Source organism: Lithobates pipiens, unplaced genomic scaffold, assembly GCF_037356315.1.
Source record: "Lithobates pipiens isolate NorthernLeopardFrog02 unplaced genomic scaffold, aLitPip1_a1.2 Scaffold_30, whole genome shotgun sequence".
Classification (NCBI taxonomy): Eukaryota; Metazoa; Chordata; class Amphibia; order Anura; family Ranidae; genus Lithobates; species Lithobates pipiens.
Window position 1 is genome coordinate 176,303,349 of NW_027507791.1, and position 72,089 is coordinate 176,375,437.

A 72,089-nucleotide genomic window follows, 5' to 3' on the forward strand; every position below is an offset into this window, starting at 1 on the left:
TCCTGCACCAAGTAAATCAGATGCTGGCGATGGTTGCTGGAAATGATCATACCTTGGTGGCTGCGGACAAAAAAATTGTCTGAAAGCATCGGTCAGACGGCCACCATCTCCACCGCTCCTTCTGTGACTGACCGAAGACTCAGCAACACGTTGTCCAGGAGCAGGAATTTGTAACCTCCCAGTCTCTGGGAACGCATTGCACAGACCTTTCTACAAGGCCTCCCGGAGATGTCTCATCCTCTGCTCCCTCTGCGACAGCAAGATAAGGTCTGCAACGTTACCCTTGTACCGTAGATCAAGGAGAGCTGCTAGCCAGTAATGGTCCCTCTCTTTGATCCGAAGAATACGAGGATCCTTCTGCAGGCTTTGCAGGATCAGGGAGGCCATGCAGTGTAGGTTAACTGAGGCATTTGGTCCGGAGTCCACTGGGTCACTAAGGATGACATGATCCGCAACAACCTCCTCCCAGCCACGTACAAGTCCACGGGTTTCTTGGGACTGTAAATCATTCCTAAAAGACTGCTGCTGATGCTGAGTGCCAGGTTCCACCTCCATGCTGACACAACTTGCCTCCTCCTCCTCCTCTTACTGTGTGATCGGTGAGCCAGCAGGAACACTGTCTGGATAAAGGGGGCCTTGAGAGGCAAGGAAGTCCTCCTCTTCCTGCCTCTGTTCTGCCTCAAGTGCCCTGTCTATTATTCAACGTAGTGTGTGCTCCAACAGGTGGACAAGAGGTATAGTGTCACTGATGCATGCACTGTCACTGCTCACCATCCTCGTGGCCTCCTCAAATGGTGACAGGACAGTGCATGCATCCCTGATCATGCCCTACTGACGTGGGGAAAAAAGCAATCTCCCCTGACCCTGTCCTGGTGCCGTAGTCACACAGGTACTCATTGATGGCCCTCTGCTGCGTGTGCAGCCGATGCAGCATGGCCAACGTTGAGTTCCACCTGGTGGGCATGTCACAGATTAGGCGGTTCTGGGGCAGGTTCAATTCCTTTTGGGGGTCAGCCAGCCGAGCACTAGCATTATATGACCGGTGGAAATGCACACAGACTTTCCTGGCCAGCCTCAGGACATCCTGTAAGCCCGGGTACCTGCCCAAGAACTGCTGCACCACCAAGTTAAGGACGTGAGCCAGACAGGTCACATGGGTCAGTTGTTCCTGTCGGAGGGCAGAGAGGAGGTTGGTGTCTTTTTTTTGCAAACCAACATTTCTGGCTTAAGCTGGCGTGGCGTCAACCACCTCTCAGCCTGCCCCTGCAGAGCTGAAAGAATATCTGCCCCAGTGTGGCTCCGGTCCCCCAAGCACACCAGCGCAAGCACGGCATGGCATCTTTTTGCCTGCGTACTTGCGTAGCGCCTTGAACGCCTATGGAGCACCGCTGGTTCTGAGGACAAAGCACAGGAAGAGGCCATGGAGGAAGAAGAAGAGGAGGGGTGGAGGAGAGAGGTGTTTCAAAACCAGTAGTAGCATTTTGGAGGTGTGCTGGCGGAACAACCTCCAACACTACTTCACCTTGTCCTGCATCCTTCCCAGCTGCCAGAAGAGTCACTCAATGCGCCGTGAAAGATAGGTAACGCCCCTGTCCATGCCTGCTGGACCATGAGTCAGCGGTAATATGCACCTTACCGCTGACAGCCCTGTCCAGCAAGGCATGGACATTGCCTTCCACATGCTGGCAGAGAGCCAGAATCGCCTTCCATGAGAAAAAGTGTAATTTGGGAACCTACCACTGAGGAACCGCACATTGCACAAACTCACGGAAGGGGGCCGAGGCTACAAACTGAAAAGGCAGCAGTTGAAGTGCTAGCAATTTAGCAAGGCTAGCATTCAACCGCTGGGCATGTGGATGGCTGGGAGTGAACTCCTTTCGATGGTCCAGCAGCTGGGGCAGGGAAATTTGCCTGACACAATCAGACATCAATGTACTGCTAGTAGAGTGCCCGCAAATACTTGGCTGTGACACACCTAATTCTACACCTTCATTCCTCTCAGTGCAGGTTTCAGAGAGGACTGAAGGTATAGTGGGGTTTGAGATCCCAGCGGATGAGGAGCAAGGAGAGATCTGCTTTGTTCTTTGGTGTGGGTCTTTAAGATACACTTGCCAACAAACTGCATGGCAGGTCAACATACTGTATGTCTAGTCATGCCTGTGGTGCCCAAGCGGGGAAACAGTCCGGGGGACTCCTCAGGAGGACATGGTGGGTCTAGGGAGGGTGTGACTGATGCCATTGAGAAAAGGGAAGAGTCTGCGTTGGCAGCTGCTTTGCAAGTACCCTGAGCCTAGGTGAGAGAGGATGAGGAGGATGAGGAGGGCTTGGTCATCCACTCTACCAAGTCTTCAGCATGTTGCGGCTCAACATATCCAGCTGCCGAAAATAAGGACAAGCGTGTCTCATGGCCACGTGCTTATGGGGATGCACCGCGTCCAAGACCAGCACTGTTGCCTCTAGACACAGAGTCTGCTTGCCCTCTTTTAATGGCTTGCGACTGCCTGGCTCTCCTTGTTGGTCTTCCAGACATACTAAAGGCCTGCAGGGAGATGAGAACACGAGCAATTGGGGTAGCTTTAGGTGCACACTGTGCAGATGAAACAGTACACCGACTGTAATTACTGTAATTACTGCAGCTGCCTGCCTGTGGTTTAGACTCTGAAGAACACCAGCAATTGGGGTAGCTTCAGGTGTATACTGTTCAGGGGGCACAATACACCGACTGTAACTGCTACAGCTGTCTGTGATATAGGACCAGAACAGCACCAGCATTTGGGGTAGCTTCAGGTGTACATTGTGCAGGTGGAACAATAAACTGACTGTAACTGCTGCAGCTGCCTGTGGTATAAGACCAGAACAACACCAGCAATTGGGATAGCTTCAGGTGTACACTGTGAAGGTGGCAAAATACTCTGAATGTAACTGCTGCAGTTGCCTGTGGTATATGACCAGAACAACACCAGCAATTGGGGTAACTTCAGGTGTACACTGTGCAGGGGGCACAATACACCGACTGTAACTGCTGCAGCTGCCTGTGGTATAGGACCAGAACAACACCAGCAATTGGGGTAGCTTTAGGTGTACACTGCGTAAGGGGCACAATACACTGACTGTAACTGTTGCAGCTGCCTGTGGTATAGGACTAGAAAAACAACAGCAATTGAGGTAGCTTCATGTGTACACTGTGCTGGGGGCACAATACACCAACTGTAACTGCTGCAGCTGCCTGTGGTATGGAACAAGAACAACAAGAGCAAATGAGGTAGCTTCAGGTGTACACTGTGCAGGGGGCACAATACACTGATTGTAACTGCTGCAGCTGCCTATGGTATAGGACCAGAACAACACAAGCAATTGGAGTAGCTTCAGGTGTACACTTTTCAGGGGGCACAATACACCAACTGTAACTGCTGCAGCTGCCTGCGGTATAGGGCCAGAACAACACAAGCAACTGGGGTAGCTTCAGGTGTACACTGTGCAGGGGGCACTATACACTGACTGTAATTGTTGCAGCTGCCTGTGGTATAGGACCAGAAAAACACAACCAATTGGGGTAGCTTCAGGTTTACACTATGCAGGGGGCACAATATGCTGACTGTAACTGCTGCAGCTGGCTGTGGTATAGGACCAGAACAACAACAGCAATTAGGGTAGCTTCAGGTGTACACTGTGCAGGTGGCACAATACACTGACTGTAACTGCTGCAGCTGCCTGTGGTATAGGACAAGAACAACAAGAGCAATTGAGGTAGCTTCAGGTGTACACTTTGCAGGCGGCACAATACACCAACTGTAACTGCTGCAGCTGCCTATGGTATAGGACCAGACCAACACCAGCAATTGCGGTAGCTTCAGGTGTACACTGTGCAAGTGGCACAATACACCGACTGTAACTCCTGCAGCTGCCTGTGGTATAGGACCAGAACAACACCAGCAATTGGGGCAGCTTCAGGTGTACACTGTGCAGGTGGCACAATACACTGACTGTAACTGCTGCAGCTGCAGCTGCCTGTGGTATAGGACCAGAACAACACCAGCAATTGGGGTAGCTTCAGGTGTTCACTGTGCAGGGGGCACAATACACTGACTTTAATTGTTGCAGCTACCTGTGGTATAGGACCAGAACAACACCAGCAATTGGGGCAGCTTGAGGTGTACACTGTGCAGGTGGCACAATACACTGACTTTAACTGCTGCAGCTGCCTGCGGTATAGGGCCAGAACAACACAAGCAACTGGGGTAGCTTCAGGTGTACACTGTGCAGGGGGCACAATACACTGACTGTAATTGCTGCAGCTGCCTGTGGTATAGGACCAGAACAACACAACCAATTGGGGTAGCTTCAGGTTTACACTATGCAGGGGGCACAATATGCTGACTGTATCTGCTGCAGCTGCAGCTGCCTGTGGTATAGGACCAGAACAACACCAGCAATTGGGGCAGCTTCAGGTATACACTGTGCAGGTGGCACAATACACTGACTGTAACTGCTGCAGCTGCCTGTGGTATAGGACCAGAACAACACCAGCAATTGGGGTAGCTTCAGGTGTTCACTGTGCAGGGGGCACAATACACCGACTTTAACTGCTGCAGCTACCTGTGGTATAGGACCAGAACAACACCAGCAATTGGGGTAGCTTTAGGTGTACACTGTGTAAGGGGCACAATACACTGACTGTAACTGTTGCAGCTGCCTGTGGTATAGGACTAGAAAAACAACAGCAATTGGGGTAGCTTCATGTGAACACTGTGCTGGGGGCACAATACACCAACTGTAACTGCTGCAGCTGCCTGTGGTATGGGACAAGAACAACAAGAGCAATTGAGGTAGCTTCAGGTGTACACTGTGCAGGGGGCACAATACACTGATTGTAACTGCTGCAGCTGCCTATGGTATAGGACCAGAACAACACAAGCAATTGGGGTAGCTTCAGGTGTACATTTTTCAGGGGGCACAATACACCAACTGTAACTGCTGCAGCTGCTTGCGGTATAGGGCCAGAACGACACAAGCAACTGGGGTAGCTTCAGGTGTACACTGTGCAGGGGGCACAATACACTGACTGTAATTGCTGCAGCTGCCTGTGGTATAGGACCAGAACAACACAACCAATTGGGGTAGCTTCAGGTTTACACTGTGCAGGTGGCACAATACACTGACTGTAACTGCTGGAGCTGCCTGTGGTATAGGACCAGAACAACACCAGCAATTGCGGTAGCTTCAGGTGTACACTGTGCCGGTGGCACAATACACAGACTGTAACTCCTGCAGCTGCCTGTGGTATTGGACCAGAACAACACCAGCAATTGGGGCAGCTTCAGGTGTACACTAGACATGTGCATTCGTTTTCGTCCGAATGCATTTTCGTCCGAATTTCAGCTATTTTCGTTTTCGTTTTGACAAACGATAACGAAAGCACAAAATCCGAAAAACGAAAGATCCGACATAAATAAATGCTTTATTTTCGTTTTCATTGTTACAACAGTTCGATATAGAATAGGAGATTCGACATGACTCTGACAACAATCTGTGTCTATAGAACCTGTGTTCGAATGTGCCTAACCTTACCTCTATTAGTCCAAGATTATATAGAGAAAATATTCGACAGAGAAAAAAGATTTGACAGAGAGAAAAGATTCTGCAAGATACTGTCCTAAAAAGTGTTTGGGGACCCGGGTCCTGCCCCAGGGGACATGGATCAATGCAAAAAAAAGTTTTAAAAACGGCCGTTTTTTCGGGAGCAGTGATTTTAATAATGATTAAAGTGAAACAATAAAAGTGTAATATTCCTTTAAATTTCGTAGGGGGGGGGGGGTTGTCTATAGTATGCCTGTGAAGGGGCGCATGTTTCCCGTGCTTAGAATTGTCCCTGCACAAAGTGTCATTTATGCAGGAAAAAAAGTCCTTTAAAATCACTCGCAGCTATTATGAATTGTCGGCTCCGTAATACAGAGAACACTCATTGAAAGTCATTGATAAAAAAATAAATAAATAAAAAAAAGCGTGGGGGTCCCCCAAATTCAATTACCAGGCCCTTCAGGTCTGGTATGGATATTAAGGGGAACCCTGCCTCAAATTTAAGAAACAATTTGACGTGGGGTTCCCCCTAAATATCCATAACCAGACCCTTCAGGTCTGGTATGGATATTAAGGGGAACCCCGCGTCAAATTAAAAAAAAAATTGACGTGGGGTTCCCCCTAAAAATCCATACCAGACCCTTTATCCGAGCACGCAACCTGGCAGGCCGCAGGAAAAGAGGGGGGGACGAGAGAGCGGCCCCCCCTCCCTCCTGAACCGTACCAGGCCACATGCCCTCAACATTGGGAGGATGCTTTGGGGGTCTGTGACCCCTCAAAGCACCTTGTCCCCATGTTGATGAAGACAAGGGCCTCATCCCCACAACCCTGGCCGGTGGTTGTGGAGGTCTGCGGGCGGGGGGCTTATCAGAATCTGGAAGCCCCCTTTAACAAGGGGACCCCCAGATCCCGGCCCCCCCCCCTGTTTGAAATGGTAAGGGGGTACAAAAGTACCCCTACCATTTCACAAAGAAAGTGTAAAAAATGGTTAAATAAAACAAACACACTTTTGAAAAATTCCTTTATTAAAAATAAAAAAAAGATTCCAGCGGCGGTAATCCACTCTTGCTATCCAGTGACGGACGGTCATCTCTCCAGCGATGTCTCATCTCATCCAGCGCAGCGAATCCTCCGTCCTTCTTCTGTCTCCGTGGAGGAGACACTGCAAGGATTCCGGTGGCTGACGTTTCTTATATACGGAGGGCGGGGCCACCCGTCACCTGACCCCGCCCCCCTCTGACGCAAGGGGAAACCCGGGGTTCCCCGTGACGTATAGGTGACCCCGCCCCCCTCTGATGTAACGGAAACCTGCCTGTGTTACATCAGAGTGGTGCGGGTCACCCCTACGTCACAGGGAACCCCGGGTTTCCCCTTGCGTCAGAGGGGGCGGGGTCAGGTGACAGGTGACCCCGCCCTCCGTATATAAGAAACGTCAGCCGCCGGAATGCCTGTAGTGTCTCCGTGGAGGAGACAGAAGGATGGATTGCTGCGCTGGATGAGATGAGACATCGCTGGAGAGATGACCGTCCGTCGCTGGATAGCAAGAGTGGATTACCGCCGCTGGAATCTTTTTTTTATTTTTTATTTTTAATAAAGGAATTTTTCAAAAGTGTGTTTGTTTTATTTAACCATTTTTTACACTTTCTTTGTGAAATGGTAGGGGTACTTTTGTACCCCCTTACCATTTCAAACAGGGGGGGGGGGGCGGGATCTGGGGGTCCCCTTGTTAAAGGGGGCTTCCAGATTCTGATAAGCCCCCCGCCCGCAGACCTCCACAACCACCGGCCAGGGTTGTGGGGATGAGGCCCTTGTCTTCATCAACATGGGGACAAGGTGCTTTGAGGGGTCACAGACCCCCAAAGCATCCTCCCAATGTTGAGGGCATGTGGCCTGGTACGGTTCAGGAGGGAGGGGGGGCCGCTCTCTCGTCCCCCCCTCTTTTCCTGCGGCCTGCCAGGTTGCGTGCTCGGATAAAGGGTCTGGTATGGATTTTTAGGGGAAACCCAACGTCAATTTTTTTTTTAATTTGACGCGGGGTTCCCCTTAATATCCATACCAGACCTGAAGGGTCTGGTTATGGATATTTAGGGGGAACCCCACGTCAAATTTTTTCTTAAATTTGAGGCAGGGTTCCCCTTAATATCCATACCAGACCTGAAGGGCCTGGTAATTGAATTTGGGGGACCCCCACGCTTTTTTTTTAAATTTATTTATTTATTTTTTTATCAATGACTTTCAATGAGTGTTCTCTGTATTACGGGAGCCGACAATTCATAATAGCTGCGAGTGATTTTAAAGGACTTTTTTTCCTGCATAAATGACACTTTGTGCAGGGACAATTCTAAGCACGGGAAACATGCGCCCCTTCACAGGCATACTATAGACAACCCCCCCCCCCCCCCCCTACAAAATTTAAAGGAATATTACACTTTTATTGTTTCACTTTAATCATTATTAAAATCACTGCTCCCGAAAAAGCGGCCGTTTTTAAAACTTTTTTTTGCATTGATCCATGTCCCCTGGCGCAGGACCCAGGTCCCCAAACACTTTTTAGGACAGTAACTTGCAAATTAGCCTTTAAAATGAGCACTTTAGATTTTGAACGTTGGAGTCCCATAGACTTTAATAGGGTTCTAAAGTATGCTATATACTAGCTCCGTCGAATCTTCTTTATACATTCGACAGACACCATAAGCCTTCAAAGACAGATTCGACCGTGATTCATGTGGATTTTCGGACGAATGCAATTTTTGAACGAAAAACTAAATAAATAAAAACGAATTTCGGGAGTAACTAAATAAATTACGTTTTCAGACGAAAACGAAATTCCGAAACGAAATATTTTACTCTGCACATGTCTAGTGTACACTGTGCAGGTGGCACAATACACTGACTGTAACTGCTGCAGCTGCAGCTGCCTGTGGTATAGGACCAGAACAACACCAGCAATTGGGGTAGCTTCAGGTGTTCACTGTGCAGGGGGCACAATACACTGACTTTAACTGCTCCAGCTACCTGTGGTATAGGACCAGAACAACACCAGCAATTGGGGCAGCTTGAGGTGTACACTGTGCAGGTGGCACAATACACTGACTGTAACTGCTGCAGCTGCCTGTGGTATAGGACCAGAACAACACCAGCAATTGGGGTAGCTTCAGGTGTTCACTGTGCAGGGGGCACAATACACTGACTTTAACTGCTGCAGCTACCTGTGGTATAGGGCCAGCACCACACAACCAATTGGGGCAGCTTCAGGTGTACACTGTGCAGGTGGCTCAATACACTGACTGTAACTGCTGCAGCTGCCTGTGGTATAGGACCAGAACAACACCAGCAATTGGGGTAGCTTCAGGTGTTCACTGTGCAGGGGGCACAATACACTGACTTTAACTGCTGCAGCTACCTGTGGTATAGGACCAGAACAACATCAGCAATTGGGGCAGCTTCAGGTATACACTGTGCAGGTGGCACAATACACTGACTGTAACTGCTGCAGCTGCCTGTGGTATAGGACCAGAACAACACCAGCAATTGGGGTAGCTTCAGGTGTTCACTGTGCAGGGGGCACAATACACTGACTTTAACTTCTGCAGCTACCTGTGGTATAGGGCCAGCACCACACAACCAATTGGGGCAGCTTCGGGTGTACACTGTGCAGGTGGCACAATACACTGACTGTAACTGCTGCAGCTGCCTGTGGTATAGGACCAGAACAACACCAGCAATTGGGGTAGCTTCAGGTGTTCACTGTGCAGGGGGCACAATACACTGACTTTAACTGCTGCAGCTACCTGTGGTATAGGACCAGAATAACACCAGCAATTGGGGCAGCTTCAGGTATACACTATGCAGGTGGCACAATACACTGACTGTAACTGCTGCAGCTGCCTGTGGTATAGGACCAGAACAACACCAGCAATCGGGGTAGCTTCAGGTGTTCACTGTGCAGGGGGCACAATACACCGACTTTAACTGCTGCAGCTACCTGTGGTATAGGACCAGAACAACACCAGCAATTGGGGTAGCTTTAGGTGTACACTGTGTAAGGGGCACAATACACTGACTGTAACTGCTGCAGCTACCTGTGGTATAGGGCCAGCACCACACAACCAATTGGGATAGCTTCAGGTTTACACTATGCAGGGGGCACAATATGCTGACTGTAACTGCTGCAGCTGGCTGTGGTATAGGACCAGAACAACAACAGCAATTGGGGTAGCTTCAGGTGTACACTGTGCAGGGGGCACAATACACAGACTGTAACTCCTGCAGCTGCCTGTGGTATAGGACCAGAACAACACCAGCAATTGGGGCAGCTTCAGGTGTACACTAGACATGTCCATTCGTTTTCGTCCGAATGCATTTTCGTCCGAATTTCAGCTATTTTCGTTTTCGTTTTGACAAACGTTAACGAAAGCACAAAATCCGAAAAACGAAAGATCCGACATAAATAAATGCTTTATTTTCGTTTTCATTGTTACAACAGTTCGATATAGAATAGGAGATTCGACATGACTCTGACAACAATCTGTGTCTATAGAACCTGTGTTCGAATGTGCCTAACCTTACCTCTAATAGTCCAAGATTATATAGAGAAAATATTCGACAGAGAAAAAAGATTTGACAGAGAGAAAAGATTCTGCAAGATACTGTCCTAAAAAGTGTTTGGGGACCCGGGTCCTGCCCCAGGGGACATGGATCAATGCAAAAAAAAGTTTTAAAAACGGCCGTTTTTTCGGGAGCAGTGATTTTAATAATGATTAAAGTGAAACAATAAAAGTGTAATATTCCTTTAAATTTCGTAGGGGGGGGGTTGTCTATAGTATGCCTGTGAAGGGGCGCATGTTTCCCGTGCTTAGAATTGTCCCTGCACAAAGTGTCATTTATGCAGGAAAAAAAGTCCTTTAAAATCACTCGCAGCTATTATGAATTGTCGGCTCCGTAATACAGAGAACACTCATTGAAAGTCATTGATAAAAAAATAAATAAATAAATAAAAAAAAAAAGCGTGGGGGTCCCCCAAATTCAATTACCAGGCCCTTCAGGTCTGGTATGGATATTAAGGGGAACCCTGCCTCAAATTTAAGAAAAAATTTTACGTGGGGTTCCCCCTAAATATCCATAACCAGACCCTTCAGGTCTGGTATGGATATTAAGGGGAACCTCGCGTCAAATTAAAAAAAAAATTGATGTGGGGTTCCCCCTAAAAATCCATACCAGACCCTTTATCCGAGCACGCAACCTGGCAGGCCGCAGGAAAAGAGGGGGGGACGAGAGAGCGGCCCCCCTCCCTCCTGAACCGTACCAGGCCACATGCCCTCAACATTGGGAGGATGCTTTGGGGGTCTGTGACCCCTCAAAGCACCTTGTCCCCATGTTGATGAAGACAAGGGCCTCATCCCCACAACCCTGGCCGGTGGTTGTGGAGGTCTGCGGGCGGGGGGCTTATCAGAATCTGGAAGCCCCCTTTAACAAGGGGACCCCCAGATCCCGCCCCCCCCCTGTTTGAAATGGTAAGGGGGTACAAAAGTACCCCTACCATTTCACAAAGAAAGTGTAAAAAATGGTTAAATAAAACAAACACACTTTTGAAAAATTCCTTTATTAAAAATAAAAAAAAGATTCCAGCGGCGGTAATCCACTCTTGCTATCCAGTGACGGACGGTCATCTCTCCAGCGATGTCTCATCTCATCCAGCGCAGCGAATCCTCCGTCCTTCTTCTGTCTCCGTGGAGGAGACACTGCAAGGATTCCGGCGGCTGACGTTTCTTATATACGGAGGGCGGGGCCACCCGTCACCTGACCCCGCCCCCCTCTGACGCAAGGGGAAACCCGGGGTTCCCCGTGACATATAGGTGACCCCGCCCCCCTCAGATGTAACGGAAACCTGCCTGTGTTACATCAGAGGGGTGCGGGTCACCCCTACGTCACAGGGAACCCCGGGTTTCCCCTTGCGTCAGAGGGGGCGGGGTCAGGTGACGGGTGACCCCGCCCTCCGTATATAAGAAACGTCAGCCGCCGGAATGCCTGTAGTGTCTCCGTGGAGGAGACAGAAGGATGGATCGCTGCGCTGGATGAGATGAGACATCGCTGGAGAGATGACCGTCCGTCGCTGGATAGCAAGAGTGGATTACCGCCGCTGGAATCTTTTTTTTTTTTTTTTTTTTTAATAAAGGAATTTTTCAAAAGTGTGTTTGTTTTATTTAACCATTTTTTACACTTTCTTTGTGAAATGGTAGGGGTACTTTTGTACCCCCTTACCATTTCAAACAGGGGGGGGGGGCGGGATCTGGGGGTCCCCTTGTTAAAGGGGGCTTCCAGATTCTGATAAGCCCCCCGCCCGCAGACCTCCACAACCACCGGCCAGGGTTGTGGGGATGAGGCCCTTGTCTTCATCAACATGGGGACAAGGTGCTTTGAGGGGTCACAGACCCCCAAAGCATCCTCCCAATGTTGAGGGCATGTGGCCTGGTACGGTTCAGGAGGGAGGGGGGGCCGCTCTCTCGTCCCCCCCTCTTTTCCTGCGGCCTGCCAGGTTGCGTGCTCGGATAAAGGGTCTGGTATGGATTTTTAGGGGGAACCCCACGTCAATTTTTTTTTTAATTTGACGCGGGGTTCCCCTTAATATCCATACCAGACCTGAAGGGTCTGGTTATGGATATTTAGGGGGAACCCCACGTCAAATTTTTTCTTAAATTTGAGGCAGGGTTCCCCTTAATATCCATACCAGACCTGAAGGGCCTGGTAATTGAATTTGGGGGACCCCCACACTTTTTTTTTTTATTTTTATTTTTTATTTTTATCAATGACTTTCAATGAGTGTTCTCTGTATTACGGAGCCGACAATTCATAATAGCTGCGAGTGATTTTAAAGGACTTTTTTTCCTGCATAAATGACACTTTGTGCAGGGACAATTCTAAGCACGGGAAACATGCGCCCCTTCACAGGCATACTATAGACAACCCCCCCCCCTACGAAATTTAAAGGAATATTACACTTTTATTGTTTCACTTTAATCATTATTAAAATCACTGCTCCCGAAAAAGCGGCCGTTTTTAAAACTTTTTTTTGCATTGATCCATGTCCCCTGGGGCAGGACCCAGGTCCCCAAACACTTTTTAGGACAGTAACTTGCAAATTAGCCTTTAAAATGAGCACTTTAGATTTTGAACGTTGGAGTCCCAAAGTCTTTAATAGGGTTCTAAAGTATGCTATATACTAGCTCCGTCGAATCTTCTTTATACATTCGACAGACACCATAAGCCTTCAAAGACAGATTCGACCGTGATTCATGTGGATTTTCGGACGAATGCAATTTTTGAACGAAAAACGAAATAAATAAAAACGAATTTCGGGAGTAACTAAATAAATTAAGTTTTCAGACGAAAACGAAATTCCGAAACGAAATATTTTACTCTGCACATGTCTAGTGTACACTGTGCAGGTGGCACAATACACTGACTGTAACTGCTGCAGCTGCAGCTGCCTGTGGTATAGGACCAGAACAACACCAGCAATTGGGGTAGCTTCAGGTGTTCACTGTGCAGGGGGCACAATACACTGACTTTAACTGCTGCAGCTACCTGTGGTATAGGATCAGAACAACACCAGCAATTGGGGCAGCTTGAGGTGTACACTGTGCAGGTGGCACAATACACTGACTGTAACTGCTGCAGCTGCCTGTGGTATAGGACCAGAACAACACCAGCAATTGGGGTAGCTTCAGGTGTTCACTGTGCAGGGGGCACAATACACTGACTTTAACTGCTGCAGCTACCTGTGGTATAGGGCCAGCACCACACAACCAATTGGGGCAGCTTCAGGTGTACACTGTGCAGGTGGCACAATACACTGACTGTAACTGCTGCAGCTGCCTGTGGTATAGGACCAGAACAACACCAGCAATTGGGGTAGCTTTAGGTGTTCACTGTGCAGGGGGCAGAATACACTGACTTTAACTGCTGCAGCTACCTGTGGTATAGGACCAGAACAACATCAGCAATTGGGGCAGCTTCAGGTATACACTGTGCAGGTGGCACAATACACTGACTGTAACTGCTGCAGCTGCCTGTGGTATAGGACCAGAACAACACCAGCAATTGGGGTAGCTTCAGGTGTTCACTGTGCAGGGGGCACAATACACTGACTTTAACTGCTGCAGCTACCTGTGGTATAGGGCCAGCACCACACAACCAATTGGGGCAGCTTCAGGTGTACACTGTGCAGGTGGCACAATACACTGACTGTAACTGCTGCAGCTGCCTGTGGTATAGGACCAGAACAACACCAGCAATTGGGGTAGCTTTAGGTGTTCACTGTGCAGGGGGCAGAATACACTGACTTTAACTGCTGCAGCTACCTGTGGTATAGGACCAGAACAACATCAGCAATTGGGGCAGCTTCAGGTATACACTGTGCAGGTGGCACAATACACTGACTGTAACTGCTGCAGCTGCCTGTGGTATAGGACCAGAACAACACCAGCAATTGGGGTAGCTTCAGGTGTTCACTGTGCAGGGGGCACAATACACTGACTTTAACTGCTGCAGCTACCTGTGGTATAGGGCCAGCACCACACAACCAATTGGGGCAGCTTCGGGTGTACACTGTGCAGGTGGCACAATACACTGACTGTAACTGCTGCAGCTGCCTGTGGTATAGGACCAGAACAACACCAGCAATTGGGGTAGCTTCAGGTGTTCACTGTGCAGGGGGCACAATACACTGACTTTAACTGCTGCAGCTACCTGTGGTATAGGACCAGAATAACACCAGCAATTGGGGCAGCTTCAGGTATACACTATGCAGGTGGCACAATACACTGACTGTAACTGCTGCAGCTGCCTGTGGTATAGGACCAGAACAACACCAGCAATTGGGGTAGCTTCAGGTGTTCACTGTGCAGGGGGCACAATACACCGACTTTAACTGCTGCAGCTACCTGTGGTATAGGACCAGAACAACACCAGCAATTGGGGTAGCTTTAGGTGTACACTGTGTAAGGGGCACAATACACTGACTGTAACTGCTGCAGCTACCTGTGGTATAGGGCCAGCACCACACAACCAATTGGGATAGCTTCAGGTTTACACTATGCAGGGGGCACAATACGCTGACTGTAACTGCTGCAGCTGGCTGTGGTATAGGACCAGAACAACAACAGCAATTGGGGTAGCTTCAGGTGTACACTGTGCAGGGGGCACAATACACTGACTGTAATTGCAATAGCTTCAGAGGAAATAAACACACTGTCTCTCCGTCTATCTCTATGAGCCACAACACACTATGCAAGGCTGCAGCGCAAGCGGCCTTATATAGTGTGGGGCATGTACTAAACCCCCTGAGCCCTAATTGGCCACAGGCATCCTACCATGGCCAATTACGGGTTGCTAGACAGACGGTGCTGTGATTGGCCAAACATGCGGGGCATAATGCATGCTTGGCCAATCATCAGCCAGCAATGCACTGCGATCACGGAATTCATTATGGGCCGTGAGCGCCACTCGAATTTGGCGCAAACGGCCCATAATGTTCTGGTTTTGCCGAACACCCAGCTCATCCCTACTTACTATTGTCTTCTGGTTTCTCCTCCTCATCAATCAGGACAGGAGTCGGACCTCAAGACCAGATTAGCCGGGAGAAGAAGCCAGGGAAGCCGGTGTGAGTGTGGATCTGGCGGAGGGGTTTGCTTGCCGCCCCGCCCCAAAAAAATTGAGCCCCAGCCGCACTGATCTGCAGAGTGCAACCAAATCTATATGCTAGCAGTTGTCCATGTTTGAATTTTAGGGTTCATTCATACAATTGAATGTGTTATTGTGTAGGCTTTAAGGTGCAGGGTATTTGTCAATTCAGGATAAAAAGTTTGATTTCTAATTTCAGTTTCTGACAAAACACACTTCATTATTTGTTGATCTCTAATAACACTGTTAGGTACTGATGAGTAAGGTAGAAAATCCATCTTCCATAATCTTTAAAAATAGAAAAACCTTATCTAACACCATCTATTCATACAAAATAAATAGTAACATATTTTTCTGATTCATTAATTTGTATGACAGGGTTTGACCAGAAAGTCACATTTTGAGTTCATATTTGTGGAGGTAGAATGTCTATAGTGGAGTGGATTTGTAATACATCGTTTATAATATTATTAATTTCTATGGTGTGGAGGGTGTTTAGAAACATGGAAAAAAAAAGGCAGAGAAAAACAAATCCATTGACCATTGACTGCCCTTTTTTTTTTTTTATATTTTTGTGTAAAGAAAGATCTCTGATTATCCCTAGCATGTTTAAGTTTACTTACCAATGGCTGACTCACTACCTATGCTGGAATTCTGCCCCCAAATTTTCTGTAAAATAATATTTTCGAATGTTGAACTTGATATTTTGCGGTTATACCACAAGAGGACTTGTGGGCTTTACTCAAGTAAAGTGGTGTTGTAGGAGCATGTTATCTTTCTGGCTCAATCTTTACTCCAGTTTGAGAGCTATTGAGTGTTTAAGGTTTTACTTCCAGAGTCCCTCACGGAAAAAAAGGGAGTTTGGTCTGGTCAATCTATTTCAAAGGAATGGTAAGCTTACAGTATGTATTATGCATTCTTTAGAGATGTGAACAAAGCAAAAGTATTAAAGAAATGTCTTATTCTCTCAGATTAGTTATGGAGCACTTGACTCTGTGTTTAATAATTGGGACAGGTTTAAATTACTTTACCATACAGTTCCCAATGAAATTTCTCAGTTTTTTGCCATCATTCAGCTGCTAACCCATTTTGGATGGACTTGGGTAGGAATCATAACATCAGATGACAACAGCAATCAACAAGCAAGCTTAGAATTGAAAAAGGAGATGGAGAAACATGGAATATGTGTAGATTTCATACAATACCTTTTACTAGATCCGCAATCTTTCAAAGAAAATGCTTCAAAAGTTCAAAAAATACTAGCAAACTCTTCTGTCAAAGTTATTATATCATACTGTTCACTTATTTTACTTCTTGCATTTTTGGAAAAATTTTCTTATAATATAACAGAGAAAGTGTGGATATCTGTAGAAGGAATGAATAGTCTTCCAGATTACTTTTATCCTAATCTCCTTGACAAATTGAATGGCTCCCTAGAAGTAACAGTCCATAGTAAAGAACTTCCTGGGTTTAAGAATTTCCTGTACAGAGCTTCTTGGATTAACATGCCAGACAATACCTTTCTAAAACATTTTTGGGTATTTGGCCTTGGCTGTTATGATCCACGGAAAGAATTTAACTCTTCAAATATGATTTGTGCAAATAATACACGGTGGGAAAAAATTGTTTCTCAAGACACTATTAGCAAGTACAGATTCCCCTATACAATTTACAATGCTGTTCATTTAATTTCCAAAGCATTACATCAGCTGCTCTATATACTACCATTTTCAGCAATGACAGATGAAGTGAAATTTAAAGTTAGTTAGTTTGCATTTTCCAATATAAATTTAATAAAAGTTAACATACCAGTTAGCCCTTGTACACACGGTCGGAGATTCCGACAACCAAATTCCGTCGGATTTTGTCAAAATCAGACGGATCTTGTCCGAAACTGTTGCATACACACGGTTGGACAAAGTTGTCGGAAAATCCGATCGTTCAGAACGCGATGGCGTAATTTCGTTACGATGGGACTACGTTCAGGCTAGTAGCCAATAGCTTTGATGTAGGAATTTGATCTGAGCATGCGTGGCACTTTGTCCGATCGGAATTCTCTACACATGATCGGAGTATGTCCGATCGGACCAGTTTGTCGGAAAATATTTCCAGCAAGTTGGAAAATTTGGTACGACGGATATTCTGACAGAAACAGTCCGATGCAGACCACACACCGTCGGATTATCTGACAAAACGGTCCGATAGGACACATTCCGATGGATTCTCCGACCGTGTGTACAAGGGCTTAGACAAGCTAACAAGCAAGGTATATTGCATATACCTGTGAACTGTTAAGTTGAACGTACATAATATTTTTTTCTTTCACCCTACAGGCTAAATACAAAAATAAAAAAACAATAACTTCTTCATATAGTGCTGATGGCCAAATCCACAGCTATGCCCATTGCCAGCCGTTGAAATATCCAAACATCAGCTTCATCTCATTGTCCACCTCCTTTGTTTATAAATTAAGGAATGACATTTAGAATGCGGCCTACAGGGCCACCCTCTAAGTGAAATTCATACAGTGTATGGCTAACTTTACTGAGGAGCCAGCAAGATCTAATATCCATGTTGAAACCAATGACTCTGACTCATGGCACATGTGCACATACATTCGTGTTCTTCTAGGTCTTGTTAAACTCCTATGTGCATGCCCCATGTGCATAAAAATGAGCACTTGCTACACAATGTCCCTGACACCATCTCATTCTCCTCTGTGATGGATGGTTCTTAAATGTTATATTAGACATTTCCCTATCCCCCAATGACAGGCCATCTAAAAGAATGTAATAACACATCTCCCAAATAAAATGTACTGTAAGCTTTTGTCTGCTCACTGTGTTGTAGATTAGACCCTCTATTCCATTCTACTATGCTGTACATTATATACTTCATATTACTCCACTCTGTAGATCATGCTTTACATCACAAACTCCATGCTACCTCTTCCTTTGCACTGTGCTGCACTTCACAAATTCCATATTGTTCCCTGCTGTATGCTGTGGCTTACATTGGGTACTCCATAAAGCTCCACTCCATGCAAGGGCACATTTTGGTTAGCTGGTATCTCATGGAGGAACCCTCATTTTAAAAACAAACTACCTTATCATTATTCACATTAATCATCAATAATATATATATATATATATATATATATATATAAATAACTATATAGTGTCTCACAAAAGTGAGTATACCTTCACATTTTTGTAAATATTTTATTATATATTTTCATGTGACAGCACTGAAGTATTGACACTTTTCTATGATGTAAAGTAGTAGTAGTACTCCATAAAGCTCCACTCCATGCAAGGGCACATTTTGGTTAGCTGGTATCTCATGGAGGAACCCTCATTTTAAAAACAAACTACCTTATCATTATTCACATTAATCATCAATAATATATATATATATATATATATATATATATATATATATATATATATATATATATATATATATATATATATATATATATATAAATAACTATATAGTGTCTCACAAAAGTGAGTATACCTTCACATTTTTGTAAATATTTTATTATATATTTTCATGTGACAGCACTGAAGTATTGACACTTTTCTATGATGTAAAGTAGTGAGTGTGCAGCTTGTATAACAGTGTTATTTTGCTGTCCCCCCAAAATAACTCAACAAGCAACCAATAATGTCTAAACCACTGGCAATAAAAGTGAGTACAGCCTAAGTGAAAATTTCCAAATTGGAAAGTGTCAATATTTTGTGTGGCCACCATTAATTTCCAGCACTGCCTTAACCCTCTTGGGCATGGAGTTCACCAGAGCTTCACAGGTTGCCACTGGAGTCCTCTTCCACTCCTCCATAATGACATTGCAGAGCTGGTGGATGTTAGAGACCTTGTGCTCCTCCACCTTCCGTTTGAGGATGTCCCACAGATGCTCAATATGGTTTAGATCTGGAGACATGCTTGGCAGTTCCATCACCTTTACACTCAGCCTCTCCAGCAAGGCAGTGGTCATCTTGGCAGTGTGTTTAGGATCATTATGTTGGAATATTTCCCTGCAGCCTAGTCTTCAAAGCGAGGGAATCAGGGGGCGTGGCCTGCTGCGGACCGGGATGGCTGCCTGAGATCCGAGCTCCGCTCCACGGCCTGGATATTAGCAACACGCAGCGACGTTCCTCTCCCCAGCTCACACCACCGGAGCGGGGAAGGAGCAGGGACGAACGGGGCATGTCGAAACCGCGGTATAATCAGCCCAAACCCCGCCGCTTAACGGATTTCTATCCGACAGCCGCCGCTATGCAGAGGGCCCAAGATGGCGCCGAACCTCTCAACCCACCGCGCGCTGCCTCCGCAGCCTCGCTGGGCCACCACACCGCACTGCACTCAGCACAGGAGGACGCTCCGGATGCTTCCAGAGACATCATGGACACTCTCCCTCCTCCGGTGGAGTCCCCAGGAGACCTCATGGCTGACAGAGGTAAGAGACTGGCTACCTCCCCAGCACATTCCCCAAATAAAGCTCCACATGCCAAAAAGCAGCTTTGGTCTGCAGTTGTGGCCGGGACTCATGGTTCTCACACTACCCCCTCTCTGGCTGCCATGCCTGCCTCAGATAGCACAGTGTCTGAAACCACATTGAAAAACATGCTACTTACTTTGCAACAAGACCTACACAGGGAGCTACAGATCTCCATTTCCCAGATGCATGATCGCATTGATTGCATTGAGGAACGCACTGGCGCTCTTGAAGAAAATCTTCAAGATTACTCTAAAGCACACAACGAAATGCTAGATGTGCAAGATCTTCATACGGAAGATCTCCGACACATAAAAATGAAACTGGCCGATTTGGAAGACCGTTCCAGACGAAATAATATCAAATTTAGAGGCATTCCCGAATCGGTCATGCCAAGCGACCTGACCCCATACTTGCAACAACTCATATCGTCCTTGCTTCCTCGTCTGACCGCACGAGACATGCTCATAGATCGTGCCCATAGACTTGCAAAACCATCACGCCTCCCAGATGACATCCCCAGAGATGTACTGGCCTGTATAAATTTCTTCCAAGTCAAGGAACAAATACTTTCCTCCACACGAAACCTGAAGTCCCTACCGGCCCCCTACGCTTCCATTAAGCTCTTCACTGACCTGTCGCCGGCCACAATGGAGATGCGCAGGGCCTTCTCCCCGGTAACCTCTATCCTCCAACAGAAAAACATAACATACAAATGGGGCTTCCCTACCAAACTACTGGTCACCCACCAGCAGAAAATCGTTCCAATCCTTACCCCAAAAGATGGATATAAAAAATTAACCAACTGGGGCTTCCTCCCTCTTCCCCCGAGAGACACGGGTCACTCTAACTCCTCTGGCTCAACAGCTGAACCTACCAGACGTACTGCGTCCAAACTGGCGGAAAAAACCTGACTATGCTAATGCACCAGTTCCCCCAGAGCTACCATATCCAGCCTGGGCGGTATACTTTCTGTTTCTTCTCTCCAACCCCCAGGTTATTAGTGTGCTGCGCACACAATTTTTGTGACATTTCTCACTGTTATATATTGTTATATCTTGTTATATACCAGTTCATTACCATTTTTTTCCTTTTTTTTTGTGTTGTTTTTGCTTTTTCAACCTCTCTGTACTCTTAGCTCGTTATTCATTGGTTGGTGTGATCTCTATCTGCCTGCTTGCATCTCCCTCGCAAAACACTTATCATGTCTCTCACGATCACCTCACTAAATGTTATGTTTTCAAAAAAGGTTTTATTAAAGCTATTAACAGAAATACAAAGTCAGCAAAAGGAATCATATTTCAACATTAGCATAAGTAGTTGGATGACAAGGTTACAGAAAGGTGAAAAACAAATAGCAGAACACTGCAGGACAAACCACCGATTACTGATTAACTGTATGGGTCTTACATCCAACAACAGGTCATAAAAAATAAGGAGACTGACATGTTCAATGAGCTGACCATCATACCCAAAATACAAAAGAAAGATCATGACAGAGAGAGAGGGGAAAGAGAACAGAGAGAAACAAAGGGAAAAGAGGAAAAAATGCAAACAGAAAAGAAAAGCAATATGAAAAACCTAAGGTGCGATCACTTCAGTAAGCGAAATAGGAACCATGGGTTCCACTTAAGGTCATAAATGCGTTCCGTGTCATGCAAAGTGTGAAAGATCTTTTCAGACAGCATCACCTGGTCAATACGTGAGAGAACCTGTGCTAATGGTATCGACGGGGATTTCCAGTGAAGTGCAACAGTCCACTCACTAAATGTTAAAGGCCTTAATTCTCCCTTTAAGCGCAACCTATTATGGAAAGAAGCACTGGGTCATCATGCCGATGTCCTTTGCGTCCAAGAGACACATTTCTCTAAATTTAAGCCACCCCAGTGTAGCAACAAGAAATACCCCCACTGCTTCTTCGCTAACGCCCCAAAAAAGAAGAGAGGAGTTATGGTCGCTGTGAACGCTAGCGTTAACTTCACGCTACACCACTGTGAATGCGATGAGGATGGCAGGTTCATCATCCTCTCAGCCACCTTTGACGGCCGCCCTCTCACTCTGGTCAATATCTATGCCCCTAATGGCGCCCAGAAGAAGTTTTATTCCACCCTCCTCGCCAAAATAGCACCCTACAGATCTTCCCCTCTGATAATTTGCAGAGACTTTAATGAGATTATTGACCACACGCTGGATACCACCAGCCACTCTAGATGCAGACCCTCAGCATTGGCTTCTCTCCTCCAGAGTGAGGACTTATATGATGCTTGGAGATGCATGCATGATTTGGAAAGAGATTACACCTTCTTTTCTCCTCCCCACCAGTCTTACTCTCGTATTGACTTATTTATTGCAGACAAACACTTACTCCAGTCTATTGAATCCTCCCACATTGGCACGATATCGTGGTCTGATTAAATTGGCTTCCCCATCTCAAACGCCCAGGCATACGATCTGGAGGCTTAACACCTCCCTCCTTAATGATCCCAATTTTGAAACTGCAATACGATCCGAGATTGAGACTTATTTCCAACAAAATTTAAACTCTGTGTCTGATCAATCCATTGTATGGAACGCACATAAGGCTTGCCTACGAGGTCTTTTTATTAAACTTGGATCCCAGGCAAAGAAAAAACACTCACGCATGACGGAAACCCTATTGACTAAAATCAGATCCCTAGAATCCACCAATAAGAAATCCCCCTCGAAGGTCGTATCCTCAGAACTCAAAAACCTCCGGCTCCAGCTCAGTGACCACCTTCGTAAAAACTTTGACTACTACATTAAAAGACTACGACTGCTGACCTACTCAACAGCCAATAAACCAGGGGCCTACATGGCTAGACAATTTAAGAAGCAACTAGCTAACAAAAAAATCACACACCTCACTAACTCCCAGGGTAGACGCATGACTAACCCGCTTGATATTGCAAATTAATTTGGTAATTTTTATACGAAATTGTACAACCTGTCAGGATCAGATCCACTTCCACCCCCTTCCCAACAAGACATTGCCAATTTCTTATCCTCTATCTCCCTCCCTTCCCTCCCTCCGACACAACTTAAACAATTGGAAGATCCTTTTACACACTCCGAGATCCATAAACTAATCCAAATCCTTCCTCTACATAAAGCTCCAGGCCCCGACTACCTAGCGAATACTACAAACAATTTTCCCAATTGTTAGTCCCCCACTTGTGTGACATGTACAATCAGTTCGCCACCACAGGAGTACTGCCGAAGGAATCCCTTGATGCCTTAGTAGTTACCATCCCTAAACCAGGTAAACCCCCAGACAATCCAGCCAACTATCGCCCTATCTCCCTTCTAAACACAGACACAAAACTGTACGCTAAACTACTCGCACAACGACTGTCTTCTGTCATTCCCCAACTTATACACCCTGATCAGGTCGGATTTGTGCCTGGCAGACAAACGTCCCACGGTACTAGAAGATTTATCGACTTAATACAGTGGACGGAGCATACTGGAACGCCTTCTCTGCTTCTAGCATTGGATGCAGAGAAGGCGTTCGACAGAGTGTATTGGCCCTATATGGAGGCAGTCCTCCACAAGTTTGGAGTGTCTGGCACATTTCATAAAGCGATAATGGGCTTGTACTCCCACCCTTCAGCACGTATCTGGACATCGGGAGTAGTCTCCCAACCTTTCCAAATCATCAATGGCACCAGACAAGGGTGTCCGCTATCCCCACTGATTTTCGCCCTAGTGATGGAGCCGTTAGCACAGACGATAAGATCGGACCCAAAGATCTCTGGAATAAAAATCGGAGATGTTGATCACAAAATTGGCCTCTACGCCGATGATGTAATTATAGCCCTGACTGACCCCCTTTCCTCGCTTCCAGCTGTACACGCAATCTTGGAACAGTTTAGTAGAATATCCATGTATAAACTGAACCATAGTAAATCCCTCATGCTGAACCTTGGTCTAGACCCGCAAACCTCAAAATCAATTTCCTCCACCTTCCCCTTTGCCTGGGCCCCAAACTCCTTTCTTCCCTACTTGGGAATTCATTTGACATCTCCTAGCCGACTACTGATTAGAACCAATCTCGAAGACCTCGTAGGCAAACTTACTAACCTAATTAAGGACCTGAGCCGAATTCCGGCCTCTTGGGCTGGAAGGATAGCTCAGGCTAAAATGTATCTGCTCCCACATATCCTGTACTTTTTTCGAACCATACCCCTCCCAATGATGCAACACCAACTCAAAAAACTTCAGGGGCTTCTTAACGATTTCATCTGGCAGCAGAAACGACCTAGAGTGAAGAAGTCTATAGTGCTGACTCCAGTTCACTCTGGAGGACTAGGAGCACCAAATGTCCAAGCTTACTATCGAGCCTCCATTCTAGACCAACTGAAAACTTGGTGGTCGGATAACCGTCATTCAATTTGGAAACAGATCGAATCCACCATTCTGTGCACAAACACTAAACTTCTGCTTGCAGCCACCTGGCTTAAGCTCCCTCCCCTGCATTTCCCACTCGACACCATCACGGCCTCAAAGAAAACATGGACAACATTAATACAATCGACGGATGGGATCTCGATGGAGACCCTGGCTAAACTACCCCTTGATGCGCTTCAACTTATCTCCCCAGATCTACCCCTCTCAGAATGGACTAAACAAGGCCTTACTTACCTTGGCTCACTTTTTGAGGGATCTACCCTGAAACCTTTTACACGTCTTGTGGAGCAATATGAACTGCCCAAACAAACCTTCTTCCTCTACCTAAGGATCAGATCCATGCTCTCCAAAATGCGATATTCAACCTCGGACTGTCTGTCACTCCCCTTACTTACACACTATAATCTTGAAACCCCCAAAAGCAAAGGGATCTCCGTGATATACAAGCTCCTTACCGGACCTCACTCGGATCTTCTCTCCTCCAGTATACAATACTGGTCTCCTCTAACAGATCAGCCATCGACGCAGCTACAATGGCAAAAAGCCCTCCTACTACCACTACGATTATCCCACTGCATCACTCACTGGGAATCCACGCAGAAGCTATTTCATAAATGGTATTTCACCCCAGAAAGACTGGCCAAAATATACTTAAACACCTCGCCCAAGTGTTGGAGGAATTGCGACAAAATCGGTTCCCTGCTACATATTTGGTGGGAATGCCCCCTGTTGAGAAGCTACTGGGACAAAGTTAAGAGCCTCATCCTCTCAATTTCTGGAGTAACCCTTCCTCTATCCCCACTGGATCTACTACTGGGACTTCACATCCCTAGTTGGCCTAACCATCTCCGTACTCCGGTTACCCATATACTTATTGCAGCTAGACTTGCAATTGCAAGAAGATGGAAAACAGCCCTCCCCCCCACGCTGGAAGAAGTCATTCAAATTCTTAACCAGAACTTTCAGATGGAATATTATTTTGCTAAAGCTAACCATTCCACAAGTCGCTTTCACAGATCTTGGGAGCTCTGGATTACAAACCCTAGGAGCGCACCTCTACTATGATCATCCCCATCGACCATCTCTCATAAAGGACTTATCTGCTCTTTTACGATTAGCATTCACTGACTAATTCTAGTTACGTGCATAACTATGCCCCTCTGCCTCCCCCCCCCCCCCCTTCCCCCCCTTTTCTTTTCTTTCTTTTTTCTTTCTTTTTTTTTGTTTTTTTTAAGCGTTTTGACTACCTTGCTTTGTTATCATCTCCGTCTATAATCACACCGGGATATGCCCATTTGGTGATGTCTATGTCTTTCTTTTTCAAAAAATTCAATAAATATTAAGTTTAAAAAAAAAAAAAAAAAAAGGGAGGGAATCATGCTCTGCTTCAGTATGTCATAATACATGTTGCCATTTATTGTCGGCGAGGTTGAAAAAAGACACAAGTCCATCAAGTCCAATCTATGTGTGTGATTTTATGTCAGTATTACATTGTATATCCCTGTATGTTGTGGTCATTCAGGTGCTTATGTAATATATTTTTTTTTTTTAATTATCGATGCTCTCTGCTGAAACTAATGCATGTGGAAGAGAATTCTTCATCCTTACCGCTCTTACAGTAAACAACCCTCTAATTTTTACATAGTAGGCAAGGTTGAAAAAAAGACATGGTTCCCTCAATGAACTGTAGCACCCTAGTGTTGGCAGTACTTATGCATCCCCAGACCATGACACTCTCACCACCATGGTTGACTGTAGGCAAAAAACACTTGCCTTTGTACTCCTCACCTGGTTGCTGCCACACACGATTGATACCAAATATGTTTATCTTGGTCTCATTAGACCACAGGACATGGTTACAGTAATCCATGTCCTTAGTCTGCTTGTCTTCAGCAAACTGTTTGCTGGCTTTCTTGTGCATCTGCTTTAGAAGAGGTTTCCTTCTGGCATATGGTCTGAGCACTGACAGGCTGCCCCCCCATCCCTTAAATCTCTGCAGCAAGGCTGGCAGCACTCATATGTCTAACTCCCAAAGACAACCTCTGGATATGATGCTGAGCATGTGTACTCAACTTCTTTGGTCGATCATGGAGAGGCCTGTTCTGAGTGGAATCTGTCCTGTTAAATCTCTGTATGGTCTTGGCCACCATGCTGCAGCTCAGTTTCAGGGTCTTGGCAATCTTCGAATAGCCTAGGCCAGGGATATGCAATTAGCGGACCTCCAGAACTACAACTCCCATGAGGCATAACAAGACTCTGACAGCCACAAGCATGACACCCAGAGGCAGAGGCATGATGGGACTTGTAGTTTAGCAACAGCTGGAGGTCCGTTAATTGCAGATCCCTGGCCTAGGCCATCTTTATGTAGAGCAACAATTCTTTTTTTCAGATCCTGAGAGAGCTCTTCGCCACTTGGTGCCATGTTGAACTTCCAGGGACCAGTATGAGAGATTGAGAGCAATAACACCAAATTTAACACACCTGCTCCCCATCCGCACCTGAGGCCTTGTAACACTAATGAGTCAAATGACATCAGGGAGGGAAAATGACTAATTGGGCCAAATTTGGATTTTGTTGCCAGCGGTTTAGACATTAATGGCTGTGTGTTGAGTTATTTTGAGGGGACAACAAACTTACACTGTTATACAAGCTGTACACTCACTACTTTACATTGTAGCAAAGTTTAATTTCTGCAGTGTTGTCACATGAAAAGATATATTAGAATATTTACAAAAATATGAGGGGTGTACTCACGTTTGTGAGATACTGTATATATATATATATATATATATATATATATATATATATATATATATATATATATATATATATAATCAAAAAAAGTTGCACTTATAAAAATAAATAAATTAAATAAATACACTGAAAATAAATCAATTCATAATATAAACAGTAAATAAGTGAATAATATATCCTGTGAACCAAGAAAAAATTACCAATACTAATGAAAATTCATTCCAATATTAATAAACAGTGAATAAATAGATATCAATTACTGTTAGTGAAAATTAATTCATATATATAATCACGGAAAAAATGTATTGAAGAAAAAAATGTCCACATAAAATTTAAAATAAAATGTAAATAAAAATAATCAGTCCACAGTTCGTGACAATGGTGCCCCATGACGATGTCAAATCTGTGACGAAATGCCTCAGTAGGAGCGATGTGCTGATGTCACGTTACGTCCGTCTGTTTGTTAGCATAAGCGTGTGTTTTATAGCCGGCCGGACACATTTTTATGCTAATTTTAAAGTGTTTTTTTGTTTATATGCTGCTGCGTTTTTTGTGCCTGAATAAAATACCTATGGGTTTTACCTATAATTGGACCATTTTTTCTTCCTTTGAGTTAATACTCATCTACCCTCCGCCATATCATTGGTACCAGTGGAGAGCCGAATGAGTAGGGCTGTGAGACCTTTACAGAGGAGTAGCCCATTGGATCATTTGGCGATTGGATCGCTTGGAGAGAATATTCTGAGGAAAAGGCCCTGGCCGGGTTATGGTCATATGCGTTTAACGTTTTCACAGCTGGTAAGCACGCATTTCACTTGGTGGTGGGATCCTTTTCAGCACAAGTCACTTTAATGTGGAAAGCTTTACAAGTCACTTGATTTTTTCACAAACTGTGGACTGATTATTTTTATTTACACTTTATTTTTAATTTTATGTGGACATTTTTTTCTTCAATTAATTTTTTCCATGATTTTATATATGAATTAATTTTCACTATTATTGCTACTTTTTGATTCACAGTAATTGATATCTATTTATTAATTGTTTAATAATATTGGAATGAATTTTCATTAGTATTGGCATTTTTTTCTTGGCCTCCAAGTTCACAGGATATATTATTCACTTATTTACTGTTTAAATTATGAATTGATTTATTTTCAGTGTATTCATTTAATATTTTTATTTTTTATAAGCTCAACTTTTTTTGATTTCTATTGGCATTGGTGTGTATATCACATGGTGTTGCTGCTATAAGTTGTTTTTTCTTTGTCCAGCGCAATTTTTCTTTTTGTAATATATATATACATATAGCTGTGGGAGTGTTGCAACACACCTCTGTTGGAAAGGTGCAATTGGGATGTCATTAGGTAATAAATGGTGCCACAGCATCCTCACGTGCACACTTCGACCGTGTGTAAGCTCAATCTAACTTTTTCCATCGGAATTTCCGACATACAAAGTTTGAGATCTGGATCTAAAATTATCCGACAACAAAATCCGATCACATAAATACCGATCGTGTGTAGAGAATTCTGATGCACAAAGTGCCACGCATGCTCAGAATAAATTACGAGACGGAAGCTATTGGCTATTGAAGTTCCTCATTATAGTCTCGTCGTATGTGTTGTACATCACCGTGTTTTTGACAATCGGAATTTCCGACAACTTTGTGCGACTGTGTGTATGCAAGACAAGTTTGAGCCAACATCTGTCAGAAAAAATCTGATGTATTTTGTTGTCAGAATGTCCGATTGTGTGTACAGGGGATAACTGTGAGTATCTTTGCACCACAAATGTGTGAACCCAGCTATATACTTTATTGTGTGTATGCAAGCATATATTGTATCAAATACATTTTTCCCTCTTTTAAAGCTAAACCACTACTTAAAAAATGTAAACATAATGTCTTCTGGAGAAAACATTTCATTCAGCGAAGGAAGATTTGTTCAAGGCAATTTTGATATTTTAAATTGGGTTGTTGATTCAAATATGACAATGAAAAGCATTCTTGTTGGGAAATTGTTACCATTCGGACCTCAATTATTTTTTTTAAAAAGCAGTATGATTATATGGAATCCATTGTTTAATCAGGTGAAAAATAAAACCACAAACCCGGGCCGCCTACTGTAATTCTAACATTTAACATTACAGCCTGACAAGGCTGTACATATGCAATGGCTGCAATGCATTTCTTACCAGCTATGGCAGTTTTAATAAGGCACATTTAAATCATGCTGCAGAGGTGGGGCCACTCCGCAACTGTGAGCCAAACACTTGGCTCACAGTTGTGGTGTTATCCCACAATGTAAAACTACCATTTAGCAATAAAAAAATAAATAAATAAAAAGGTGTCAGGAGGTGGTCACATCCCTACTCATCAGGGATTGCTTATCCCTGATGACTAAAGACCAGCAAAGTGATTTTAGCAACTTGATTTAGCTTTGAAATGACAAAATTTTAATTTTGCTCCTTGAGCTGCTTGGGAAAAATCTCCAGTGGACAATGGGGTTGATTTACTATTAACCTCCCTGGCGGTATGATTATTTCAGATTTTAGGTGCTGAAAGCGGTACAATTATTTTGCATGAAAATTTGGCGTTTTATATTATAGTTCTGTAATTCTTAGGAATAACTCACTTAAAGTGGAAGTTAACCCATGGATTTAAACAGTTAAAAAAATGCCGGGAATGCTAACTGCACATTCTCAGCCAAACTATCAAACCATCCAATGGCTGGTGTCATAACGAATCACATGTGCAGCACCATAGCAGTTGAAGATTAAACAGAGGCAAAGATGGCAGCTTCCTTGGCTGAAAACGAAAGGGGAGTTTACTTCCACTTTAAATCTGTCCAAACCAGAGTCTAGCAGACATCCCGGGTATGATAAAGTTTGAAAAATTAAATCATAAATTATAATATAATAAATAACTATAAATAATTATACCAAATAATAATATAACAATAATTAAACATTATTCAATAATGTAATCAAATCAAAAACACAGAAATTTGCTCAGTTGCAGAATTGTCACTGTCATTACTTTTCAATATTTGATGACAGATCTCCCCACAAATCGCTATCGTTCAATTCTGCGAGTGATTCCAATTTATTATTGCTGTTTTTTCTAGCTGGCCTAAAACCATTTTTGATGTAAAGGGACAGTTTTGGTTGCTATGGACAATCTCCAGTTTCCAGGCATAAAGAACAGTTTTTATAATATAAAACTGCATGCAGGAAACTGGGCATACCACTAGGGACAAAGGGGATGTGAAATGATTCCATACAGCAATGTAATCTGTAAAATTACATTATACTGTATGTATATTGTGTGTTTAACTTTTTGAATTTGGCGCCGATCTCCGTCCCCGTGCATCGCAACGCTCACAGGGAACGGAGATTGGCTCCGTGATTAATCGAGTGGAGGACGAGCCGCTCGTACAGCAGAGGGACATCGCTGGATCCAAGGGAGAAAGTAAGTAAACCTCCTCCTGCATTCAGCGATGCGGTCCCAAGTCTGGCTCTGGGTTACCGCTTTTGGCATAAAACTTCGACCCCGAGCCAGACTCGGGAATACAGCCAGGGGGGTTAAGGGAGAGTGCAAAATCTGGTGCAGCTCTGCATAGAAACCAGTCAGCTTTTGTGTTGACAAAGCCTAATTAAACAAGTTGAAGTTAGAAGCTGATTGGTTATCATGCACAGCTGCACCAGATTCTAAGCTCCAGTTTTTGTAAATCAACCCCACTGTCTCAGTGAGGAATTCTTTGTTGTACACAATAGGGATGGCCAAACGGTTCGCCCGACGGTCGTTTCGCCGCAAATTTTGGCTGTTCGCCGTCCGCCCGATCAGCGGACTATTGCCGCCGTTCGCCCGGCGGACTTCCGTGTTTACTGTGTAAAAGGACTTTGACCTATGATGACACATCCATCATGGGGTACAGGACAGCCAATTGAGACATTACAGCACATGGACACTTGGACATTCCCCCTAACTTATAAATAGACCCGTTCCGGTGGCCATTTTACATTCCTTCTTCTGTCACTATAGGGAGAGGTTGCTGTGTGGAGCAGGGAGAGACTGCAGTGACCCAAATCGCTAGCTATTTGGTCCACAAAAGTTCTTTTCAGGACTGGTATAGGTGTTAGGTGTAGTTCAGCATATAGGTTTGAGGCACTGCTGTGCTACTGATTTTTGCAGCAGCCTGTCTTTTGTCAGTGTAGAGAGAGGGACAGGACGCTGTGTGCTGCAGGGACAGTCAGTTTAATCATTACCTGTTACTATTAGGTCCACAAAAGTGCTATTCAAGTTATTGTTCCAGCAGCCTCTGTTTTGTCAGTTTAAATAGGGACAGGCAGGAAGCTGTGTGTGAGGCAGTGAGGGACAGTCAGTTTAATCAGTAGCTGTTACTATTAGGTCCACAAAGGTTCTTTTCAGGACTGGTATGGTAATAGGCTTGTACACGTATAATATTCTTTCTTCCAAATATAGAAAGAATATTATACTTGACTGCTGCCCTTCTGCTGCAGTAGTCCTTTATCAGTATAGGGACTGAGGTACAGTCTGCTAATCATTCACAACCTACTTGTTCCACAAAGGTCCTTATAAGGACTGGTAAGGTATGGGGTACTACAGTACATAGGGTTGAGTGAGGTACAGTCTGCTATTCCTTAAGGACTGGTATATGTCCACAATACATAGGGTTGAGGTGCACTACTGCTGACTGCTGCCCTATACTGCAGCAGTCCTTTATCAGTATAGGGACTGAGATACAGTCTGCTAATCATTCACAACCTACTTGTTCCACAAAGGTGCTTATAAGGACTGGTAAGGTATAGGGTACTACAGTACATAGGGTTGAGTGAGGTACAGTCTGCTATTCCTTAAGGACTGGTATAGGTTCACAATACATAGGGTTGAGGTGCATTACTGTTGACTGCTGCCCTATACTGCAGCAGTCCTTTATCAGTATAGGGACTGAGGTACAGTCTTCTAATCATTCACAACTAGGGATGAGCTTCGTGTTCGAGTCGAACATACGTTCGACTCGAACATCGGCTGTTTGTCCGTTCGGCGAAGTCCGAACATTTTGGTCCGTTCACGCCAAATTCGTGTGGCGCTCACGGCCCACAATGCACAGCGATGGCGCAGTGCATTGCTGGCTCATGATTGGCCAAGCATGCACTGTGACCCCGCATGCTTGGCCAATCGCAGCGCCAGCAGCGAGGAGAGCCATGATTGGCCACAGGCAGGATGCCTGTGGTCAATCATAGCTCAGGCTGTGTAGTGCACGCCCCACACTATGTAAGGCCGCCAGCGCGGCAGCCTTGTGTAGTGTGTTGGCGTCTGAAGCAGTGGGTGTTCTGTGTACCTTCAACACAGTACACACCGATCGTTTTCGGACGATTTTCGATCTTGCTGTTGTGTAGTGGTTGTTGTCTGCGTGCCCTGACCGCAGTATACACCGCTATATTCACCTCACCTATATAGCTAGTGATCTATCTTTTATAATAGAGCTTGCAGTCAGTAGTGTTAGGAGCTTGTGCGTGCTGTCTGTGTGCTCTGTACCCAGTACATACCGCTATATCCACCTACATAGCTCTTCTCTATTTGAGACCACTTGCCATCTGCAGGAGTTATTGGAAGTTGTGTGTGCCTCCAGCACAGCACAGTATACATCTGTATTTACCCCTTTATCTCTGGTGTTCTATAATAAAGGCATCTGCAGGAGTTAGTGGGTGTTGTGTGCCTCTAGCACAATATACACTACCCAACTGCTTTTTTACCCAACTCCCTTCAGGCCATTACCATGTCTGGAAGGCCAGCAAGGAGAGGCAGACAGGCGCGAGCCGATAAAAGAGGGCAAGCAGGCTCTGTGTCTAGAGACAACAGTGCTGGTCATGGACGCGGTGCATTGTCATCAGCACGTGGCCATGGGGCACGCTTGTCCTTCTTTTCGGCAGCTGGACATGTTGAGCCGCAACATGCCAACGACTTGGTAGAGTGGATGACCAAGCCCTCTTCATCCTCCTCATCCTCTCTCACCCAGTCTCAGGGTACTAGCAAAGCAGCCGCCAACGCATCGTCTTCCCTCCTCTCAATGTCATCATCAGTGACTCCTTCCCTAGACCCACCACGTCCTCCTGAGGAGTCTCTTGAACTCTTTGAGCACAGTGTTGGGTACATGCTCCAGGAGGATGCCCAGTGTTTTGTGGGCTCTGATGATGACACTCAGCTAGAGGAAGGCAGTAGCGTGAGCGCAGAGAGAGGGGATGCTCAAGAAGGACAGCAATCTGGCAGTCATGTTCCACAAGCTGCAGCATACTGCCAGGTTTGCTACAGCGATGAAGAGGGAGGGGATGATGAGGGCACTGACTCCACGTGGGTGCCTGGAAGGAGAGAGGAGGAGGAGGAGGAGGAGGAGGAGGAGGAGGCACATGTCCAACGAGGCAGGATGCCGTCCGGGGGCCAGCTTAGGGGCAGCACACCGACTGAATCACACCGCAGAGCTCCGCCTGTGCAGGGCGCTGCCTCTGCGCGTTATTCTAAAAGTTCTTTGGTGTGGGCCTTTTTTGAGACGAGTGCATCAGATCGCACCGCTGCTATTTGCAACATATGTCTCAAGCGTATCTCGCGTGGCCAAAACATCAGCCGCTTGGGCACCACATGCTTGACCAGACATATGTTGACCTGCCATGCAGCTCGTTGGCAAGCGTACCTCAAAGACCCACACCAAAGAAAAAAGCGGACCTCTCCTTGCTCCTCATCAGCTGGCATCTCCAACCCCACTAGACCTTCAGTCCTCTCTGAAACCTGCTCTGAGAGGAATGAAGGTGTAGAATTAGGTGTGTCACAGCCAAGTGCTTCCGGGAACTCTGCTAGCGGTACACCCACGTCCGATTATAGCAGGCAAATGTCCCTGCCCCAGCTGCTGGACCGGCGAAAGAAGTTCACTCCCAGCCACCCACATGCCCAGCGGTTGAATGCTAGCTTGGCTAAATTGCTAGCACTTCAACTGCTGCCTTTTCAGTTGGTAGACTCGGCCCCCTTCCGTGAGTTTGTACAATGTGCGGTTCCTCAGTGGCAGGTCCCCAAACGCCACTTTTTCTCACGGAAGGCGATTCTGATTCCTCCATGGCCTCTTCCAGTGCTTCGTAGGCGTTCCAGGGGCTACGCAAGTACGCAGGCAAAACGATGCCATGCCGTGCTTGCGCTGGTTTGTTTGGGGGACAGGAGCCACACTGGGGCGGATGTTTTGTCAGCTCTGCAGGGGCAGGCCGAGAGGTGGTTGACGCCACGCCAGCTTAAGCCAGGAATGGTGGTTTGTGACAATGGCACCAACCTCCCCTCCGCCCTCCGACAGGGACAACTGACCCATGTGCCCTGTGTAGCTCACGTCCTTAACCTGGTGGTGCAGCGGTTCTTGGGCAGGTACCCCGGCTTACAGGATGTCCTGAAGCAGGCCAGGAAAGTCTGTGTGCATTTTCGCCGATCATTTAATGCCTGTGCTCGGCTGGCTGAGCTCCAAAAGGAGTTGAACCTGCCCAAGAACCGCCTTATATGTGACATGCCCACCAGATGGAACTCAACGTTGGCCATGCTGCAGCGGCTGCACACGCAGCAGAGGGCCATCAATGAGTACCTGTGCGACTATGGCACCAGGACAGGGATGCATGCACTGTCCTGTCATCGTTTGAGGAGGCCACAAGGATGGTGAGCAGTGACAGTGCATGCATCAGTGACACTGTACCTCTTGTCCACCTCTTGGAGCATACACTGCGTGGAATAATGGACAGGGCACTTGAGGCAGAACAGAGGCAGGAAGAGGAGGACTTCCTTGCCTCTCAAGGCCCCCTTTATCCAGACAGTGTTCCTGCTGTGCCACCCATCACACAGGAAGAGGATGAGGAGGAGGAAGAGGAGGAGGAGGATGATTGTGTCAGCATGGAGGTGGAGGCTGGCACTCAGCATCAGCAGCAGCAGCAGCAGTCTTGTAGGGATGATTTACAGTCCTAAAGAAACACGTGGACTTGTACGTGGCTGGGAGGAGGTAGCTGCGGATCATGTTGTCCTTAGTGACCCAGAGGACTCTGCACGAATGCCTCAGCTAACCTACGCTGCATGGCCTCCCTGATCCTGCAAAGCCTGCGGAAGGATCCTCGTATTCTTCGGATCAAGGAGAGGGACCATTAATGGCTGGCCACTCTCCTTGATCCACGGTACAAGGGTAAGGTTGCCGACCTTATCTTGCCATCGCAGAGGGAGCAGAGGATGAGACATCTCTGGGAGGCCTTGCAGAAAGGTCTGTGCAACGCGTTCCCAGAGACTGGGAGGTTACAAACTCCTGGTCCTGGACAACGTGTTGCTGAGGCATCGGTCAGAAGGAGCGGTGGAGAAGGTGGCCGTCTGACTGATGCTTTCAGACAATTTTTTAGTCCGCAGCCCAAAGGTATGATCGGTTCCAGCACCCTTCGCCAGCGTCTGATTTACATGGTGCAGGAATACCTAGGGGCAAGGTCAGACTTGGACACCTTTCCCACCGAAAATCCTCTGACTTACTGGGTCTTGAGGATGGATCACTGGCCGAGAGCTTGCACAGTATGCAATTGAGCTACTGGCCTGTCCTGCATCCAGCGTTCTTTCGGAACGCACCTTCAGTGCTGCTGGTGGCTTTGTTACCGATCACAGGGTGCGCCTGTCCACCGAATCAGTTGATCGACTGACCTTCATCAAGATGAATCAGTCTTGGATCACCCACAGCTACCAAGCACCTGAAGCTGATGTAACAGAATAATTTTTTTTGAAATATCACATCCCTTCATGACTGCCTATGCTGATGCTGAGTGACTGTCCTGTTATGTTGATTGTCTATCCTCTTCCTCCTCCGCTGATATGTTGGAAGAACATTTCTGGTTCTGGTTGATGCCATTAGCCCAATTTTTCTGCCCTTGTTTAACAGGGGCGTTTAAGTGCAATTTTTGATGCAATGCTTTGCAGCAGGGCTAATTCCTGCAATCAAACAAGAGTATATGGGAGAGGTTGCAGTGTGGTGGCACCAGCACCAGTGCCTAAGGCCCAATTTTTCTGCCCCTGTTTAACAGGGGCGTTTAATTACAATTTTTGATGCAATGCTTTGCAGCAGGGCTAATTCCTGCAATAAAACTAGAGTATATGGAAGAGGGTGCAGTGTGGTGGCACCAGCACCAGTGCCTAAGGCCCAATTTTTATGCCCCTGTTTAACAGGGGCGTTTAAGTAAATTTTTTGATGCAATGCTTTGCAGCAGGGCTAATTCCTGCAATAAAAGTAGAGTATATGGGAGAGGTTGCAGTGTAGTGGCACCAGCACCAGTGCCTAAGGCCCAATTTTTCTGCCCCTGTTTAACAGGGGCGTTTAATTACAATTTTTGATGCTATGCTTTGCAGCAGGGCTAATTCCTGCAATAAAACTAGAGTATATGGCAGAGGTTGCAGTGTGGTGGCACCAGCACCAGTGTCTAAGGCCCAATTTTTCTGCCCCTGTTTAACAGGGGCGTTTAACCACTTTCAGACCGGACCATTTTGCTGGTCAATGAGCACTGCGCTGCTTTAACTGGTAATTGCGCGGTCATGCAATGTTGTACCCAAACAAAATTTGCGTCCTTTTCTTCCCACAAATAGAGCTTTCTTTTGATGGTATTTGATTGCCTCTGCGATTTTTATTTTTTGCGATATAAACGTAAAAAGACCGCAAATTTTGAAAATAAATGATATTTTCTACTTTTTGTTATTAGAAAAATCCAATAAACTCAATTTTAGTCATACATTTAGGCCAAAATGTATTCAGCCACATGTCTTTGGTAAAAAAAAGTCAATAACTGTATATTTATTGGTTTGCGCAAAAGTTGTCACATCTACAAACTAAGGTACGTTTTCTGGAATTTACGCAGCTTTTAGTTTACGACTGCCTATCTCATTTCTTGAGGTGCTAAAATGGCAGGGCAGTACAAAACCCCCCCAAATGACCCCATTTTGGAAAGTAGACCCCCTAAGGAAATTGATAAGAGGCATGTTGAGCCCATTGAATATTTTATTTTTTTGCCTCAAGCGATTGAATAATGACAAAAAAAAAATTATTATTTTTTTTTTACACAAAGTTGTCACTAAATGATATATTGCTCACACATGCTATGGGCATATGTGAAATGACCCCCCAAAATAAATTCTGCTGCTTCTCCTGAGTACGGGGATACCACATATGTGGGACTTTTTGGGAGCCTAGCCGCGTTCGGGGCCCCGAAATCCAAGCACCGCCTTCAGGCTTTCTAAGGGCGTAAATTTTTGATTTCACTTCTCACTACCTATTACAGTTTTGAAGGCCATAAAATGCCAAGATGGCACAAAACCCCCACAAATGACCCCATTTTAGAAAGTAGACACCCCAAGCTATTTGCTGAGAGGCATGTTGAGTCCATAGAATATTTTATATTTTGCCACAAGTTGCGGGAAAATTACAAACTTTTATTTTTATTTTTATTTTTTCACAAAGTTGTCACTAAATGATATATTGCTCACACATGCCATGGGCATATGTGAAATGACACCCCAAAATAAATTCTGCTGCTTCTCCTGAGTACGGGGATACCACATGTGTGGGATTTTTTGGGAGCCTAGCCGCGTACGGGGCCCTGAAAGCCAAGCACCGCCTTCAGGTTTTCTAAGGGCGTAAATATTTGACTTCACTCCTCACTACCTATTACAGTTTTGAAGGCCATAAAATGCCAAGGTGGCACAAAACCCCAACAAATGACCCCATTTTAGAAAGTAGACACCCCAAGCTATTTGCTGAGAGGCATGTTGAGTCCATGGAATATTTTATATTTGGCACAAGTTGCGGAAAAATTACAAACTTTTTTATTTTTTATTTTTTTTTCACAAAGTTGTCACTAAATGATATATTGCTCACACATGCTATGGGCATATGTGAAATGACACCCCAAAATAAGTTCTGCTGCTTCTCCTGAGTACGGGGATACCACATATGTGGGACTTTTTGGGAGCCTAGCCACGTATGGGGCCCCGAAAACCAAGCACCGCCTTCAGGCTTTCTAAGGGCGTAAATTTTTGACTTCACTCCTCACTATCTATTACAGTTTTGAAGGCCATAAAATGCCAAGATGGCACAAACCCCCCCCAAATGACCCCATTTTGGAAAGTAGACACCCCTAAATTTAGGGGTACACTAGTGAGACTCACAGGTAAAAAAGCACCTAGGCTGTCAGCGACTGTATCAAAACGCTACAAGAAAAACTGTTAGCGATCGCAGGGATCAGGCCTGACTCTGCGAACGCTGCAGTTATGCATGTTGTGTTTTGTAAGTGACAGTGATCGATCGATACTGCACTTGGGTGGGCTGGTCTGGGCTTGGCAGAGGGGCTAAACGCAGGTGCTAGCAGGTATCTGGGCTGATCCCGCTAACAATGCGTTTTGGGAAACCTAAACTGCTGGCGACGCTAATATAGATCTGATCAGATACTATATTACTAAGGGAGGTGTATGCTTTGTGCGTGGGTGTTAGCGGTACTGGCACTAACCTGACGCTGCCTGGGGCGACGCAGACCTTATTAGACCCTCAAACTTATATCACCCGCCGGGTGATCAGGGGGTTAAACCTTTATTAGGTAATAAATGGCGGGTGCCCTGAAACTATAAAAAAATAACTAACCAACCAGCGTCACTTGTAACAGTTATATGGTGATCACTGGTGAAAGGGTTAACTAGGGGGCAATCAGGGGGCTTTATGCGGTAGTATATGGGGGTCCCTGGCGCTATAAAAAGCTGCGGCGAACCTAAATACCTACCTGCCTAACTAGCGTCACCTGTGACACTAATACAGCGATCAGAAAAACGATTGCTTATTAGGCTGGGTTCACACTGGAGCGATGCGGGAACGCCACGAATACGCGGCGGGTTCCCGCATCGCATGCCTCCCGGCGGCAGTTCACACTGCCCTATGCGAACTGCTGGGAGTGTCAGTGAAATGTTAATGATACCCCCAGATCAGTTCGCATATCGCAGTGCGATCTGCAAACTCGGATCGCATGGTGTGAACACCCATGCGATCCGATTCTGCTGCGGACCAAAAAAAGGGTCCCGTGCGAATTTGCGGCGGGTGCGGCGGGTGCGACGCAAATTCAGCCATACTATCTGTATGGCTGAACTCGAATCGCACAGAGATCGGATGTGATTTGCACTGCAGTGCGGTGCGAATCACATCCGTTCTCATAAACCGCTGCAATGTGAACCCAGCCTTAGTGACACTGGCGACGGGGGGTGATCACGGGGTTAAACCTTTATGGGGGGGTTAGGGGGGTACCTTAGAACTAAAGGGGGCTAACCCTAACTGCCCTAACAGTTATTACAGTCACAAATGACAACAATGCAAAAAAAATAAAAAAATGCAATTGGTGTCACTGTGACTGGGGGGGCAGGGGTAATTGGGGGGGTGATCGGGGGGTGAAGGGGGGTGTGAGTGTGCCTGGCATGTTCTACTGTGTAGTGTCGTGTTGGTGCAACTCATCGATCCTCTCTCCTCGGTGCCGGAACGAAAAATACCGACACGGAGGAGAGATTACATCACTTCCTCTGCCTGTGTTTACATTACAGGAGAGGAAGTGATGTCACGGAGCATTTCCATTCGTCGGGAGAGATCGCGAGGGGGTGGCCATGAATGAATGGCCGCCCCCTCATCCCGGATCGCTCCCGAACGAATACCGACCGCCGCAGGCCCCGGGGGGGGCCCCCCACCCGCGGGAAGGCAGGGACGTATATATACGCCCATATGCCTGCCCGTGCCATTCTGTCGACGTATATCGTCGTGCGGCGGTCGGCAAGTGATTAAGTACAATTTTTGATGCAATGCTTTGCAGCAGGGCTAATTCCTGCAATAAAACTAGAGTATATGGGAGAGGTTGCAGTGTGATGGCACCAGCAGCAGTGCCTAAGGCCAAATTTTTCTGCCCCTGTTTAACAGGGACATGTAATTACAATTCTTGATATAATATTTCACAGGAGGGCCCATTCCTGTGCCCACCCAGAGTAACTGTGAGGACTTATAGTGTTGTGGCACCAGCACCACAACCACCAAAGGTCAATTTTTCTACCACTGTTCAACAATGGCATGTAATTACAATTCTTGATATAATTGTTCACAGCAGGGTGCTCCAGCGCCCACCAAGAGTCACTTTGAGGGCTTACAATGTTGTGGCAAAACCAACACCTTGTTCCACCATTTCTGCAGAGCATATAGGGCAGGCCCCTACTTTCAAACATCCAACTTACAAACATCTCCTACTTGCAAACGGAAGGAGACAACAGCAAGTGAGATGAAAAAAGATGGACGACAAAACAAATTATACAGGAGTGATAACCCTTCCCTATGTTTTCCAAAAAGCTTAAAAATTTTTTTTTTGACTGGAGCTACACTTTAAAAATGTACCGCCTGTATACTGCTGTTCTCAGTATATAGGGCCTGGGGGCCACACGCATTTCCTTTTTTTAATATGGGTACGGGGTTCCCCTTAATATGCGTACAAGACCCAAAGGGGCTGGTAATGGGCAGGGAGAGCTACCCATGCCATTTTTCTCAATGGTTTTCAACCATATTGCAGGAACTAGATATAACATTAAAACCGCAAGCAGCTTTAAATGACGTTATTTCCATTAAATGTCATTTTGTGCAGGGACTGTTCTAAACACGGGAAACACGTGGCACTTCACAGGCATACTACAGACACCCCCCAGGCACCATATTTAAAGGAATATTTCACTTTTTTTTTCCACTTTAATTGTCATTAAAATCAGTGCTCCCGCCAAAACGGACGTTTTTAAAACTTTTTTTTGCATTGACCCATGTCCCCTGGGGCAGGAGCCAGGTCCCCAAACCCTTTTTAGGACAGTATCTTGCATATAACCCGTTAAAATTAGCACTTTTAATTTCGAACGTTCGAGTCCCATAGACTTCAAGGCGGTTCTAACGTTCGTACGAATTTGGGGTCCGTTCGAAAGTTCTGGTGCGAACCGAACCGGGGGGTGTTCGGCTCATCCCTATTCACAACCTAATTGTTCCACAAAGGTCCTTATAAGGACTGGTAAGGTATAGGGTACTACAGTACATAGGGTTGAGTGAGGTACAGTCTGCTCTTCCTTAAGGACTGGCATAGGTCCACAATACATAGGGTTGAGGTGCACTACTGCTGACTGCTGCCCTTCTGCTGCAGTAGTCTTTATCAGTATAGGGACTGAGGTACAGTCTGCTAATCATTCACAACCTACTTGTTCCACAAAGGTCCTTATAAGGACTGGTAAGGTATAGGGTACTACAGTACATAGGGTTGAGTGAGGTACAGTCTGCTATTCCTTAAGGACTGGTATAGGTCCACAATACATAGGGTTGAGGTGCACTACTGCTGACTGCTGCCCTATACTGCAGCAGTCCTTTATCAGTATAGGGACTGAGAGTTTTGTCACAGGGTCATTTAAAAAATGACAGGCAGAGGAAGAGGCAGGTCCTTCCGCAGGGGTGGTAGGAGTAGGGCAGGAGCAACAGGCTTGAGCCAAAGTGGGAAGTTGCAGAAGGTTGGTTGAGTGGCTCACTCAGCCTTACTCTTCTGCACCCTCCTCATCCTCTCGATCTGCACTCTCTTCTTCACTCTCTGCTATGTGCACCCCCAAAGACACTACCACCAACAACACAACCACCACCACCACATACCTTCCGCTTGAGTCACAGGAATTATTTTCCGAACCATATCAAGACATTTCTGATGCGCAGCCACTCTTGGTATTGGATCAGGAAGAGGAGGTAGCAACAACCGGCACTCAGCAGTCTGACGACAGTACCCAGATCAGCCCAAGGAGGAGGTTGGTCCCCGCTGTTGCCGCCTACTCCGAGATCTCTACTTATAGCGGTGGGGAAGGTGACGTCAATGATGACGTGTCTAGTGATGTCACGTGGGTGCCCACAAGAGAGGAAGAGGAGGAGATTTCAGAGGGAGATATGGACCAGCAGATAGGGAGGAGAAGCAGGAATAACTTACATTGCACAGGAGGGACAAAGCAGACTGCTAATGTATCATCGTCCATGTACGGTCACATCTGTCGCTCCCAGGACGCCGGCACATGGCTTCCGCAGTGTGGGCTTTTTTTAACGTGTCCGCTGCTGACAATAGAGTTGCCATCTGCAATCTTTGCAGTCAACGCATTAGTCGCGGTAAGCCCAACACTCACCTAGGGACGACTGCCTTAAGAAGGCATATGAGCAGCCATCACCGAGCCCAGTGGGAGCAATGGAACACACAAAGCCACACTCCAGGCTCTCACCGTCCAGCCTCGTCTTCTACTTTTCCTTCTCCTCTCTCCTCACAATTGTCCTCCACTCCACCCTTCTCCTCTCTCCTCACAATTGTCCTCCACTCCACCTTCCATCACGCCAAGCTCACGTTTTTCTGCAAAAAGGCAGGCTTCCGTGGGCCTAATGTTCGAGGGAAAAAAATGATGATGCCGGATAACCCTCTTGCCCAACGGTTGACGGCTGGCTTGTCAGAACTTATAGCCCGCCAACTACTGCCATATAAACTGGTGGACTCGGAGGCCTTTGAAAATTTGTGGCCATTGGAACACCACAATGGAAGGTCCCAGGAAGGAAGTATTTCTCAGAGAAGGGCATCCCAGAGCTATATGGCCATGTTCAGCGGCAAGTGAATGTATCTCTGGCACACAGTGTCGGTGCCAAGATACATCTGACCACAGACACGGGGTCTAGCAAACACGGGCAGGGAAGGTATATCACTTTACTGCCCACTGGGTGAACCTTCTGACGGCCGTCAAGCATGTAACCCGTGGCACCCGTGTAGATTTGGTTTTACCGCCATGGATTGCATGCAGGCCTGGCTTTTCTTCTCCTCCTCCTTCTACTCCATCCTCCTCCCTCTCCTCCTCGGCTGACTCCTCCTTTTCCGCTGCTAGCGTCTTTTCCGCTGCGCCGCCCAAGCTCCCCAGAACCTATTCGACATGCCAGGTGAGACGTTGCCATGCGTGCTGTGTCTGTTGTGCCTGGAAGCCAAGAGCTACACTGGCCCGGCACTCCTTTCAGCTTTGCGTTCACAGGCAGATCAGTGGCTAACACCGCTCAATTTGACAGTTGTTAAAGTGGTGTGTGACAACGGTGCCAATCTGCTTAGCGCATTGAAACAGGGCAAAATCACGCATGTGCCATGCATGGCACACGTCTTAAACTTGGTTGTGCAGCGATTCGTTGTCAAATACCCTGGGGTCCAGGACATCTTGCGGCAGGCAAGGAATCTCGGCCCATTTCTGAAGATCTTACACGGTCATGGCTCGCCTTGCTGACATTCAGCGGTGACACAATCTGCCGGTCAGACGTCTTATTTGCGATTGCCCGACGCGATGGAACTCAACCTTCTATATGCTTGATAGGCTGCTCCAGCAGAAACGTGCAGTTAACGTCTACCTGTATAAACTCTGCGGCAGAACAGGTTCTGGGGAGCTGGGTTTTTATTCACCACGCCAGTGGCTTCTCATGTGCGACGCATGCAGACTTCTGCGGCCATTTGAGGAGATCACCAAACTGGTCAGTCGCAGCCATGGCACCATCAGTGACATGGTACCTTATGCCTTCTTTATGGAGCGTGCATTGCGTTGTGTCATTGATCAAGCTGTGGAGGAGCAGGAGAGGGAAGATGTGGAAGTCGCAATGCTGGATGAATTCCCAGGGGGGCTACTCTATCTGAGACAAGTCAACAACAGGATGAGGAGGAGCAAGAAGAGCATGCTTTAAACCTTTCTGGGATCCCTGTTGTTGTGCGTGGATGGGGAGAGGAGAATGAAGAGGACAACATTATCCTGGATGATGAGCAGGAGCCAGGCCACCACACCGCTTCCAGTTTAGTGCAAATGGGGGCCTTCATGCTCCAGTGTTTTAATAGGGACCCCCATATAAAAAGCATAAGGGTCAAGGACCAGTACTGGGTGGCAACGTACTTAGACCCCGGTACAAACACAAAATGGCGGAAATGTTACCGCCGTCACAGAGGGCTGTCAGAATGGAGCACTTCCAGGCCTTGCTTCGAGAAATGCTGCATTCTGCTTTTGCGTGCGCTGGCAGAGGAGCAATTCCCACTCCCAGAGAAGGAGTTGCGGGTACCAATCCAACAGCGCCTGCAAGAAGAGGCCAGTTTGAAGATGTGTTGGTGACTTCGGATATGAGGTCATTCTTTCAGCCGACCCATCGACAGGTGTCATCCGGATCCAGCATCAGGGAATGCCTAGACCGTCAGGTGTCCGACTACATCGGGTTAACGGTCGATGTGGATGCTCTGAGGAGTGATGAACCCCTGGACTACTGGGTGGGCAGGCTTGACCTCTGGCCAGAGCTTGCTCAATTTGCAATCGAACTGTTGGCTTGCCCCTCGTCCAGTGTCCTGTACGAAAGGACGTTCAGCGCAGCAGGGGGGGTCATGACCGATAAGCGCACTCGCCTAGCTCACGACAGTGTTAACTACCTCACATTTCTAAAAATGAATGAGGCATGGATCTCGGAGGAATTCAACACATGTGGCCAGTAGACCATGTATATGTCTATAAACAATTTTTTTAATCGAGCACACAGACCTTCTTTCTTTATTTGGCTCACTTCCTTGTCCAAAAAAAGCACACCGTACTTGCCCGTACCCTCCTGTTTGAAGAGGTTGAGCGGTGTCATATTTCTACTGGGGCTGCTTATTATGAGGGGCTCCCACCATCCCTGTGCTGTGCTGACTTCCTCCTGGGGCTGTACCTCTGCTGACTTCCTCCTGGGGCTGCTTATTATGAGGGGCTCCCACCATCCCTGTGCTATGCTGACATCTTCCTGGGGCTGCATATTATGAGGGGCTCCCACCATCCCTGTGCTATGCTGACATCCTCCTGGGGCTGCTTATTATGAGGGGCTCCCACCATCTCTGTGCTGTGCTGACTTCCTCCTGGGGCTGTACCTCTGCTGTGCATATTATGAGGGGCTCCCACCATCCCTGTGCTATGCTCATTATGAGGGGCTCCCACCATCCCTGTGCTATGCTGACTTCCTCCTGGGGCTGCTTATGGTGCAGGTGTCAGTGCTGTATATCACTGTGCTGGTGTCAGTGCTGTATATCACGGTGCTGGTGTCAGTGCTTTAAGTCACGCTGCTGATGTCAGTGCTCTCTATCATGGTGCTGGTGTCAGATCACTCTATCACGGTGCAGGTGTCATTGCTGTATGTCACGCTGCTGATGTCAGTGCTCTCTATCACGGTGCTGCTGTCAGTGCTGTATATCACGATGCTGGTGTTAGTGCTTTATGTCACGCTGCTGATGTCAGTGCTCTCTATCACGGTGCTGGTGTCAGATGACTCTATCACGGTGCAGGTGTCATTGCTGTATGTCACGCTGCTGGTGATCATCTCCTGCACCCTCTTCTTTGCCTACCCTGACCTTCCCTTTCCTCCATTGCCTTCATGCGCTCCACAGTCCTGAATTTTCACAACAATTTCACATATAAAAAAAGAATGCTTGTAGTTGTCGATCCCAGATTCACCTCATACATGTGTTATGTCATTGGGCATGTGGTGGGACTATGTTTGCACAGCTAGTAATTATTTTGTGGCTGCAAATTTGACCTGTAGGTTTGCAAAGTTCGCCTCCCATTGAAGTCAATGGGGCCCAGTGGGAGCAACACAACCCACAAAGCCAAACTCCAGGCTCTCACCGTCCAGCCTCGTCTTCTACTTCTCCTTCTCCTCTCTCCTCACAATTGTCCTCCACTCCACCTTCCATCACGTCAAGCTCACGTTTTTCTGCAAAAAGGCAGGCTTCTGTGGGCCTAATGTTCGAGGGAAAAAAATGATGATGCCGGATAACCCTCTTGCCCAACGGTTGACGGCTGGCTTGTCAGAACTCATAGCCCGCCAACTACTGCCATATAAACTGGTGGACTCGGAGGCCTTTGAAAATTTGTGGCCATTGGAACACCACAATGGAAGGTCCCAGGAAGGAAGTATTTCTCAGAGAAGGGCATCCCAGAGCTATATGGCCATGTTCAGCGGCAAGTGAATGTATCTCTGGCACACAGTGTCGGTGCCAAGATACATCTGACCACAGACACGGGGTCTAGCAAACACGGGCAGGGAAGGTATATCACTTTACTGCCCACTGGGTGAACCTTCTGACGGCCGTCAAGCATGTAACCCGTGGCACCCGTGTAGATTTGGTTTTACCGCCACGGATTGCATGCAGGCCTGGCTCTTCTTCTCCTCCTCCTTCTACTCCATCCTCCTCCCTCTCCTCCTCGGCTGACTCCTCCTTTTCCGCTGCTAGCGTCTTTTCCGCTGCGCCGCCCAAGCTCCCCAGAACTTATTCGACATGCCAGGTGAGACGTTGCCATGCGTGCTGTGTCTGTTGTGCCTGGAAGCCAAGAGCTACACTGGCCCGGCACTCCTTTCAGCTTTGCGTTCACAGGCAGATCAGTGGCTAACACCGCTCAATTTGACAGTTGTTAAAGTGGTGTGTGACAACGGTGCCAATCTGCTTAGCGCATTGAAACAGGGCAAAATCACGCATGTGCCATGCATGGCACACGTCTTAAACTTGGTCGTGCAGCGATTCGTTGTCAAATACCCTGGGGTCCAGGACATCTTGCGGCAGGCAAGGAAAATCTCGGCCCATTTCAGAAGATCTTACACGGTCATGGCTCGCCTTGCTGACATTCAGCGGCGACACAATCTGCCGGTCAGACGTCTTATTTGCGATTGCCCGACGCGATGGAACTCAACCTTCTATATGCTTGATAGGCTGCTCCAGCAGAAACGTGCAGTTAACGTCTACCTGTATAAACTCTGCGGCAGAACAGGTTCTGGGGAGCTGGGTTTTTATTCACCATGCCAGTGGCTTCTCATGTGTGACGCATGCAGACTTCTGCGGCCATTTGAGGAGATCACCAAACTGGCCAGTCGCAGCCATGGCACCATCAGTGACATGGTACCTTATGCCTTCTTTATGGAGCGTGCATTGCGTTGTGTCATTGATCAAGCTGTGGAGGAGCAGGAGCGGGAAGATGAGGAAGTCGCAATGCTGGATGAATTTCCAGGGGGGCTACTCTATCTGAGACAAGTCAACAACAGGAGTCTGAAGAGGAGTCAGAGGAGGATAGTGCCGGGGCGGATGAGGAGGAGCAAGAAGAGCATGCTTTAAACCTTTCTGGGATCCCTGTTGTTGTGCGTGGATGGGGAGAGGAGAATGAAGAGGACGACATTATCCTGGATGATGAGCAGGAGCCAGGCCACCACACCGCTTCCAGTTTAGTGCAAATGGGGGCCTTCATGCTCCAGTGTTTTAATAGGGACCCCCGTATAAAAAGCATAAGGGTCAAGGACCAGTACTGGGTGGCAATGTACTTAGACCCCCGGTGCAAACACAAAATGGCGGAAATGTTACCGCCGTCACAGAGGGCTGTCAGAATGGAGCACTTCCAGGCTTTGCTTCGAGAAATGCTGCATTCTGCTTTTGCGTGCGCTGGCAGAGGAGCAATTCCCACTCCCAGAGAAGGAGTTGCGGGTACCAATCCAACAGCGCCTGCAAGAAGAGGCCAGTTTGAAGATGTGTTGGTGACTTCGGATATGAGGTCATTCTTTCAGCCGACCCATCGACAGGTGTCATCCGGATCCAGCATCAGGGAAGGCCTAGACCGTCAGGTGTCCGACTACATTGGGTTAACGGCCGATGTGGATGCTCTGAGGAGTGATGAACCCCTGGACTACTGGGTGGGCAGGCTTGACCTCTGGCCAGAGCTTGCTCAATTTGCAATCGAACTGTTGGCTTGCCCCTCGTCCAGTGTCCTGTCCGAAAGGACGTTCAGCGCAGCAGGGGGGATCGTGACCGATAAGCGCACTCGCCTAGCTCACGACAGTGTTAACTACCTCACATTTCTAAAAATGAATGAGGCATGGATCTCGGAGGAATTCAACACATGTGGCCAGTAGACCATGTATATGTCTATAAACAATTTTCTTAATCAAGCACACAGACCTTCTTTCTTCATTTGGCTCACTTCCTTGTCCAAAAAAAGCACACCGTACTTGCCCGTACCCTCCTGTTTGAAGAGGTTGAGCGGTGTCATATTTCTACTGGGGCTGCTTATTATGAGGGGCTCCCACCATCCCTGTGCTATGCTCATTATGAGGGGCTCCCACCATCCCTGTGCTGTGCTGACTTCCTCCTGGGGCTGCTTATTATGAGGGGCTCCCACCATCCCTGTGCTATGCTGACATCCTCCTGGGGCTGCTTATTGTGAGGGGCTCCCACCATCCCTGTGCTGTGCTGACTTCCTCCTGGGGCTGCTTATTATGAGGGGCTCCCACCATCCCTGTGCTATGCTGACATCCTCCTGGGGCTGCTTTAATATGAGGGGCTCCCACCATCCCTGTGCTATGCTGACATCCTCCTGGGGCTGCTTATTATGAGGGGCTCCCACCATCTCTGTGCTGTGCTGACTTCCTCCTGGGGCTGTACCTCTGCTGTGCATATTATGAGGGGCTCCCACCATCCCTGTGCTATGCTCATTATGAGGGGCTCCCACCATCCCTGTGCTATGCTGACTTCCTCCTGGGGCTGCTTACGGTGCAGGTGTCAGTGCTGTATATCACGGTGCTGGTGTCAGTGCTGTATATCACGGTGCTGGTGTGAGTGTTTTATGTCACGCTGCTGATGTCAGTGCTCTCTATCACGGTGCTGGTGTCAGTGCTGTATATCACGGTGCTGGTGTCAGTGCTTTAAGTCACGCTGCTGATGTCAGTGCTCTCTATCATGGTGCTGGTGTCAGATCACTCTATCACGGTGCAGGTGTCATTGCTGTATGTCACGCTGCTGATGTCAGTGCTCTCTATCACGGTGCTGCTGTCAGTGCTGTATATCACGATGCTGGTGTTAGTGCTTTATGTCACGCTGCTGATGTCAGTGCTCTCTATCACGGTGCTGGTGTCAGATGACTCTATCACGGTGCAGGTGTCATTGCTGTATGTCACGCTGCTGGTGATCATCTCCTGCACCCTCTTCTTTGCCTACCCTGACCTTCCCTTTCCTCCATTGCCTTCATGCGCTCCACAGTCCTGAATTTTCACAACAATTTCACATATAAAAAAAGAATGCTTGTATTTGTCGATCCCAGATTCACCTCATACATGTGTTATGTCATTGGGCATGTGGTGGGACTATGTTTGCACAGCTAGTAATTATTTTGTGGCTGCAAATTTGACCTGTAGGTTTGCAAAGTTCGCCTCCCATTGAAGTCAATGGGGCCCGCTGCGAACGTTCTGGTTCGCGACCTATCGGCCACGTTCGCGGTCCGCGTTCGCGAAACGTCCCGTCGGAAGTTCGTCCATCACTAGTACACAATAACTTTCACTTGCTATTGTGTCTCTAACACAAAAAGTGTAGGGAAATATTTCCAATTAGACAGAGACAGCAACAAAAAAAAAAAAAAAAAGAAAAAGAAAATAGGAGCTATGAAGTAACATTGGCCATAGGAGGTTTCTGTATTCTAAAGGCATAAGGTTTTTTTTTTACTCTGCATTAGGGTTAAAATCTTCCAACATCAGTTCCTCCCAACCCCCCTAAACCCCCCTTCCTGCCCAGACCGATTTTCAGATTTCAGCACTGCCACACTTTGAATGCCACTGTGTACTCTTGTAATAGCTGTGATTGGCCACAGCTATCACATGGTACGGGTCATCTGTGATTGGTCCCTGTACCACGTGATTACTGTGATAAATCACAGAGATCACATTAGTGAACAATGAATAGCTATGAATGTATACCATTGTGTACTTTTGATTGGTCACAGTGATTATGGTGCCAGGTCTGCCCCAGTACAATGGTGGGTCTTCCACTGTGTGGACATAGCGAGTGACAGATTACGTGCTGCATATCCCCTATGGCACGCACAAAGTGTGTGAGTGGAGGACATGATCATGTTCCTGGGATAATAGTGATAGGGTGATTAAACACTTACCTCTCTCAATCCAGCTCTGTGCTTATTTTACACATGGCCCTGGTTGGTACTGCAGCATACCCACACAAAGACCCCTATAGCACACAACTTGCTATGGAGGCACTCAAAGAAGAGGAGGCGCAGACAGCACCAGTGAGAAACCCTAGAAGAGAAGGAAAGAGGCAGCTTTGTGCAATACCATTGTACAGAGCAGGAAAGTAAAATATGTTTATTATTTTAAGGAAAAAAGTGAGCCTTTATAATATCTTTATTACATCAATATATTGCTTCTTTTTTTTTTTACCTAGACTCCCCGCTCTATGTGTAGTAATCCATGTTTACCTGGTTACAGGAAGTGCCTACAGTATGGTAGACTACCCTGCTGCTTTGACTGTATACCATGCAATGATGGGGAAATAACAAATGGTACAGGTATTATATATTCAATATTTAAGTGATTGTACAAACATGCATTTTTTTTCTACACTATGATTGCTTATTATAGTGATGATCATTGTTATATGCAATCATTTTCATGAATGGCATCCATTCATCCATAGCCATTCATTGTGCACTATTGTGATAGCCACAGCTATCACATGGTAAAGGTCCGCTGTGATTAGCCCCTGTCCCATGTGATCACAGTGACCAGTCCCAGAGATCACAATAATACACAATGAATGGCTATGAATGAAAGCTCAGTATATATTAGGGAATTGCGCCTCCTGTTTTATAATTCCCCCCCCCCCCCCAAACTATAATAATATTTTAACTCAATATGTACCTAAACACAATGGCGATCACTATGCCTCCTTAGTACATTGTGAACCCCCAACGTAACCCCCAAATATACAAAAAACACTGTTTATATCATCAAATATATGTGCAAATTAGTGTCTAAATAAATCATAGTCCTTCATATGCAATGGTTATTTCAATATCTCCAACTGTGTCATCTCAATCCCCGTTCATCTTCTAATGGGTAATCCACATGTGTCACCAAAGGGAAAACCAAAATCGTGCCACCACCACCTTGTAGAATGGCCACTCACCAGACTTCACCAAACAGTAAGCCTTCGGTTCATTCAACGGATAACCAATCCTCAATGTACTTCTCCCGTTAGCAATTCCTCAATATCCGTATGTTCATACAAAATTAAATAGAACCAATATAGTGTAAAACCGTTTCACCTTTAATTAGGAAATCATTTAAAACATATTGCACACACATTTCAGTGTGTCTATTAGCCGACACCAAGCTTATCCAGCCATAAGAAAACAGCGTAGGATCGGGCAAGCCAACGATGTTTCGCAGGTGGTACTCTCCTCCCTCCACTTGACTGACCTGTTCCTGGCTCTTTCTCAAGGACAGTATGTCTCCCACAGCTTCTACGCTTTCCGCAATTTAGCATCATCAGAAAGCTGTGGGAACGAACCCCTACCAACCCCTCATTTTATAATGCCCCCAATTACCTGTTAAGGAGTCACCGGATGTGGCATCGCCGCCATCTTAATTCCAGAAGTGTATACTACACCTTTACCCTTTCATTAAAATACCCCTCTTAAACCTCTACTTTTTAATTTTCTCTTATTAATTGGGCCAATTCTTTCCTTAATATTATATACCCTCCACATATTTTTCTGGGTTTCATCATATAGAACATATATCCCCATCAGAACGGAAGGTGGATGCCGCCATCTTATTGTAGGGCAACTTTGCCCTTACTTATCTTATCCCCACCTTTCCCTCCTCTTTGTAGTCCCCAATTAGCAATCCGTTAGTTATCAAGCCCCGGGCAGCACGTTTAAAATTATAAGCCACTCCATATATACCTCCTGCCGAGTTATCAACGCTCACCGTCATTCCCGGGAACACCGGGAATGACATACTGCCGCCCCTTCCTTTTTTTCCCCGGAAGTTGGTCACCGGATGTTTACCCCGGAAGTCGGTAACTGGATGATTACTGCCACCATCTTAAGTGTTAGTATATCGCTCGCCCATGCCGGGGGTGGCGCTATCTCACGCTGCAAATAAAGCTAAGCCTCTGGAACTGCCAGCCTCCCCATTCAACAATTACGGGCCTTACTCATCCACCAGTGTTTAGTAATGGCATAGTTGTATTTATATATAAAAATAATAAACTATCTAACATCGTGCTAATAACCCCCCCAAAATACCAACCCTATAGTCGGGGAGTATTACTTATTCTTGCTGTCTTATTGGGGTCTCCTGTTTTAAATTTTTTCGATTTAAAGGGCTCTCCTATTAACTCCGGGAATATATTATCCCATTCCCATCTATTTAATATATTGCAATCTGTTTTCCTATTGTTGGATAGGCTTTTACAAATTTGTAAAAAATATATGAAAAATATTATAAAAAAATTATATAGAAATGTAAAAAATATATAGAAATATATAAAAAATATATAGAAAAATCATAAAAAAAAAATAATTTAAAAATCTTCAATAAAACAATTCAAATCAATTTCTATATTTAATCCTAAAGGCTTTAAGGTGCTTAATTTATGTATCCAAAACGTTTCATTTTTTGATACCTCACGCCTCATATTACAGTTCCTCCAATCTTTTTCTATTCTATCTATTGCATAAAATTTTAAATAACACGGGTCTCGGTTGTGTACTTCTCTGAAGTGCCTAGATACGCTGTGGTGTTTATAGCCTTTTTTGATGTTTCTTATGTGTTCACCTATGCGTATGGACAGTTTCCTAGTGGTTCTGCCCACGTACTAGAGGCCACAACTGCACTCCATCACGTACGTGACATACCTACTATTGCATGTGATTAATTTATTTACCCTAAATTTTTGTTTATTGGCATGGGATTGAAACTCAACAATTTTCCGTTCCTTATTGTTTGTTATTCTACACGGTTTGCATTTCTTGCATCGAAAGAATCCTTTTAGTTCAAAGAACGTTGTCATTTTATTGGGGGGATCAGGGACGTTTTTAACAATATGATCTCTTAACCTTTTCATTCTCCTATAGATAAATATATTTTTTTTGGGGAGCATTTTACCTAATTGGGGATCACTGCAGATAATCGGCCAATACTTCTTAACGGCCTCTTCCATGCTTCTATATTGTAGCCCCCTTTTCACTCTCCATCCTTTTTTCATTTTTACCTTTCAATAAACGTTCCCTTCTAATGTTGCTTATTTTTTTCCTTAATAGTTCAAGTTCTTTTTGGTTGTATCCCTTACTTACAAACCTGTCTATTAATATCTCTGTTTGTGTGTAATAATCATATAATAAGTTGCAGTTCCGTCTAATTCTAATGAACTGTCCCTTTGGGATTGCCCTTTTCCAGTGTGGGTGGTGGCAGCTGCTATAGGGGATGTATCCATTTCTGTCTGTCTCCTTGAAATGCGTTCTGGTGTAGAGCTGGTTTCCATGTTTGAATATCTCCAAATCTAGGAAACTTACGTTCATTGAATTCACACTCACTGTGAATTTAATGTCATACTTGTTGTTTCTAATATGTCATACAAATTCATCTAATTCATCCTGGTTTCCTGCACAAATTATTAAGATATCATCGATAAATCTTTTATACTCTCTCAGCTGTGGCCATTCTCTCCCAAATACTTCCTCTGCTTCCCACTTATTCAAGAAGATATTGGCTACGCTGGGAGCGTATTTATTCCCCATACCTACACCTTTATTCTGTTCGTAATACTTGTGGTTGAACCAGAAATAGTTGTTCCCCATAGCAATCCTCAGTGCCTCCAATATAAATCGTCTCTGTTTTAATTTCAAATTTGACTGGTGTTTCATTGCCCAAGCTATCGCTGAAAGGGCATCCGTTTGCTTAATATTTGTATACAGTGATTCCACATCTACTGTTACTAGTAGTGTGGAGTCACTGACCCCAATCCCTTCTAGCAGTCTTATGGTATCCTTACTGACTTTTAAGAATGCTTCACCCTTGCTAGCCAATGGTTGCAAGAAAGAGTCTAAGTATTCCCCCAATCTGGAGTACACCGACCCTATCCCACTTATTATGGGTCTTCCTGGTGGCTTGGTTTTATTCTTGTGTACTTTCGGGACCTGGTATATAACCGGTACTCTTGGGGCCTCTGGCAACAAATATCTTGCTTCTTTCTTAGTCAAAATTCTATCTGCTATACCTCCATTCAAGAAATTCCTTAGTTTAGTTTTTGGTTCCTTCACCGGATTCTTCCTTAGTGGTCTGTAGGTGGTTGTGTCACCTACTAACCTCTCTAATTCCTCATTATAATCTTTTTTTGTTAAAATTACCAACCCCCCCCCTCCCCCCTTTGTCTGCTGCCCTGATAACAATATTCTTGCGTTTTTCAAATTTTCTTAATCCCTGCCATATTCTGTCCTTCCTATTGGTTTTTACTGGTTTAATTTTCTGTATTTCTTTTTCAACCATTTTTTTGAACACTTCAATGTACTGATTAGAATTTAACTTCGGATTAAATGTAGACTTATTCCTTAATTGGCTGTGGGTGAATATTGTGTTGTTTATTTGGACATCCTCATTGCCCTTATTTGAAATAAAATTCTTTAAATTCAATTTCCTAACAAATTTCTGCAGGTCAGTGTAAGCCTCAAACTGATTGAAAACTCTATCTGGTGCATACTTAATTCCTTTATCCAAGACTAATAATTCCTCCTGTGTGAACACAATGTCCGTCAGGTTAAAGATACCTTGCCTTAATTCTCTCTTTTTCTTTTTACCCCCTCTGCAGCCTCTTCTTCTACTCAGTTTTTTATTCTGCCATTTTCTTGGGTGGGTCTCATCATTCCCATTTCCCCTGGCTGTTCGTTCCCTAAATACTCCTGTGGGTGTTTGTTCCCTACATACTCCTGTGGGTAACGGTTCCATCCCCCTCTGCTCATTTGGAAAACAGGCATCAGAGGTCTGTATGGTTCCCTCCAATCCCTCCATTCCCCCTGCCAATGGGATGTACCATAGGGAGGATTGAAATACCCTCTCCCCCTACCTCTATATCCCCCCCTGCATGGTCGAGTATATTGTCCTGTGGGGTATTGTTGGGGTCCATTATGCAGATTTCTCGTGGTTTCAACATATTGGCCATTTTCTTTATTCACAATTTGTGTAGAGGGATGTGCCTTCCTTCTTATGTTACTACTAGTATCAGGGGTTCTTACTCTTTCTTTTTGTTCTCTTCCTACATTCACCCTTTCTTCCCCCTCTTCATTGAGGGATGTATTAGTGGAACTTGGGGCCTGTTCATCCTCTTGCCATTTATACACTTTTCCTGCATGGTAATCTTTTTTGTCCCTTTGGTATTTTTTTATCTTCTTGTTCTTAACCTCATTGTCAGTTTTGGCCAAGAATTCCTGCGATTTGCCTGCCTTAGTCTTACACTCATTAGATTCTATGTATGGCAACATGCCCTCTCTTATTTTATTAATGTTGTCCTCAATTTTTGCTAACTTATACCTCGTCTCTCTACAATTAAATCCAATAACCTTCCCTCACATCCATTGAAGAAACTGAACCATTCCTTGGATAACTCTTCATCAGTAAATCCATCATTTGGACCAAGATCCCACCGAAGCCTCCTCGGTGTGATCTTGGCTCCCCTATACTGTTCCAATGTGGTTATATCCCACCATACCTTAATTTGTCTATCCATTGCATTTTTTAATTGTTTGAACCCTTGTTCCAAATTAACCTTAGTGATATTATCACAATTATCAAATAATGCTCTATTTTATGAATGAAAGCTATTGTATTCAACTGACATGTGATCTCTGTGATTGGTCACTGGTACAATGGTTTGTCCTTTGCTGTGTCTGGTGGATACAGCACATCACAGGTTATGCTACTGCAAATCTCTGAGGGTGCACATGATTGGTAAGAGTCACAAGGCTTCATATGATGTCCACCCAAGATAAGGAAGCTTGTCCCCACCCCCTTTCCTGACCGGCCGGGTAGCGTGCTCGGATAAGGGTCTGATATGGGCCTGGGGGGGACCCCCACGCCATTTTTTCGGTGTAGGGCTTCCCCTTTAACTTCATACCAGGTGACGGGGCCAGCGACGCCTCCTTCGCTGGTCCTGGCTACCTGGAGCCGCGCTCAAAATGAACGGACTTTCCTCCGTGTGTGTGGGCGAGTCCGTTCATTTCAAAAGTACGGCGGATAGTCTGGCGGACTAAGTCCGCCGGACCTAGTCCGTCGCAAAAGTACTGTGTGTGGGCAGGTAGCTCATTCGGAAAGTCCGGCAGACAGTCCGGAGGTTTGTCTGCCAGACTAAGTCTGCCGGATAGTTTGATACGTGTGTACGCGGCATTACACTGAACTTCTGCTATGATCTCTAACATCCAGTGAAAAGTCAGGAAAGTAACCACATGACTTCAGCATGCCCAATTATGCTGAGGTGGGGAACATCCAATCCTGGCAGAGCAGCAGAAGAAAGGAGTGGGAGGGAATTAAAAAATAATAAATGTCTTAGGCTAGTGCATGAGATATGTAAATCACCTGTCAGTCACAGCAAGGGGGAGGATTTGACAAAGTTTTTCTCTCTTTGTCCCAATTTATCTCACTGAACATTAAGGATGAGCCGAACACCCCCTGGTTCAATTCCCACCAGAACCTGCGAACAGGCCTAAACTTCGTGTGAACTTTAGAATCCTATTAAAGTCTATGGGGCTTGAATGTTCAAAATCTAAAGTGCTAATTTTAAAGGCTAATATGCAAGTTCTTGTCCTAAAACGTGTTTGGGGACCTGCGTCCTGCGACAGGGGACATGTATCAATGCAAAAAAAAGTTTTAAAAACAAACGTTTTTTCGGGAGCAGTGATTTTAATAATGCTTAAAGAGAAACAATAAAAGTGTAATATTCCTTTAAATTTCGTAGCTGGGGGATGTCTATAGTATGCCTGTAAAGTGGTGCATGTTTCCTGTGATGTCTTTGCACGAAGTGTCATTTTTGCAGAAAAAAAAGTCATTTAAAATCACTCTCGGCTATAATGAATTGTTGGCTCCCCATAATACAGAGAACAGTCTTTGAAAGCCATTGATAAAAAAAAAAAGCATGGGGTTCCCCCAAATTCAATTAACAGGCCCTTCAGGTCTGGTATGGATATTAAGGGGAACCCCGCGTCAAATAAAAAAATGGAGTTCCCCCTAAAAATCCATACCAGACCCTTTATCTGAGCACGCAACCTGGCAGGCCACAGGAAAAGAGAGGGGACGAGAGAGCTCCCCCCCTCCTGAACCGTACCAGGCCACATGCCCTCAACATTGGGAGAATGCTTTGGGGGTCTGTGACCTTGTCCCCATGTTGATGAGGACAAGGGCATCAACCCCACAACCCTAGCCGGTGGTTGTGGGGGTCTGCGGGCGGGGGGCTTATCAGAATCTGGAAGCCCCCTTTAACAAGGGGACCCCCAGATCCCGGGCGCCTCCCGTTTGAAATGGTAAGGGGGTACAAATGTACCCCTACCATTTCACAAATAAAGTGTAAAAGAATGTTAAAAAAGACACACACACACCGTTGAAAAAGTCCTTTATTAAAAAAAAAATAAAAAAAAAATAAAAAAAGATTCCAGCGGTGGTAATCCACTCTTGCTATCCAGTGACGGATGATCATCTCTCCGGGGTCCAGCGATGACTGATCCCTCCAGCGCAGCGCAGTCCATCCATACTCTGTCTCCACTGGCGGAAACACTGCGGGGATCCCGGCAGCCTGACATTTCTTATATGAGGCCACCTGTCACCTGCCCCCGGCCCCCTCTGACGAAAGTGGGAAAGCCTGGCTTCCCCAATGACGTGTGGGTGACCCCGCCCCCCTCTGATGTAACGCAGGTTTCCTGAATAATAATAATAATGAGGCCCTTGTCCTCATCAACATGGGGACAAGGTGCTTTGGGGGGTCACAGAGCATCTTCCCAATGTTGAGGGCATGTGGGCTGGTATGGTTCATGAGGGGGGGCGCTCTCTCGTCCCCCCTCTTTTCCTGCGGCCTGCCAGGTTGCGTGCTCAGATAAAGGGTCTGGTATGAACTTTTAGGGGAAAATCTGCGCCATTTATTTTTTGATTTGGCGTGGAGTTCCCCTTAAAATCCATACCAGACCCTTCGGTCTGGTATGGATATTTAGGGGGAACCCCACGTATTTTTTTTTCAAAATTTGGTTCCCCTTAATATCCATATATATATATATAATATTCAATATTCAAATTCAACAAAAAACATGTTAATCAACCCTGATTTTTTCCCTTCCTTTTTTAGCAATAGAAAAATGTGAAAGATGTCCAGATGATCAATGGCCTAATCTCAATCGAAACCAATGTATTAAGCGTCCACTACATTTCCTATCCTATGGAGATCCATTAGGAAAAGCATTGACAGTCTTAGCCTCTATCTTCTCTGCAATTACAGCTTTGGTGATGTGGATCTTTGTAAAATATAGAAAAACCCCTTTAGTGAAAGCCAACAACTGCAACCTCAGCTATGTCCTTCTAATATCTCTTTTCTGGGGGTTCCTCCTTTCGTTCCTTTTTGTGGGACTTCCTGGAGAAGTGACTTGCCTCATAAGACAAACTGCATTTGGATTCATTTTTTCTGTGGCTATTTCAGCTGTTCTCGGAAAATCAATTACAGTAATAGTTGCATTTAATGCTACAAAACCAGGAAGCAGGTTAAGAAAACTTTTGGGATCAAAAATATCTGCTTTCTTGGTTTGTATGTGTTCTTTAGGAGAATTGATAATTTGTGTGTCCTGGCTAATATGTGCACCACCATTTCTCCAATATGATATCAAAACGATGTCAGGACATATTATTGTGCAATGTAATGAAGGTTCTCTTGCTGCATTTCACTTTTCAGTTTCCTATATTGGTATCCTAGCTATATTTACATTTATCATTGCCTTTCTATCTAGGAAACTTCCAGACAGGTATAATGAGGCTCAGTACATTACCTTCAGTATGCTGGTGTTCTGTAGTGTCTGGATATCTTTCTTTCCAACCTATTTATGTACTAAAGGCAAGGCTATGGTGGCCGTTGAGGTGTTTGCTATTTTATCTTCTAATGGAGCAGTACTATGTCTTATATTTTTCCCAAAATGTTGCATTATATTGCTAAATCCTGAACGTAATAGGAAAAAAACATTCCCTTAAAAGTATCTACAATGTGAATTTGAATTTAGTGTACTGTTATGCATGGTGATTAAAAATAACTTTAAGTTTTGTATTCTCTATAAATTTACTTAATTGTATAAAAAAAAACAAATGCACTCTTACATTTCAATTTAAGTTCATATTCAATTTAATTCAAGTTCGATTTACTCAATTTATTTTTTGTTAAATGCATTCAATTTCATTCAAATTCTAGTTCAATTCAAGTACAATTTAAGTCACATTCAAATTCTTTTTTTTTTCCTATCTTTTTGTCTTCTTGATCCAGAACAGTCTTGAAAATTAGACTGCCAAAAAACGACCTGCCTTCCAATAGAAAAGGAAAGACGGAATTTAGAATAGCAAAATATGCTTTCCATTTAAGTTGCATTCTGGAGAAACTGGACAGGATTTACTAAAGAAAAATTCCAAGAGCAGAGATAAATAAGTAACTATGGTATGCCTTTACTGTGGCTCACATAAATTCATGGCCGAAATTGTTGGCACCTCAGACATTTTTCCATAAAATCAAGTATTTGTCACATAAAAGTATTGCAGTAACACATGTTTTGCTATACACATCTTTATTCCCTTTGTGTGTGTTGGCACAAAACAAAAAAGGAGGAAAAAAGGCAAATTGGACATAATGACACACAGAATTCCAAAAATTATTGACACTCTTTCAAAATTGTGGATAAATAAGATTGTTTCAAGCATGTGATGCTCCTTTAAACTCACCTGGGGCAAGTAACAGTTGTGGGCAATATACAAATCACACCTGAAAGCAGATAAAAAGGAGAGAAGTTCACTTAGTCTTTGCATTGTGTGCGCATGGGAAACAGAAAGAGGAGAAAAGAACTGTCTGAGGACTTGAGAACCAAAATTGTGGAAAAATATCAACAATCTCTAGCTTACAAGTCCATCTCCAGAGATCTAGATTTGCCTTTGTCCACTGTGCGGAACGTTATCAAAAAGTTTGCAACCCATGGCACTGTAGCTAATCTCTCTGGGCGTGGATGTAAGAGAAAAATGTATGAAAGGTTGCAACGCAGGATAGTCCACATGGTGAATAAGCAGCCCCAAACAAGTTCCAAAGAAATTCAAGCTGTCCTGCAGGCTCAGGGAGTGCCAGGGTCAGCACAAACTATCCTTCAACATTTAAATGAAATGAAACGCTTTGGCAGGAGACCCAGGAGGACCCCACTGCTGGCACAGAGACATAAAAAAGCAAGACTACAGTTTGCCACAATGTACTTGAGTAAGCCAAAATCCTTCTGGGAAAATGTCTTGTGGACAGATGAGAACAAAATAGAGCTTTTTGGTAAAGCACATCATTCTACTGTTTACCAAAAATGGAATGAGGCCTACAAAGGAAAGAACACAGTACCTAAAGTGAAATATGGTGAAGTTTAAATGATGTTTTGGGATTATTTTGCTGCCTCTGGCACTGGGTGCCTTGAATGTGTGCAAGGCATCATGAAATCTGAGGATTACCAAAGGATTTTGGGTCACACTGTAGAGCCCAGTGTCAGAAAGCTGGGTTTGCGTCCGAGATCTTGGGTCTTACAACAGGACAATGACCCTAAAAATATATCAAAAAGCACCCAGAAATGGATGGCAACGAAGCACTGGAGAGTTCTAAAGTGGCCAGCAATGAGTCTAGATCTAAATTCCATTGAACACCTGTGGAGAGATCTTAAAATTTCTGTTGGGAAAAGGTGCCCTTCCAATAAGAGAGACCCGGAGCAGTTTGCAAAGGAAGAGTTGTCCAAAATTCCGGGTGAGAGGTGTAAGAAGCTGATTGATGGTTATATGAAGCAAATGATTTCAGTTATTTTTTCCAAAGGGTGTGCAACCAAATATTAAGTTAAGGGTGCTAAGAATTATTGGAATTTTGTGTGACATTATGTCCAATTTTTTCCTCCCTTCTTTTGTTTTGTTCCAATACCAACAAAGGAAATAAATATGTATATAGCAAAGCATGTGTTACTGCAATATTTTTCTGTGAGAAATACTTGATTTCTGAAAAAAATTCTGGGGTGCCAACAATTTCAGCCATGACTGTATGCAATATGGATGTATCTTCAAAAAAGGAATGTGATCCTGAACCTATGAGTATAGTACAATTTTCAGCAAATCTTATGAAACACATCTGGCCAGTTTAACATTTGTGTTAAAGTGGAGCCCATTAATATCCTGCATTTTTAAATAAATGTATGTGTGATGCCTTTGGTAAATACATGTTATAATGGTCAGCATAAAAGATGATTTTAAATGGTCACATACCAGGTTGGTCTTGTCATTTTAATTCAGAATACAGTTTTACTCTATTGTTTGAGATACACCAAACGGGCTGATGCCATGTACATTGTCACTTTGGAAAAGACAGCAAAGGGATGCAGGGGAACAAGGGAGGGAAGAGGGACCAGAACCAGAATATCACAATAGTGGTAAGCAAAACCAGCAACCAGCAAACCTTCACCATTTAAGCAGTTCTTTAGTCTGAAACAATAAATTAAAAGTCAGCATCTACAAATACTGTAGCTACTGATTTTTAATAATAGGACACTTACCTGTCCAGAGATCCAGCGCAGTCCTCACCCGAGTAAAAGGCTGCAGGGGGGAACAAGAGAAGGAAGAGGGACTAGAACCAGAATATCACACTAGAGGTAAGCAAAACCAGCAACCAGCCAATCTCCACCATTAAATAAATTCTTCAGTCTGTAGCTTCTGACTTTTAATGATAGGACACTTACCTGTCCATGGATCTAGCGCGGTTATCACCTGTGCTGGTTCTTCAAATGTCTCAGGGTCCAGGTGCCAGCATGTTTACTTTGGGAAGCTATCTGTGCTTTGTGAATGGTCTTGCAGCTTTCTGAAACCTGTGACAAGTTCCAGAAGGCTGTGGGGGATGTGAGGTGCCGAATTTTGGCTCGGATCACTGTGGCATTCCGACCGGAAGTGGGAGAAGGTACTTGTCGAAACCAAGGTTTCTTTTGTTCGTGGAATTATTCGAAAACGAATATTAGATATATATAATAGATATTGAGCTAGGAAAAGAAAAAAAACAACAGGTACCTGCTCCCAAAAGTTAAAGGGGTGGGGGCAGACAAATGTACATTCCCTTTTTGGTGTTCTGCTTTAACGCACTGGGGTTCAGAGCGGAAAATAATTAAGTTGAAGGTTTTAATGCTACGAACATGTGATTGTCTGGTGGTCATGAAGTTCCACAGATTCACTCTGCCTCCATGTGAAATTCTTTAAAGAAGGGGCTAAGCACATTGCATTGACATAACTTACCCTTTCATAAAGCAACATAGGACTGGTTCTTCTCTCTGCATGTATGTCTACCCCCAGTCTTATGCTTCCTACTTCAGGTAACAACCTGAAGATGAGTTACTTTGAATGGGAACAGCAGAGATCCTGAAGTTGAGTCGTAAGGATTTCTTTGTCAACTTTCCATCACAAGACTTATCATACAATGAAGTTATCATACGGGGCATGATAGTTGTTTGTTAACCCATATGCTCCATGAGTTATTGAAATTGGCATATTTTAGGCCATTTATTGCTACGAGGCATTCAAAGGTGTAGTTACCATTGACCATGGTCACTACTTCTGAAATATTAGGAGATAGAGTTGTTTTCCATTTCTTGAGGATAGTGAGTCTGGCTGCTACAAGAATGTGGGTGACCACGGGTTTGTATGAGAGAGGGTAACGATCAATACCAATGTTAAGCAGGGCTAAGGCAGGTTGTAGTTTAATTAGGATACCCGTACAAGTGGCGAGTAGGTGGAAAGCAAGGGTCCAGAAGCCAGTGAGGCTAGGACATTTCCATAAAACATGTATAAGATTCCCAACTTTTCCACACTCTCGCTAGCACAGAGGGGACATGGAGGGAGAGAATTTAGCTAACCTAAATGGCGTATATTATCATCTATTGGTAATTTTGATTGTCACTTTGTGGTGGCTGGTGCAATGTGATGCTTTAGCAATGGAACCAAAAGCAGCACACCACTGTGTTGGTGAGAATGATGTTTTGAGGTCCCGTTCCCACTTTACCATGGGGTTGGTTTGTGCTAAAAGTACTTTTGCACTGCAGGGTGTTATAAAGAAGGGAAATTCCTCTTGAAGTCCCTCTTGTTTTGCGAATAGGGTGGATGTAGAAGTCCCAAATGGGGGGGGCATCAGGAGTATGTTATTTGGTGATGAATTGCATAAGTCTTATACATGTGAATCTATGTTCTGCTGGAATGTGATATTTCTTGATTAACTCATCCAAGGAATAGGGGGTAGCGCCTGTGTAGAGGGCATTGAATGCCATATTTATTCAGGGGTGTAACTGATAGTAAAGGGATCATGGCCTCGAAAATTTGAAGGGGAAATGAGACAAGTGTGAAAGTTTTGGAGGACGACATGGTAGTTGTGAGGTGTCTCCAGGCTAGATGCTTGCATTGGCAAGGTCAGGGCCTTTGACTCACATGGTTTCCAAGTGTCACTTAGGAGAAGTAAATAAAGATCTTGGATAAGCGCTATGTTCAGCTCTATGTCTACCCATAGGCCGGGTTTGGTTGAAGGAAACCAATGTTTGATCTGTTCTAGATTTACTGCCCGGTAATAGTCTTTAATATCAGGGAAACCTGCTCCACCGAGTGATCTGTTTTGTCAAGCACAGATGAGAGCATCTCACCTTTCCTCCTTGCCATATAAAGGTCTTGAGGGATCTAGACAGAGATTTTATATAGTAGTTGGGGACAGGAATCCGTAGGGATCTAAAGACATAAGCAATTTGTGGGAGAATGCTCATGTTAACTGCCGCTAGTTTACAGCACCAAGTTCAAACTTGGCTGTGCGTTTAAGTTCCTTATTGATTTTGGAGATCAGGGGTTTGTAATTGGCAGCTGCCAGAAAATTGGAGGAGATGGTCAGGGTAATGTCTAGATAGATAGATAGGGGATTCCTTCTGATCTCCATTAAAGGAAAATGGACTTTGAAGTTTATGTTTGGTGGATGCTCGGACCCCTAAGTCTAAGATTAACGATTTTGTTGTGTTCATTTTATAATAGGATACTTTACTAAATTGGGAGAGAGTTTGGAATGCCAGTGGTAGTGAAGATTCAGGATTGATCAAGAGTAAAATTATATCAAAATGAGATTTACCTTATGGTCAAGGCCATGGAATCTGAAACCAGTGATATCTGGGTGAGATCTGATCACTTCTGCTAGGGGTTCAATCATTAGATTAAAAATTGATGGGGACAGATGGCACCCTTGTCTAGTCCCATTGAAAAGCATAGCAGACCAGATGTATTCAGTTGTGCAGATGGTGTAGAGCAGTGGTCATCAACCCTGTCCTCAGGGCCCATTAATAGGCCAGGTTTTATGTATTACCTTGGGGAGATGCAGATTAGAATACTGGAACCAATCACCAAGCAGCAAATTATATCACCTGTGATGTATTCAGTTATCTTGCAAACCTGGCCTGTAAGTGGCCCTGAGGACAGGGTTGATGACCACTGGTGTAGAGTTTAAGGCCATAATGGCTTTTTTTTTTTTTTTTGTAAATTTGTTTTTATTAACAGTTTTTCAACACAAACAACACATACAAACATATGACCCAGAACCCCTCCCACCCGTACCCCTGTGCAGCCCCCCAGTCAAATACAAATCACAGAACATATTCATCAGCCGTATCCCACAGAGAAAAACTGGCTCCCCAAAAAGTAATGATGCACCCTGACTCCGAATGCACAACAGAAAGACCCATAGAGCTCATAGCATCAATCTGCCCCATGCACCTATTGGCTATCCAGGAGTCCTCTCCCCACTCAGCAAACTAATTCAAAGTATCTTTGGCGTCTAGCCAGCCCTGCCACACTTTCTCAAATTTTTTGGAGCATCCCCTACTAAGGTACGTGGCCTTGTAAAGTGGAAGTGCTTTGTTAATCAGGCTTTTCCAATAGGACACAGTAGGTGGTTCAGGCCTTTTCCAATATAGCAGGATGGCTTTACGCGCATAGAACAAAGACAGAGATATCATAGTCCTTTGTGCCCTTCTAGGAGCCAACTCCTCCACCAGCCCCAGCAAACAAACCGCGACCGTAAGAGGAATCGGCACCAAGAGGACTGTTTGTATGGTGTCCGTCACTCCCCTCCAAAAGTCCCTAATCTGTGGGCACTGCCAAAATATATGATCAAAACCAGCTCGGTCCTCCGTACACCTCCAGTACCCCGCCGCCCCCGTACCATACATTCCAGCTAGCCTTGCAGGTGTGTAGTGTACCCTGTATAGAATTTTATATTGAATAAGTCTATCTCTGGCCGACACCAGAGTCTGGAAAGGATAGGCCCACATGTCGTCCCAATCCTCCCCCCCAAAGTCCGTCACCAAAGCGCTCCATGTGTCCCTACATTTTTGTACCACACTGGGTCTATCAACGAACAGCTCTTTGTAGACCGCGGACAAGGGCTTCAAAAGGTCCCCCGTCCGCAGCACCCTCTCCAGGGGAGACACACCCAGCTCCAAAGCATCAGAACCGAACTGGGTGAGGAAGGCGTGTCTCAACTGGAGGTAGCGAAAAAGATACCAGTTCGGTAGATTGTATTTCATTTTCAGTTGATCAAAAGTGTATAGCCTAGTCCCCCCCACTATGTGCATGAGTTGTTTGATGCCAATCCTGGCCCATATCACCGGGTCAGGAATCGCACCAAAATGCGGCAGCCTGGGATTAAACCAGAGAGGGGCGTCCGGCGACCAGCACCCCCCTCTGTTCTTCATCAAGACCTGCGCCCTGTCCCAAGCTCGCACCGTTACTCGCATGGAGACTGTCAGGGAAGGAGAGGCCCCCGGACCCCTATACACCAGGTAGGATAAGCTCTCATACGAGCCCATAAGGGCTGCCTCTAGTACCGTGGCAGAGTCCCCATCATCCCTTGTTAACCATCTCCTGGCGACCACCATCTGTCCAGCTATAAAATACTTAAAGAGATCCGGTAATGCCAAGCCACCTTGACCCCAGGGCTCCTGTAAAACACGGAGACTTATCCTGGGATGTGCAGCGGCCCACAAAAACGAACTGAACAGACTGTTCACCCTTCTGAAAAAGGAGCAGGGGATCCAAACTGGCGTGTTTCGCAAAAAGTATAAAAATACTGGTAAAACTTTCATTTTCAGTAGGTTAACCCTACCAATCAGGGACAGCGGCAAATGTTTCAATGCATCCAGTTGTACCTTCACCTTGGCCAGCAATGGAAGAAGATTGAGAGACATATAGTCACCTACTCTTGGGGACACCCTCACACCCAAATACCTGAACTCCTGCACCCATGCAATGGGGACCTTAGTGGTCGCCAAAGCACGAGCCCCCCCGTCAATAGCCATAACGTTTGACTTCTCCCAATTAACCCGAAGCCCGGAGTATGTGGCAAAGGTGTCAAGCACCCCAAACACAGCCTCCAAGGAAGGCCCTGCGTCCTGCAGAAATAGAACCATGTCATCCGCATATAACGCTAAGCATTCCTTGATACCCCCTACCTCCAAAGCTCCAACCTCAGGGGACCTCCGCTGAGCTATAGCCAAGGGCTCTATCGCTAACGCAAATAAGGATGGAGACAGCGGGCACCCTTGACGCGTGCCCCTGCCCACTTTAAACTGAGAGGAGATCAAGGCACCTATTTTGATAACCGCCCGGGGGTTGCTATAAAGTAGAGAAATCCAAGTCACAAAAACCTCCCCAAAACCCATGTGCCGCAGAACTGCTAGCATATACTGCCAGTCTACAGAATCGAAGGCCTTAGCCATGTCGAGGGAGACCACTACTCTCTCGCCCGTCCTGTCATGTTCGACCTGCAGATGAGTAAACAGCCTGCGCAAGTTGGTATCCGTAGACTTCTGCGGAATAAATCCCGTCTGATCTATGTCCACCAAGGTAGTGATGACTTGGGAAAGTCTGGTAGCCAAAATTTTGGTTAAGATTTTCAAATCTTGATTCAGCAGTGCTATTGGCCTGTAAGATGAACATGACAGGGGGTCCTTACCCGGATTTGGCAGTAGAATAACCTGCGCCTCTAATAGGGAGTCAGGAAGACACTTACCGTATATACTCGAGTATAAGCCGAGATTTTCAGCCTCTTTTTTGAGGCTGAAAGTGCCCCCCTCGGCTTATACTCGAGTCATCGCTGTCTGCCTGCTCGATCAGCGTGTCGAGCAGACAGACAGCGGCCATTCTATTCTAATTCAAAAGCCGCGCCTCCGGCTCCGCCTTCGCCTGTGATAGGCGGAACACTGAATTTCCCAGCAGCCTGTGTTCCGCCTATCACGGACATCCGCTCATCCTCGTACTACGGACGAGGATGAAAGGATGGCCGTGATAGGCGGAACACAGACTGCTGGGAAATTGTGTTCCGCCTATCACAGACAGGGAGGCGCGGCATTTGAACAGGAAAATGGGCGCCGACGAAGAGCGGTGATCCTGGGACGGGACCGGACGGAGGCTCGGCTCGGCTCGGGACGGGACGGGACCGGACGGAGTCTCGGGACGGGACGGGACCGGACCGGACGGAGGCTCGGCTCGGGACGGGACGGGACCGGACGGAGGCTCGGGACCGGACGGAGGCTGGGGACACAGGTAGGCTGGACACACAAGGCCTCACACACACACACACACACACACACACACACACACACACACACACACACACACACACACACACACGGATGGACACACACACAGGGATGGATGGATGGATGGACACACACACAGGGATGGACAGGCATATCTCACCCTCGGCTTATACACGAGTCAATAGGTTTCCCAGTTTTTTGGGGGTAAATTGGGGGCCTCGGCTTATACTCGGGTCGGCCTATACTCGAGTATATACGGTATGTTCAATACAGTAGTGAAAGAGACACTTTAGCCTAGGTACCAAGTCCTCTAAATGTGCCCTGTACCATTCAACACAGAAACCATCGGGACCCGGAGACTTATGTGGAGGGAAGGACCTAATGGCCCTCTCAATGTCCTCCTCAGTTATATCAGCGTCCAACATGTCCCTGTCCCCTTCAGACAGCACCGGGACATCCAGGGACGCCAACAGCCCATCTAGTTCCAGTGAGCTGTAAGCCGGGAGAGGAGCATACAGGGTTCTGTAGAATTACACAAAAGTGTCCAAGATAGCCACAGGATCTGTGAGAATGTCCCCCCGATCGTTTTTAATGCAAGGTATGTTAGTCTGAACTCTCTGTTCCGCTACCAACATAGCAAGCAACTTGCCATTTTTGTCCCCCCGCTCAAAAAGGGATTCAGCCATCTTTGTCCTAGACGTGTGAGCTAATTCGGTATAGTGGAGTGCCAAAACACGCCTCGCCTCCAGAAGTTCACCATACGTGACATCCGAATGGCTATTAGCATGTGCCAAAGCACACACCCTCTCCCTGTCCTGCAATTCCTGCTCTTTCTGATTATGAGACCTGCGTGCCTGCTTAATAGCCGAGATATAGTGACCGCGCATGCAAGCTTTAAACGCATCCCACACCACGGTTGGAGCGGCAGTTCCCACATTATCCTCCCAATACTTACCAAAGTGTGGCGCAACCTGAGTGGACACCTCCTCCACCTCCAGCCAGCCAGGGTTAAGCCTCCAGCCCCCCCCCCCCCCCAGAGCCTGAGGTGAGACCAATATGTATTGACAGGGGCGTATGATCAGACAAACCACCCGCTAAATATGTAGCTCCGCCCACCAGCTGCAACATTGATGCATTTGCGAACGCCAAATCAATCCTTGATGAGTATCTATGCGTTTTGGAAAGATGCGAGTAACCTCTAGTAGTAGGGTTCTTCCACCGCCACAATTCTGTCAGGGAAGCCGTGGCCGCCCAGGCAGAAAGGTCAGCCGATGCCACTCTAGACGCATTAGAGGAGTCCAGAGCGGTAGATAGTATGGCATTGAAATCCCCAGCAATAAGGAGAGGGAGGTGCATGTAGGGCGCCAATCTACCCAAAATATCATACAAAATCTGAATCTGGAAAGGGGGTGGAATATAAACATTAACTAAGACCACCTTGTATGTGCCAATATCAGCGACTACAATCAGATACCTTCCCCCAGGGTCCGAGATCACACGATGAATGGTGCAGGGTACCGCCTTACTGATTAAGATTGACACTCCCCTGGAGTAAGTAGAGTAAGTTGCATGTATCGCCCGTTGTACCCAGGCTCTACGTAAGGCCAGCACCCTGCTCCCATCCAGATGCGTCTCCTGCAGGAACACCACCTGAGGACTAAGCGGTTTTAAGAATTGAAACATTAAAGCTCTACGGAATTTGTCATTCAGTCCTCAGACATTCCAGGAGACCACATTAAACATTTGTCCCGCCATCATCCCCCATTAAACCTGTCCAGCAAGAGACACAATACACAAAGTAACAGAAGGAAATACAGTTGACCATGTGTGACATACGTGTAACCAAGCATATGAAAAAAAATAAAAAACTGACTTGGAGGGCTGCATTAACTAAAAACCCCACCCCCTGATCCCCATAAACTCCTTGCTGCTGTGTAGCAAACCAAAAAAACAGGTACACGCAGCTTGTCCCCAAACCGTGTCCTAAAATAGTCCTTGAGGGCATAACCATCATGAGGCCAAAAAGGACCTGAAGACACAAAGAAAAAAGTTGACACCCCCCTAAAAAACAATAAAAAGGGGTGTTAAAGTGTCACCAAAATAAACTGTCATAAACACGGTGTCCGGTGTCCCGGAGCTCCCAACTCTGCTTCAGGACCCTCCCGCCTTTGCTGCCACATCCGGACCTCATATGCCCCTTCAGTTCCCAGGATGCGATGTGTCCAAGAGGATAGCCAAACAGATACTGAAGAAGAAGGGGCACTGCACTCAACTATGTGTTCATAGAGATGTACTTGTGAGGAGAGGGCAGCCACCTTCAAATTTCCCCCCCCCCCCACCCCAAGCCCGAGGGAGCAAACTTCCATGGCAGGGAAACCCTATGAAGGCACAACGGGTAACTCAACCTCCAAGGAGCAGACCGGCCAAACTCTTGAAGGGGGCCATAGCAAAAAACAAAAAGGAAAAGAAAAACGAAGAGAAAAACCAATCCCGCCGTGTAGTAAGTAGACCATGTCCGGCCTCGCCTATCTCAGCGACTGGAGCCAGGCATCTGCTTCAGCAGGAGTATCAAAAAACTTCACCGAACCTCCATGTTGTACCCGCAGCCGACTAGGATAGAGCATGGAGTATTTCACATCTTTCTCTCGCAGCCGTCTTCTGATGTCCGTAAAGGTCTTGCGCCGTCTCTGCAAGTCAGCCGAAAAATCAGGATACAGATGCACCACCGTGTTCTCAAAAGGCAGGGTCTGGTGTTTGCGTACGTATACAGTCCCGGTCCCTAAAATTGAGGAATCGTACCAGGAATGGCCTGGGCTGAGCCCCAGGCGGACCTCGGCCAGTGGGTACCCTGTGAGCCCTTTCCACCACATATGTTGGGGGGACCTCGGTTAAATGAAGAAGTGATTTGAAAAAGCTCTCCGCAAACTCAGCAGGGCGCTCCCCCTCAGCTCCCTCTGGGAGGCCCAGAACCCTAACATTGTTCCTCCGCATGCGATTTTCTGCGTCGTCGGCTTTCGCCGCCAAATTCTGAACAGTGCACTGCAGAGCATGAATGGCTGCATCATGGCGACTAGTGGTGTCCTCCGTCGCCGAGACTCGGGATTCGGTTTCAGAAAGTCGGCCCCTAAATTTGTCCAAATCAGCTCTTATGAGATTGCACTCCTCCGCCAAATGGTCTATGCGGACCAGCAATGATGTTCTGCTTTGCTCAATTGCCGCCAGAATAACAGTGGTATCATTGGCTTGAGGGGTAGCAGGCACGGGCGGAGCGGCCGCCTGCGGTGCCGCCTGTTCCATATCCGCCATCAGCGCCTTAAATTGGTTCAAAAAGTCACTAGGGCTCTGTACAGGCTGCGGCGGTGCCTTCTTAGCAGCAGACTTGCCTTTGGAGGGCATGAAGGAGCAGGCAAACAGACTGAGAGTATGTAGGATGGTATACAGGCAGTAAGGTGCGCCCCTTTAAGAGCAAAGCAGCCACAGAGTGAACAAACAGCTAAAATGGTGTATAGTGCAGCGCAATACTTTGCTTAGCATAAGTTCAGCAGGAGGATTCAGCAGCAACAGACACAGTCCAGCAGGTTGCATACAGAACAGGAGATGTCCCTTTAAGAGAGTCCAGCCAAAAACCAGTGTGAGAGAGCAACAATGCTGACACTATCTGACACAGGCCCCCACCTCACTCCCTCAGTCTCAGTCCTGGGGCACCATGCAGCTGACCCCAACTCCAAGGCTCACCTCCCCTCCTGGATCTCGGCCTCCACACACACCAGGCGATCTGCCGCCCCTGCCGCCGCGCGGCCGGCCGCCGTGGTACGATCCGAACGCGGCCGCGACAATTTCAGTGAGGGGTCCGGCCACAGCCCGCAGTGCACGTCCGCGATAGTCCACTCCCGCAGGGCCCGCTCGTAGATGCGCTCCGCGAGCGCAGCACTCCACCGCGGGCGTCCCGGAGGCTTCACAGGCCTCAAAGATGGCGGCCGGACTCCACCAGGCAGCTAGGCCGCAGCCGACCGGAGCTCCAGAAACACCGCCGGGCTCCGAAATAAACAGCCCAGCCGGTTCCGAGGATGGTCCGCAGTGCAGGGGAGAGTCTAGCAGCGTCCCCGGGTCCGTCAGCAGAGAGGATGGAGCAGGATTACAAAAGGATGCCTGGAGCTCATTCACTGTGCGTCCTCCCTGGTTCACATCCGGCCACGCCCCCCCATAATGGCTTTTAAACTCAAATTTCTCAAACACTTTAGACATGTAGAGCCAGTGTACTCTATTGAATGCCTTCTCTGCAACAACCAATAGCGGCAGAGAAGGCATTCAAGTTTTTCCTGCAAAATGTATGAT

At 46.0% G+C, this 72,089-nt stretch overlaps 1 protein-coding gene across 1 annotated transcript; it reads left to right on the forward strand.

The window, feature by feature from the left end:
- The first annotated feature begins 19,470 nt into the window (after window positions 1-19,470).
- LOC143942253 (vomeronasal type-2 receptor 26-like) lies at window positions 19,471-59,341 on the forward strand. The gene is made up of 2 exons (XM_077463498.1): window positions 19,471-19,720; window positions 58,244-59,341. The coding sequence occupies exons 1-2, from the start codon at window positions 19,471-19,473 to the stop codon at window positions 59,131-59,133; spliced, it is 1,140 nt and encodes a 379-aa protein (XP_077319624.1). The 3' UTR covers window positions 59,134-59,341.
- Window positions 59,342-72,089: the final 12,748 nt, after the last annotated feature.

What these genes read in the sequence shown, in the direction of transcription:
- LOC143942253 (XM_077463498.1), top strand. Translation starts at nt 19,471, where the DNA reads ATGTCGAAACCGCGGTATAATCAGCCCAAACCCCGCCGCTTAACGGAT. An exon ending in AGACCTCATGGCTGACAGAG is followed by an intron (nt 19,721 to 58,243) that starts GTAAGAGACTGG and finishes TTCCTTTTTTAG; the next exon opens with CAATAGAAAAATGTGAAAGA.